The sequence below is a fragment of the Carex rostrata genome, chromosome 2 (genome assembly GCF_964058835.1).
Source record: "Carex rostrata chromosome 2, lpCarRost1.2, whole genome shotgun sequence".
In the NCBI taxonomy this organism is placed as follows: domain Eukaryota; kingdom Viridiplantae; phylum Streptophyta; class Magnoliopsida; order Poales; family Cyperaceae; genus Carex; species Carex rostrata.
Genome location: NC_135919.1, coordinates 8,560,428 through 8,618,072, shown reverse-complemented (window position 1 = coordinate 8,618,072; position 57,645 = coordinate 8,560,428). Strand labels below are relative to the sequence as shown.

The following is a 57,645-nucleotide window of genomic DNA, read 5'->3' as shown; positions in this document are numbered from 1 at the left end:
TTTCCGTTATCATTACGGGTACGGGTATGAAAATGCCTTCACCTAATCTGCACCGTACCTGTTGACACCCCTAGTAAAAAAAAATTAATCTTATTTTAACAAATACAGTGCTTTAAAAACTTTGTAAAAATGTTCTTGCGGAAAGTTGGAGATTAAGTGATTTAATTAGATTAATATTTACAAAAAGAACATTCTAATTGGATTTTAAACTTGTGAATTGTGACCTACTATATAGATCTAGAAGTCAATGTTTTTATCATTAGATCAATTATTGATTCTCAATTCGTACAAACTTAAATAATTCAGATCTAACCTGACAAGATTTGATACCTTACCATCTGAATTAATGAAACTCCACAACGAACAATGACAGAATTCATAGCACCTAAAGTTACTCAAATTTTGATTTTAGATGTGAATCGTCTGATATACTTTAGCACGAATATTAAAGAGGCACTGTCAGTTTCAGCAACGACGACTAGGGTCAAAGCAAAAGTAACAGATTCCGAGCAGCTCTCGCCAGATGCTTCTCTTCATCATCCATCCATCTTCATTCTTCAGTGGAAAAATTAATGAGGCGCTTTAAATATCAATGAAATCGTCAGCAATTTGGAATTGTCAAACAAATAGGCAAATATGGCAACTACCACCAGATTTGTTGACGAAAAATGTTTCTTCCTAGTCTTTCTTGATTTTTTTTTTTTTGAAATGTTTCATAGTTACAGCCACATAGATCTTTACAACTACTTTATTGAATTGAAACTAACCTATTCCTGTTCTGGTAACAGAACCTCTAGAAAATCTCAGCCATAGCTTGAACTAGCTTGAACTATGGCTGAGATTTTCTTTCTTGGTTTTTAGTTTGGTTTTTGTAGAAACAAGAGCTATGTTCTGTTACGAGGATATCGTTTATTCCTATTAATAGCAAGTCATAGGCGACTTCCGGGGCGGAGACAGATATTCAGTGAATTGGGGTCAAAATGTTAACTACGTACAAACAAACAAACAAACAAAAAAAAAAAAAAAATCAATGTCACATGTAAGTTGTCTTTGGTATTCTCAATTAATTTGGGAGAGAGACATAATATCACATGTGAGCAATTATTTTGATTAAAAAAGTTTTAAAATGTTAGAAGTTTCTAATTAATTGATTCAAAAATTATGGGGTCATTCATATAACATTTTCTTAAAAATACAGAGGTCAATTTTGGAATACCCGTATCATTTTATTATAAATTATATAACAAAATTGTGCTTTATAATCAATTTTTGAAAAAAAAAAATAGAGATCAATTGATCCCATTGTGTCCACATGCCTCCGCCTTTGGGTGGCTATGTAGCTAGAAATACTGGAAAAAATTTATAATCGGTGGCCCAAGAGCATGAATTAGAAGAAATATAACTCGTAAAACGATCACCTAACGATGACCCAACCTCTTGCACAACTATTAAGGGTATGTTTGGTTGGATTGAGAATAGAATATTATTCGGAACAAACTATTCAATGTTTGGTTGAGTTATAATAGCTAGAATAGGAAACCAAACTTGTTTGTCTTATTAAAACAATCTATCCTAATAAGACAAATGTCAATTTTACTATTCTAGCTATTATATAATTCATAATATTGCCTTAATGTGGGCATAGATTTCGATGTCGAAAAAGACGAATTACGTACGATTTTAAATTTGTATGTAATTTATTCTTTCTAAATATTAAAATTTTGTATATAATTCATATTTTTAATTAATGAATTTATAACCCCACCCAATATACAAATTCTAACATATTTTTAATTTATCTATCCAACATATTTTAAACCCTACTCAATACACAAATTCTAACATACATTTTTATGAACTAATTAATGATAATATATAAAACATGAGAATGTTATATTGGAGAAAGACTGACATAGTTTCCAAAAATTATTTATAAGTAACAATTTGATTTAAAACTTGATCAAAAGATCAACACATTATAATTTAAGTCAAGAGTTATAATTGTAATTTAATTCTTGTGTTGGATTATAATGTTACGATCAACAATATAACTTTGATTTAGAAAATTATTTTTGTTCATATTATAATAAATTGTTTAGGGAAAAAAATATAGGAATTTTGCAATTTTTAAGAAAAAAATATTCATAAATACTTCTGATCCAGACTCGTTTCGAACCCCATCGTTCACAAACAAACTATAAATATTTATATATTTGGACCTGAATTACTAAACCTGAAGGATCCACTATTAGACATAATTGTTGAAGCTAAAGCTGATCTTAATTATTCTGTGCATTTAGTTCAATCCCAATGCAGAAAATTTAGTTGTTAAAACAAACTCACGAAACATGCAGCTGCTCCATTTAGTTGTCAGATTAAGTTTTTTCCTATTCTAAAAACAAAATGTAATTGCACAACTGTTACATCGTAACAGGGTCGATTCATATTATTCTCAACTGAAACTAGCAATTCCTTACAGTGATATGACGTTTCAATCATACAATTGTACACAATATGAAAAAAAATTTATCAAGGAGACCCGTCAAAATCAACAAATTCTCCAGTCGCAAATATATTCCAGAAAAGTGCACTTAAAAAGTACAGAAAAGAGGTGAACATTAAAAATCCGCGAAAAGAACCCATTCGCTCAACAAAGAAACCAGCTCCAACGGTGCCTAATATGGCGGCCAATGTACCAGCAGTATTTGACATACCTGTAAAAAAAATCATCACAGCAACTATATAAGTATAACACAGATAATAGCTCCCCTGTTGAAATTGCAAATAGTTGTTCACGGTTAACAAATATTACCATGCAAGACGCCAGCGTACTGTGGGGCAATCTCCTGCAATAGTACAAGCTATTAGTGTCTAATTTGTAAAAACTAGGGTAAAGAGAGCTCAATAATCAATTATTTTTGGGGGAATTTCATGTATATCCTTCAAAAACTTTGAAGTTGGCATCGGTCCGGAGGGACAACGGACTGGTTTGGAGGTGGAATTCGTCGCACCAGTTCACGTGTGCATCGGCATATCACACCTTACACCAGAGGGGCATTCTCTCTTCGGATTACAAGATCCTTTGGAAGTTGAGAGCTCCAATGAAGGTACGCATTTTTGTATGGCTAATGAGAAGGAATAAAATCCTAACCCAGGAGATACTGCAGTTCCGAGGTTGCTTGGTAAAGCCAGCATGCCAGCTGTGCAGTTCGACAACCATCGAAACAACGACGTATATCATGTGGAGCTGTCCCTATGCGCGTAATTTTTCTTTTTTTTTTTTGGGGGGGGGGGGGTTCTTGGCGCATTTCAATATCAGGATCCAAGATAGAGGAGGGATCACAGAAACTTGGATCCTAAAGCAAAAGAATCAAACGAAAAGGATTCATATGTTGCACAACGTCGTGTGGGCGGCGGGAACTTGGGCTTTATGGAAGGAAAGGAACAGAAGGTTCTTCTCAAATAAGCAGAAGCCGGTGATCAGTTTAATAAATGATACAGCACTCGATGTTCCATTCTGGATTCAGAATATTTAAAAGGGGTGATAGGGGTAGTTTGGGACACGGAGGTGACTATTGTAACATGCTGGAGGCAATAGGAGCCAGTTAGTTGGGCTTTGCTTTTCTTTTTCTTTTTCTTTTTCTTTTTCTTTTTCTTTTTCTTTTTCATTTTCATTTTCTTTGGCAAAAAACCTTTGTAAATATCACTCTTTTTATTAATACCAATCAAGCTGTTGGCGGCACTTCGCCGCCAACCATCAAAAAAAAAAACTTTGAAGTTACACATTTCCCCTCTAAAATTCAAAAATATCATATTTACCCTTCTAAATTTCAAAAACTCACAAATTTACCCAAATTATTGACTTTTCTATTAAAAACTCATTTTAAGCTTATAAAGTACCCATTTTAACAAAGGGTAAAATGAGAAATTTATGAATTCAAAATGAGTTTTAATAGAAAAAAAGCAATAAATTAGGTAAATTTGTGAGTTCTTTAAATTTAGAAGGGTAAATATGCTATTACGAACTTTGGGGGCCGGGGGGGAGATACATAATTTCAATTTTTGAGGGATATGCATGAAAAATCCCCCATTAATTTAGAAGTCGATAGGATCAGGAAAGAGTGAGAGACCTGAAAATTCACAAGAAAACCTGAGTGGCCAAAGGATTTCAAGCTAACGGCAATGGTAAGCCAGGCTGAAGCAATGACTGGACTTTTAGCTGTGTTGAGGCCAATAAGTGCTACACCTGGACCCACAAACCCGATCGACTGCGACAGACAGAAGTTCAAACGGTTAAAAAATTACAATATGGAAGTCAAAAATACAAATTGTACAACCTTGATCTAGACTTAAGTCGTGAATTTTGAACTTATTTTTAGGAGTCTGTGTATATAAATAGCATAGGATTTTTTTTTTCTTTCTTTTTCTAATAAAGGGCCACATCTCCTTTTTTTCATAAACCCCAACATTATTTTTTGAAGGTTAGTGGGCGAAATGCCGACTAATAATTTATATTTAAGGAAAGAGCGTTGCTTAAATAATTGTGTTGGGCATGATCCTCAGCAAAGGGGTTTTTGAATTGATTAGTTAAGTTATATATTGTCCAATAACAATTTCACTGGTGAAGAAACCAAGTAAATGTATTTCTCACATTCAAATAATAATAAGCACTGTTTGCATCACTAATAATGTATGTCTAATATAATGTACCTATTAGCCAAATCAGTTTCACTCTAATAAGAATTTAACATCTCGAACTAGCACTACACAAATCTAATGTATTTAAGAACACATTAAGCAATTATGGTGATATGCTTTTTTGAACAGTCAAATATGTATAAAAGGGAAAAATTATGACCGATTCAACACTCAAATATAATGATCCCTAATTACCTGCATGATTTTTCGAGTAGAAGTGACACTGATTCCATTTTTTATCATCATATCTGACCAAGCACCCGCAACGTAACCCAGAACCGCCATCATGACCCAAGGAAGTGCACTAAACCATGCAGCTTCCCTGAGGTTTACCCCATATATCTACCACAAAAATAATAAATATTTTGTTAAAATAAAGAGGAAAAAAGTTGGAATTTTCAGTCAAGGGAAAACAACTGACAAGCTTGACTTACTGTATTAAAGTAAACCGGCATCCAAGAAAGAATAACAAAATAGCCCTGGAAATAAAATAAGTAATCAGAAATACTGTCTAAAATTGTGAATTGAAGAAGCAGAAAACAAAAAAAATATAAATCGAGGAATCAGGAGAACTTACCCAGCTGTGCATAGCATTAGCAGATATTAGAGCCCATGTGGGCCATTTAGAGAGTAGCTTATTAAATGGAGGGATAGCCTTTGATCTTTTCACGGGTCCATCTTGACTGGTCATTTTTTGACCCTTGGTGATGTACTCAAGCTCATATTGTGATATCTGAGTGTGTTTCTGAGGAGTGGTTGATGCAACTGAGATCCAAACCAAGACCCAAAGAAAACCAAATAGACCAAATATTACAAAAGGCCCATAGACACCAGCCCGCGACATGATTATAGGAGAAAGAAGGAGCCCGATTGCACTGCCGAGTTGAAAGCCGGCCATTGCCAAACCGACAGCTCCTGACCGCTCTGTTTGAGGAAACCATCTATAAGAAAATGTGCAGTTTTTTCTATCACAATATTGGAATGCACTAGATAGTTAATTAATAAAAGAATATAATGAAGAAAAGGGCACTTAGTTCTTCAGCAGCACCAACAAACTTGCACAAATAAGCCCCTTTATAAAAAAAAGTTTATGGGCACATCTACATATAGTCCAAGGGGTGCTAGCCACCCCCATGATTTCAAAATTTTAAATCATGTATATTGAAATTTAATTTATTTAATTTTTTTTTTTAAGTTTATATACAATTCAGCCCCCTCATGAAATGTTAAGAATTCCATTTAGTGGTTGGGGAGAACTGGGTTCAAATTTGAGTGACCACACATTATATATTTTTCACATATTATACATTTTATGTTTCAACCCCCCCACCCCCCCCACCCCACCCCAACCCAATCTAAATTTTCTAGTTCCGTCCATGCTTTTACTATTTCCTAGATAGCAAAAGAAAACTAAATAATAAATGAATGAATACACGTTTCAAATAAAGCAGGGAGCTAGGATTTTATATTAAGAAAATAATTGGGATGAAATATTTAAGTTGGTCATAAGACTCGGGAAAGTGGTTGACAAAACAAAATTGAAACCCTTAGGGGAAAGTAGACAAGGGGCATGCAGATAGACCTTAAAACCATGTTGTTCATGCTAGGCAAAGCAACACCTTCGGCTATACCCAAGAGCGCTCTCATGGCAAGTAACGCTGGTAGGGACGACTCAGCAGCCCAAGGTGTAAGAAAAGTGGCCAAGGACCATAAAGCAACCCCATATGCCATGACTCGCTTGCCGCCATAGTAATCCACTAGCGCTCCTCCTACAACAGGAGATACTAGATACCCCCAAAGAAATGACGACTGTTCTGTGTGCATCCATGATACATGAATAAGTCTCAGAAAAATAACAGTTGTTTATGCAAATATTTACCGGTGTTAGGCATGCATGCTTAGTTTCAAGTGATAAGTAAATCTAAAAGGATCAGGTCCCTTAGAATATATTAGACTACAAACTTCCGTTAAATTTGTCATTCAGCTCTGATTTGTATAACCACCATCTTAATACCATTCTCTCCGAGTTAGGCCACCATGTCAAAATAAATTAGTCTTTTGGAAATTTGTTAGAACAGGATAGTTAAATGGTTATGCTTTAGACTAAATGTTCCAAATGTTTCTTCTTTAATTCCTAGTAATTTTAAAGAGTTGGGATTAGACATTTCCCAAGGATGCAATTTTATTATGTGTTGAGCAACAGTTCAATAATTGAGACATGCAAGTATTTTGGAAATTAATTGAGCAACAGTTTCATAATTTTTTGGTTTTATTAGCAGCTGGTCTGTACCAGTGGCTGGAATGGGGGGTTGATTGACCCCCGTTTTTTTTTTTTTTTTTCAAAACTCTTGTACGTGTGCCTTATTTTATATATAGTTTAGAGTAAAATGCTATGGATAGTGTAAAATTGACCCCAATTAGCAGCAAGAAAATTTTATATGATTGACCCCCATTCACTTCTGACTACCATAACTTAAAAGTCTGGCTCCAGATGATGCATATTTTGTGCAGTACCAGTTAGCAGTAGTAGAGTGTGGATATTGATACCTTGGGTTACTTATATGCTCTCATGCTAACTAGTTGAAATGCTGTCCTCGATAATTGTATTTAATTGTTTCTAATGATTTAATTGGTGGGCAATAAAATGCATTTTTTTCCAAAAATAAAAGGACTAGTAATCGCCAAAATGACCTAATTATTGACAAGACTGAAATTGAGAGCTGTGCTCATACAAAATAAAGTGGAGTAATCCATTTGGAACCAGCAGCACAGGCCCCCAATAATTCTTATGCTCTTCTTTTATTTTCGTTTTCTGAAGTAGTGATATCTGAAGCAATTTCCATTACATCAGATTCTGTAAACTTTTACTGCATCATTAAAGGTGGAGATGAAATTACTAATCCTTAATCGCTTATAAGCTAATAATCACAACTGAGGATCAAAGGCACTTGCCTAATTTCATAACTAAAGTGATGATAAAGAAAAAATAAAGCACCTGAACAATTCCAGCGAACGACTGGCTCCATCCATGCGCCTTAGAAATAGGCACGATAGCTACTGACATAACGACTCGATCGGCATTACACAGAGCAAGTGCCAGGCCAAGCATGGCGACCACCTTTACCCTCTCTGAGGTAACGAATTCAAAGAAATTGGGGCTCTGTATCTCGCCTCCCGCGTCATCCGGCACTAACGAAGATGACACTGGCTTTGGATAAGACCTAATTGGTGAATGGAAACGGTCGTAACGGAGTCTACATGTTGGTTGCTTAGTCGGAGAGGTTTTGCGGATTTGGTAATGGAGTGGGAAAGAGGGGTTTCGGTTTAGAGAGGATCGGGGAGGAGGGAGGGGAGAAAAGGGGGAGAGGTGGAGAAGAGAAGCCATGCTTTACAGTCGGAGGAGCTCGACTCGCAACTCGCAAGTCACAAGCAGAGTACCGAGACTGAGCAACTGCGTGCGTATCCTCTGAGATATCTCATGTTTTGTGTGACCGACGTGTCCAGTGCCTATTCGGGGGTGACGTCGGGGGCCAGTATTATTTTAGCTTTGAGATTCGTGCAGAATGTAATGCAACAGTTGAGATTTTCCAAAAAGTCACGCAAAATATGTGATATCTCAGAGGATACGAATTCCTGAGGAACTCCTCTCCCGGCACGAATCTCAAACAAAAATTTCATCAAAGAATAAGCTAAGGGCTGTTCGTTTGTCACGGGATTACAAGGGATGGGATTTGATGGGGATGGGAATCCACTTTTAAAAAAGCGGGAACCCACAGATACGGATACAAACGGAATTAATTATAAGAATGTTGAAATGGGTGTTCGGTTGTACAGTGGAATTAGTTGTGAGAAATTCTATTTTTTATTTCTAAAATGCTTGATATCAATACACTTATTCTTATTAATAATTATTAGTGTAATTCATAACAAAACCTATTACTTTATAAGGTTGCTTCAACACATTTTTGAATTAAGCACTTTATTTTCAGTATTTTTTTTTTAAGTTTGGATCAAAGTTACTTTAGAAATTATTATTTTTTGTTCAATTCTTAGGTTATAATTAGATATTCAAAATTTGTTAGATGAAATCGTTATTGATTAATATGTTAGCTGGAATAGTTATTGTTTCAAAGATATATAATTAAACTGATAGTCATAACTTTTCATTTTTTTCCTGCAACTTCGTTATTGATTAATTTAAAAAAGATGGTACAATCCGGTCTTAATGCTTTTTTTCATTTAGTCCCACAAACAAGAATAAAATAGAAGCAGACAAGATATATATATCATGAATCTGCAATTTCAAGATCACATGTGAATTAGATGAAGAGGGGAGGGAGAGTACAAATATATAAATGAAGTCTGAGTTGATCTTTTTTTTACCAACCAATTGAACTGATATAGGAACCAAAATAGGAAATAAAATGGGAAGAAGGAGAAATAAATTGGTCATCCGAACGGACGTGGGGAATTTTATCGCAATGGATCAAAAATCTAACTAATTTCCATGATCCCAAGAGCAGCCGAACAGGCTCTAAATTTGCGACCTTTTAAAATGGGGGAATTTCAGGTATACCCCTCAAAATCTTCAAAATTACGTATTTCCTCCTCTAAATTTAAAATTAAATATTTTTTCCTCTAAACTTCCAAATCTCACATATTAACCCATTTTATTGTCTTTTATATTAAAACATATTCTAAATTTATAAAATACTATTTTATCCTTTTATTAAAAAATACAAAACGCTCATCTGACTCCAATTTGAATCTAAAGGTTCCTTTATTATCTGAATTGCTTTAAGATCTATGAGCCTTAGATCAACATGAATCTTGAAGCGATCACACAAATATTGAAGCAATGTGCACAGATCTTAATGTGATGCACGCTAATCAAAATTACTTTGAGATCCGTGCGAATTAGATTAGCACAAATCTTGAAGCAAACACACAATAATTTTATTGTGATGCTCACGAATCGGACGGTAGAGGAACCCTTTAGATTCAAATTTGAGTTCGATTGGGTGTTTAATAATTTTGGTGAGGGTTAAAATAGATATTTTATAAATTTAGAATGAGTTTTAATATAAAAGACAATAAAATGAGTAATTATGTCAGTTTTAAAAGTTTAGAGGGACAAATATGTAATTTTAAAATTTAGAGAGAGAAATGTATAATTTTGATGTTTTTGAGGGGTATACGTGAAATGAAATTCCTCTTAAAATTTACAAGGATTAATTGATATATGATGAATTTTAGAGGTAGAATACGTAATTTTGACATTTTTTAAGGGTGCGTAAAATTCTTCTCAAAGTTATTGGAGTATTTTGTTTTTCCTTCTTGCCTTGTATTTTTAAATAAATAACACAACTATCTGGCAAGATCATATCGGGGCTGTTCGGCAGGTAGGATTAAGGGACCGAGGATTAAGAGCTTAAGCTCTCTTAAGGAACATGTGTTCGGCAATTGAGAGATTAAGATTGAAGGAGGATTAAACTTTATTTTTAGTCAAAGACCAATATGCCTAGATTGTTATGAGGCATTAATTAATTCATTGTCTTTTCCACAACATATTTCAGTCACAAATTTAAATTAGACAAATTAATTAACCAAATTGAAATCTGGTGAAAAAAATAATATAATAGACACATTGTTTTCTTCCCAATTCATAAATCAATCAAAATAAGTAAAATTAAACAAAGCTCATCGTATACTCAAAAACTTTCTGTATCTGGTAAAATTTCAAGTTCATAAATATTGTAAAATCAACCAAAATTAACAATTAATCAATACTATAAAACTCCCGACCAGATTCGGCAATGAAATCAAACAAAATCAATATTGTAAAGTTACAAGTTCATATATATCATGTATGTAAAGCAAAGTCCAATTGGTATTTTTTGAGAAAGCACTAGTAAATCGTATCATAAAACAAATTACAAGAGAAAAAACAGAGGGGAGTTGGCGTCGTCTACCAGCACACACACGAGATGAAGTTTGCTCCTGTGCGGTCCATGGAAGTTGGTATTGTGTGGTTTCCATATGGTGATGTATGGAGTTGGTGCAGCCTGGAGGTTGGTCTTGTGCAATGGTTTCCAAGTGGGCGGCGGAGGGTTGAGGGGATGGTGCCATGAGCTGAGGGAAGCGGTGAGTCGAGAAAAGTGGAGAAAACAATGAGCAATCCGGATCTCTAATGACTCCTCGTGGTGGGGAGAGAACAACACTTTCGTCAGTTAACGTAAATTTCAATTCAATATTGCCTGAAGTGAGGAGAAATATTTTATTTTCGTGTCTAGGGTTCTGTGTCTCCATAAGTGGGAGAGGAAACAAGAAACAATAAAGAAAATAATTTCTCTTAAGGAGCGGTACGAATCAAGGGTAAAACTGTCTAAACAATATCTAAAAATGCCTCTAAGGAACCTCTAAGGAGACTGATTTCTTAAGGAAGAGGGAGGGAGGATTAAGAATCAAGGCTAAGGAGCGCATCTAAATCTCTGCTAAGGAAGGACTGTTCGGCAGGATTTATTCGGATTAAGGGCCTAAGGACCTTTGAGGAGTCTTAAGGAACCTCAGCCGAACAGCCCCATCTAGTGTTTAGCCGCATGTGTTAAAAAATAATTAAGTGTTCAATAACTGAAACAATTTATAAATACAGAATGAAGAAGCTGATTGAAGAACGCAACATCTGCATTAACTCAAATGAGCATTTTTTGAGTTAATACATATTGGTTATCTGTAAATAGAGTTTATTCGATCCTGACTTATAACACAGGGTTCTTTAATATTAGTGCGGATTATGACCTCAATGAAATCGGTGATATATACCACTATTTTTCAAAAAAAAAAAAATATTAGTGCGGATTTAATTTGCACGAATCTTAAAGCTTATTGGACGGTCTAGATGCATTAACTCAAAAGATTCTTTTTTGAGTTAATGTAGAGGATACGAATTCTATGTTGTATTATGAACACAATAATTGGTGTTAAGAATCAGTATTTGATCGAGAAAGGGGAGGTAGCACAATTGGCTAGGAAAATGTCTTAGAGTTGTTATACCCAAAGGTCGAGAGTTCGATTCCCCCTCACGAACCTTGGTAGCTACTACCAAGTTTTCAAAAAAAAAGAATCAGTATTTGATCTCTAGCAATAAAGGTAATGTTTTTCGTGTGAGAAATCTTTAGTAATAAAAGTAATATTTTGTGTGAAAGATCGCATGTTCAAAATTTAAATATAATAATTTTTTGTAAATATTAAATAGTTAGATAATTTTATCTTTAATTTTTACTGAAAAGAACAAAGGTTAGATGTATTCTATATCATCTCGATTGTATTTATATAAAAATTATAATATTTTATACTTGTTTAGAGCCGTTATGAGAGGGGACTATACATTGATCTGATCATATTGTCAGATTCCATAGATGTGGATCCTTGAACGAAAGGCTGCTACCTGAGTCTGTGTTTAGATCATGCTTTAGGCCCATTACTGTAATAGGCCTACAGAGTTACATTAAGCCCATTACTCAAATGGGCCGAGGCCTTCTCAGCTCAACAACTTTTGTTTAAACAAAACTGTTAGTGAATTTATCCACATTTGTAGATATTGATTTCTGGGAACATTCTTTAAAATAATTTTTATGAACACTATTTAAAAAAATGAATTAGGAACACTTTTATACTGGGTTAATTTGGGAAATTTACCTGAGATGAATTTATTCAATTAAAAAATATTGGATAGGAGCGATGGACTGGTCATAAATGAAGTTATCCAACTTGGGTCAATTGCAACTAGCATCTAGCAAACTTTTTTACTGATGATATTTAATTGTGAATTTATTTAGAATAAGGGTGGGGGAGAACAGCCAAGAAAAATTTACCGAAAGTTAAAAGGTTAAACCGTTAAAGGCTGAAAAGCATGGATGGTTAGAAAACATGAAATAAATTCGCATCAGCTGTAGATGGCAGGGTTGCCATGACTGTCTCTCACTGCAGTGCATGCAGATTCAAACAAAAAACTTGGTACCACTCAAAATTTGGTGATGCTAACCGAACCGTACCAGCCATTATTCTCTCTTAGGTTTCGCTTTCTTTCCTTTCATTTGTGACTATCAGAAAGAGACAGTTGGACAACAGAATAGCTCAGCTTTTGCTTATATCATCCTTCCAAATCCATAATATAATGAATATTTAGATACCACACACTACTCAATAAATTCTTAATAAGTTATAATAAAAACGAATCATATGTAATAATTCATAAATTGTATAAATTCTTAATTTTAATCAATATAAAGACAATTGGTATAATATTTTATGCACTCGCCTGTGGTGATGTTAATCATTCCTACGAGCCTAATTTTTTGATATTTTAGTTCAAGATATTCAGATATTATTTTGAAAAATAAAAGTATAGTGAATACATAAAAAAGAATAATATATGAACCCTCACACTTGGTAGCTGATCTAAATATATGATATGGGGTAAATAATTGAACTCTATTTTATTTCAAAATTGAATTTACTCACCACTACTCACAAAACACATTATTTTGTATCCAATAATATTTGAGCCTATCTATCATTTTCATTCTATGCAACCTACTAGATCCAAGTGCGTAATTACAAAACTTTAGTGGGGTCTTTTACATACTTGAGTTGAGGAATCAGGAGAGAGACAGAAATACAAACCCATCAAATTGTTGTTTGGTAGGGAACTTGATATGCCGATTTGATTTTTCTTTAAACTTAAATGGGACCAAATGCTGTCTGCTCTGTTTTGTTCCCCTAACTAATAAGTAATAACCCTTCTTGTGCTGAGACAACAAAACAACGCATTCAACAAACATGTCATGTTTCGTCTAAGGGCCCATGTTATATATACATACATACATACACACAAATCAGTTTCAAATAAAATGAGAAGAGAGTGCGGTTTCACTGCTCCTTTCTCAGTTGAGAAAGAGAGAAATGAGGGACCAAGAGAATATAAAGCCATTCTATAAAAAGGCTTTAACGGCTTACGAGGTGCAAAGTTTTGACATGACCACTCAAAGCTAGTAAAAAGAAAAAAAAGCTCATCTGTGTTAATTCTTCCTTTCCAGTCCCCGGACTTGATTTGGTATCTGCTACAGAAACTACAAGGATTTGTTTTGGTATTTGTAAACAATTATAAAATTAATTTGACTATCCAGTTAAAAATTTTGACCTTTTCATATATATTCGTTTGCTTTATAATTCAAATGCAAACAGTATCTTCCAATTGAGTAGAACTATGGTGTTCTTGAGTTCACTAAGATCTTGGTGAACTCAAATCTAAAATCCATCGAATTGATTTTAAATGACGAATCTAAACTGTTGAAACCCATTTACCTTACGAGTACTGTGTCTACATGTAAAATTTATTAACCTTCTAATTTTAACCGCTTAACTTTATACTAAATTAATTTGAATGTTTAAAATTTTCACATGTAGACGCATCACTCGTGTTTCAACGGTTCGGATTCATTATTTGAAGCCGATTCGATGGATTGTAGACTTGAATTCACCAAGGGGCTTGGTGAACCTAAGAAAACCCTAATTCTACTCTCCAATTGAGCACAGTAATTCAAACTAGAATACTACGAGATAAGTTTATTCACAATAATGGCTACTACGCTAATTCTAATAGCAGCACATATTTTAGAATTTAGTAAAGCAGTACTAAGACAATGGAAAGACATTCACCAAGTACTAAACCACCAAATTAATTTCTTATACTTGTTACCAAACCAATACCACCCCCAAACAAAATTAAAAAGAACAGCTAGAATGCATAGTATTGATAATATAATGAAAAGGAAGAAGAACATGAGTAACCTATTTCCCCACTTCCTGACCAATTCTATTGTGTACCTCAAGACAGGCCAATAATACTCCTAGTGAACAAATGAGAATTGACATGTCTACCCTTTCCTGCTATGCCGTTACGCCGGCTATTCCTCATAGGTGTCAGATAAAACCGCAGCATGCCGTTGTCAATCCGACCCGGTGAGTATCTCGCACTCCGGTTCCTCTCCAGTCCATTCCTCTCCATTCCATGCTTCCTCGAGCTACCAAAGCTACCATTACCGCTAAATGAGCTCCTGGAACTGATGCTACCCCTACTATTGCTTCTCATTATCCTAGCACCATTACACTCTGATAATGACCTGTCAGCTAAACCATTTCCTTCTCTATTGTTACCTCTTCGGTGAATAAATGCCAGTATACCCCATGCCTTGCCCCATCGCCTTGCTTTCTTTGCCGGGTTAGCTTTGCGGGGGTCCCGAAATGAAGATTCAAAGTTAAATGACATGTCATCCTTGAATGAATTAGTGCAAACAAAATCACGGTCTAGAAAATGGTAGAACTCAGACCCACCCGCAGGAGATGAAACCTTGGCATCAACTGCCATGGGCTTACTATCATTATTTTCAAGACCAAATGAGGGTCTTCGAACAGAACTGGACCTCTCGAAGCTTCTCCTTTGACGGTCAGATGAATTGACATAGTAATCGCGAGTTTGATTGAGTCCACCGGGTGCGGTACCACTGGCGCAATCCTCTTCAACAGGAATTAGACCATCTGATCGTGGTACAGGAGGGATTGGAGCATTTTCTAGAACAGAAAGCATGGGAAGGGGACGAGAAAGCACCGACCGACCGCCACCGATCAAGTACCCATCCCAAGAAGCACGCGGCTCATCCCATGAAAAGGTCGGGTCATCAACTGACATCCTACCCACATCAAGAGAGAATCTCGGGTCAGTGTCGCAAGACCTTCGACCCAGCATCTCACCTGAAATAAACTCTGATTCACGGGACCGTCTCCGCCGTAACCGCAAGAACGAGGGTTTTGTGAGGTTTTCTGGAGGCAGCGGCATGGCAGCTGCAGCCGCCTTGCTGCTACATTGCTTCTTGAGCTTCTGCTTGCGCCGCCACTTTTGCCATTTTTTGCTAAATACTGATGCGGCAAGCCAGAAGCTCCCTGCAATCTCCTTCAAGTCTTTGGCCGATGGTTTTTTCTGTTGTGATTCCTGGTCTATGTGATCTTTCATTGGCATTGCATTATCTAACCTCTCTTGTAAATCCTCTGGAACTGGTACATTTACTGAATCTTCGATTTCACCTGAGGTACCGTAAATTAGTACGGGCTCCACCACAGGCCTGATTTCGTCCCCGTCATCGGCATCACAATACTCTTCTTCCCCTATTTCTTCCCTCCCCTCTTCTTGTGTCTCAGTAAAACTCATGCGCGAGAAAACAAGGCTACCAGACTTCTCTGGTAATATCTCACCAGACAATGCCACCACAGCTGCCGATGAAGAAGCGGGGAATGCATCAATTCCCGTGCCATCGCGCACTCTTTCGCGATCGTCCTGGTGAAACAGGGACCACAGCGTATTCCTTCCCCTCACATCGCACGAGTGGCGTTGCGGCTCAAACGGGTCACCCTTGTCGCCGCCCCGACGGTACGAGAAGGATTTGCACCGGCGAAGGTCTGGACGGAGAAACGAGTTGGAAGAGGGTAGTTTAGGAAAGAGGGATTTCAGAGCGGAAGTGGACTTACGACCAGGAGCGCATGTGGAGTTACTTGATTCAAGACCCGAGAGTCGTTCCCGGAGGCAAGAGACACAGAAGCCGGTGACGGTTTCCTCCGGGTGGAGCTCACAGGTGGTGGCAAGGTGATGGTTTGGTCGGACAGGAGGGATTGGTGGCTGGATAGAGTCTATAGGGAGACTCATCGCAATGTGGGTTTGTTTGGTTTGGTCGAGTTGTTGCAACTGCAGTTACTGCAAGTACACTTGCAGTTGCAGCTCTTTACTCGTCGTCTTTGTAAAGGTAAGTAGTAATGCTGTGTATAGAGTTAATGGTAGTAAACGGTAATGATGAATGGGATTTCTTCTCTTCTCATCTGGGCATGTTGTTATGTTATTGTGTCTAGTGCTAAGTTATAGTTGGGATTGATGGGGTTTTTGGAAAAAGGGGAAGAGGGAAATATGAAAGGGTGGAGAGAGGAAGGAAGGGGGAAGAATTTTTTTTTGGTGAAAAGGAATAATATACGAAGAAAAGAAAAAGGGAGCGTCACGGGGTCACGGCCTCGGAGTTCCTTCCCGTCCGTAACTTTCTTTCTCGCTTTCTTTTCAGCGAGGCGTACAAAAGTACACTACACACCTGTGGGTGGGTATATGTCGCGTACACTGTACAGTAGAATATTATTATTAGTTTTTCTTTTCTTTCTCTACATACTGTTTAGATGGAGAGTAAGACTGTGAATCCCTTCATTAAAGAAAATAAATAGAAACGAAAGGAAGAGGAGAAGATAGCGGGTTGTCCACATTGCGATCTTGCTTCAGAGGAAGGTAATCAGAGAGGGAAGGAGAGGAACGCGCTACTGTGACGAGAGTAAATTGCTGTGCAAAGTTTCAAAATCCGTAACCCCCGATTTGAAGTGTAGAATCTATTGTAGCGAGAGGAATGACGTTGGAGCTCTTCCTTACCCTTCCTCTGAACTCAGCGTTTGTGGTGCACAACCTAAGGGAAAGAAGGGGGAACAATAGAAGAGAATGCAATAGAATAAAAATAAAGATTAACATATTTAATCTCTTTGTGTTTGGATGATTAATAAGAAAAAATAGATTTAATTTTTTTTCTGTCTTATTTCTTATTTGGTTGATTAATATTTAGAAGTTAATGAAAATTTTGGTGATTGTTGTAAGATTGCGACAAAAAATTTGTATGAGAATTATATACGTAAGATATAAACTTGGACATTTGTATTACTTCTTCTAAAAATATTTGCAACAAAAAAATTTCCATCTATTATATCCCAAATTGAAAAGAAAATCAATTCTAACGATTACAATGATATAAAATTAAACATTTCACCTCCTATACCCTTCACTTCTGATATAATTTTATCAACTAAACACGATTAAAATTTTCTTTTCTTTCCATTTCCTCCCTTCCTCTACTCTCCATCCAAGCAAGGTGCTAGTTGAGAGTTGATACGGCACACTTGGGAAGTGAGATGAAGTGGTGAACTGACAAAGAGTACCAATTTTCTTTTAAAATAGTCAAAATAGACGCATTAATTGACTTTTTTTGTTAGCTAACTAGGCAATCAGTATAACTAGGTAACGATAGGTTAAGGCAGTTTTTGTAATTACTTGGCGTGCCAGGAGAAAAACAGGTGTGGACGTGTGAAATGGGGAGATTTAAGGCCGTTAATGAGGAATTGTTTGCATTAAACAAATGAGAGCTTCAATCCGATATATATAAAAATAAATAAACATGTTTGTTGAGATTTTTTATGCTGGTAATTTTAAGAGTCAGTATGTAAATATAAATAATATATTTTTACAATTCTTGAGTTTATTTATTATAATTTGCACATATAATGATTTATTGTTATTCAATTAAAAAAATTATAATATTAATTGCTAGAAAAAGTAATGCAAAGATTGAAAAATTGAAAAATTGAAAACTGGAAAGACTGCTATATAGACGGTAAAGATTTTTTTTTTATGAGAAAAGTTTCTGAAATTTTTATAAATATCCAAATCAAATAACAAATTACGGAATCTATCATGTTTTGCAATGAAATTCGAAAAATACCCAATCCGGTTATCCAATAACCGGATTTGATACAAATGTCAGGTTACCCACTCCCTGGACTCAAAAAAAACAAATCCGGTTAATGGTTAACCGGATTTGTGCATTTTGCCTTTTTTTTTTTTTTTTTGAAAACAGAATTTTTTTTGTATTAAAATATTAGAAATGTTGAATATATTTCTTTGAAAATAGATGAAATACAATATAATTTGATTTATTAGAAAGACTGCAACAAATAACCCGGATCAATATTTTTCAGATCGGATTTTTCGCGGCTGTAAAAAAACTTAATATATTTATTTATGTGTTATTGGAAAAAAATAAAAATAATTAGATTCTGAATTATTGATCCCGGTTCAAAAGTCACTTCTAGGTAATCCATAAAATATTGTGACCTTTCTAGTACATTTAATTTATAAAAAGTTGTATCTATTATGAGAATTCTTTTTGAAAAACAATAATTAAATAAATTAAAATTTTTGATTTTTTTCAAAAATAGATACAACTTTTTATAAATTAAATGTACTAGAAGGATCACAATATTTTTTGGATTACCTAGAAGTGACTTTTGAATCGGGATCAATAACTCAGAATCTAATTATTTTTATTTTTTTCCAATAACACATAAGGAAATATATTAATTTTTCTTACAGCCGCGAAAAATCCGATCTGAAAAATATTGATCCGGGTTATTTGTTACAGTCTTTCTAATAAATCAAATTATATTGTATTCCATCTATTTTCAAATAAATATATTCAACATTTCTAATATTTTAATACAAAAAATAAAAATAAAAAAAATCTCAGTTTTGAAAAAAAAAAAAGGCAAAATGCACAAATCCGGTTAATGATTAACCGGATTTGTTTTTTTGAATCCGGGGAGTGGGTAACCGGACATTTATATGAAATCCGGTTATTGGATAACCGGATTGGGTATTTTTCGAATTTCATTGCAAAATAGGGTAGATTCCGTAATTTATTATTTGATTTGGATATTTATAAAAATTTCGGAAAAGTTTGTATGTCATTTTTTTTTTTCTGAAATACATGTATTGTATGTATGTCACCTCTCAAAAGTGCGCATATAATGTCTGTGTGAGCATAGTAATTTTTATTCAGAAAAATGAAATATTAGTACTTAATTTTTAGAATGTTGATTATTGTCAAATTAAATTTTTTCAAGTAGATCGTTTATGTTTGAAATAAAAGAAAAATGTATGGTTACCGAGGATTAGAAACTTCAATTAAAGTTTTGAGGCACTAAACGGTGTTTTTTTTTTTATTTATTTTGACCGTATGATTTTCGGTCTATGCTATGGACATCACGTTGCATATATCTTTACTAGCTTTTTGAATTTGGGGTCATGTGTTGAAATTGGAGTTTTTTTTTTATCAGAAGTTATAGTTGTTTAAAGTTTTAAAAACAGTGCATCAATATATTATTGCAAAAATATTGATAACGCACAGATGTTTTCATAGCATGATTAATTCTAACAGTGGTGCATTGATGTATCATTATTCAATGGCGGATCTAAGAAGATCCAATGGGATCAATTGACTGCCATTTAATTTTGAAATTTCTATATCTATATTTATTTTTTTATATAATTTATCGTGAAATGTCATGGTACGATAAAATTGACTGTTATTCTCCGCATAAATTTTTTCTTTAATTGACCTTCATAGTTCGAAAATTTGTATATAATTGATCTCATATGTGTTTAACTCTCATTATTCAAAAGTCTAGCTCCACTCCTAATTGTATTAATATATCATTGCATAAACATCAATAGCACGCCAATGTTTTTTACTCTGATTAATTATTTAAAAAAAAAAAAAAACATAAGCAGATGTTCTTCCTTTTAAACTTCGGAAAAACGAAAACAAAACGCAATGTGCGTTCTCTTTTGATTAATAAATAGATAATAAAAAGGCAGTTGTGAAAAAATAATTAATTGATAAAAGGAAGACCTTACACTTTAGGCCTTTATACAGCTAGAAAGTGTCCTTATGTCCTATCGTTCATAAATTCATCATCCCATGTCATGATGAATTTTTCTTAGCACCATTTTCTTCTCACATTTGCAGTTGCAGAGAACCAATTTTAGGAAAATAATTGCATAACATGAGCTCTGACCGTTGCAAACAGTTATTATAGATTCATTTTTTTGCTGGGTAATTTTATTTCTATCATTCAAATCTGGAGGCTATAATGCTTATAAAAAAAATGCACATTGATGAAATTATGAAAATGAAGCCGCACGCCCAATATTTGCATTTTGGGTCATGATTTGAATTTCAGACATGATAATTACTTGAACAAATTTGCTAGACAATTTTAGAAACTTTTTTATGTACATTGCAAACTACACTTGTCTATTATATCAATGCACATATATTTATTTTATATTTTTATATTGTTTAAATCATGAGTTGAAAATCAAATCACCTAATATACTTTCAAATTCCTTTCTATAGTAGATATAAAAGCAAATTGGTCTTTCTATTCTACGGTGGCTTACACACACACACACTTCTTTGATGTTTGAAATTGATTTAGTACCTCCGTTTTTAAAATTTAAGTTATCAAAACACAAGGAATGAATCTAAAATTACCAGCGCAAATGGTACATTTTCTTCAAATAACGCACATCAGCAAATTAAAAATCTCGACAGAGCTATTTTAGTTACAACGTACAAATAATAAAATCAAGATGACAAAGCATATGACCCATACGATATATGAATTCAAAACTACGTTGTTAATCAGGGCTGGTCCTCAAGATTTTGGGACCTGGAGTGGAAGAAAATTTTGGATCATTTATATATACAATTTTTTTATAAAACCGGCTAATACACTTCCACATGCCTATCAAGTCATTTTTGTATTTTCAAAGTCCAAACAGTCGATCCAAACATTCAATATGATATCCATATTAATACGTGCTTGGAGACCAAATTTTACATTTTTTTTAAACTTTTTTACTATTTTTTAAAATAGGTAGAAAATGATTTAGAAGATTCTGAGCCATAAAAAATAATGATTTTCTACCTACCTTAAAAATAGTAAAAAAAAATGTAAAATTTGATCTCCAAGCACGTTTTAATATAGATATCATGTTGAACGGTTTGGATCGACTATTTAGAGTTTTAAAACACAAAAACGACTTATAAGCATATGGTGTTGAAGTACTTATGGAAGCAATTAACCTGTCTGATTTTTTATTGATGTGTCAATAAATCATACATATTTATAGAAAAATTTGAACCCTTTATACATACAAAATTTGAGCCTTAATATTTTATTTATTTTTAATATATACAAATTAATTTTTGAGCCCTTTATAAATAGAAAAATTTGAGCCCTTTATACATACAAAAATTTGAGCCTTAATATTTTATTTATTTTTAATATGTACAAATTATTATTTTTTATATTTTTATATATATACAAACATTTTCTTTTTTGGGGCCCCTTGGATCTTGGGGCTCGGGGCGGTCGCCCTGGCTGTCCAACACCAGGGCCGGCCATGTTGTTAATATCTCTAAGCCTGCGCTCCACAACGGAGGGCGAAGCTCCTCATTAAAGGGAAGAAGAGGAGAGATCAGAGGGGAGACTCACCTCCGCATAGTTATTTTACACCCCGGTTTGAGGATGATGATTGTCGTCAAAATCAACACAATGCTGAGCTTTTTTTTTCCCTCCGGACAGTTCTCGTTCATCATCGTTCCCTCTCTGGTTCTTCTCTTATGGAGCAAGTAAAACCGTCGAGCAGGAACGGTCTGTGGTGAGACTCATCCCCGCACAGTGATTCTCCCTTTCCTTTCCTCCACGTCTCTCCGTCTGAAGCACAATCTAAAGCGACAAATTCAAACCACACTTCCCATCACATATTTTGTTTCACCAAAATCCAAGATAATAACATTTTTTTTTTTTTACATTAGCCCGTAGGCACACACACTCTCTAAATCCTGCTAACAAGGATGAAACCTAAGAACTCCCACATGGAGGCATATGCCTCAGCCACTGTGCTACACAGTGCTTGGCAAGAGAATAACATCTAACATAGCATGACGGAGGCAGAGGAAGGAATTCACATCCCCTCAGGTTACCTGACTGAGTACAATTGAATCGGACGGTTCAAAATTGTTCTTTTTAACTTGGCATGAATCTCAAAGCACGAATAATAATGCCCCCCGCGTCATCCCGAGCTTGCACCAGCTGAGAATAAATCTGGACCGTCCATTTCAATTGTGTTGACTGAGTCAGGTACCTGGGAGACAATTATTTCACATCCCCTCAGGAAGACAATTATTTCATAGGTAATCATGCAAGGAAAAAGTATCAACCAAATTTCCCATCTATCATGGTGCTTTATTATCTTTAATATGACTAATGATGCATTTTTTTTTTTTTATTTTAAGACAAGTTTGGAAAGGATAAAAAAGAAAATGACGTCATGCTCACTAATACAAAAAATTTAAGAGGAAAATGGAACTTGTTTTATATGCTAAAATTTATTCTTCAATTACTTAAGTTTACTGGTGATATTTTTTTTAAGTAGTAGAGATGATAAATCAAATCTAACATTTTAAATTGATAGAAATTTCAATTTAGGTTGGACATCCCTTTGGTCAGGATTAATTATTTTTCATTAAAAGAATAATATAAATTTTATGTTGGTATACTATTTTAAACTCTGTTTGTGAATAATTATAGCAAATTCCGGATTATCAGCGATCAAGATTGCTCATTTTTTAGATTTTCTCATTCCTGAAATTTTGTCAAAATAAATTACATCCTTTGCATATTATAGAATTAAGCTACGAATTAAACAATGTACCAGAGGATGTTGCCTTTGATTTAGTGACAAAGATAACATTTTTCGTGTAAAAATTAATTGTGAATATTAAATAGTTAGATAACTTGAATTTCAATATTTACTCAAAAAATTTATAAACATTGTGCTGTTTGCAGTTAAAGCTTATATACTAATACCATTCAATCTCCATCTCTTGTGGGATAAACTAGTCTCATCCGAACCGGACAACAATTTCTCTTTTATTTTATCACCCACGTGACATCCAAATATCCAATCACCCAAGTGGCATCTTATACTAATTTTCTATACAAGAGTTTAATGCTTATTGGATAGGCTTATTAATTTGCATTTTTAATGTAGCTCAGATTAAAGTAAATTTAAATTTGTTGTGCTTTTAGTAGTAGTTTATATCTAGACAGGTTATTAAAATTCCATTTGATAAGTTCCGGACAGGATATGCTTCCCTTTATTTTTTTTGTTTCTTTATCTTTTGTTCTCTTCTCTATTCCAAAGTTCATGACACTCAGATTTTTTTTCTTTAAGTTTTAATTAATATTTGTATCTTAAAGTTCGTGTAACTTAATTATCTTGACAATTATTCATTTTGCATCCGTATTCGAATATATATTGCGGATTATCTATTCTGTATCTGTATTTAGTTAAAGTGATTATATTTTGACATTTGTTTACTATTGATATTCGTATTCGTATCTACCCATTAAAATGTGAATGTGGATTTAGTGTTAACATTATCCGCTCCAAATTCACTCCGTTTACACCTCTATTTGTGCTTCTATCATATTTCAATTTTGATGACATAGTTGAAATACAATAACTTTTTTGTGCCACATAGAGCAAGTGATATATATACATATAGAGAGTGATTTGTATCCTTTCAGGCACTGTAGAGGATTATTCTTATTTTATGGTTTGAGATTAAATCTTATTTGGTTTGGGATTCGGTCTAGCGCAAGAGACAATATTATTGGACTTTGAGATTCATTCCAAGTTAAATAGAACGGTCCGAATCTACTAATTGTAAAAGATTCTCTTATGAAATAATAGAGAGGATGTGCATTCTATAGAAAGAGGAATCGGCTACTCTACTTATATAAACATGTGAGAACATATATTTATAAGTTATTTTTGTGTTTTAAAAGTTCAAATAGTCAATCTGAAGTGCTAAATATGTTCTCCATAATAAAATGTGCTTGGATACCAAATTTTACATTTTTTTGAAATTTTTTTACTATTCTTTTAGAATTTTTCAAAACAATGTTTCAACATGCTATTAAAATTATGAAAAATAATAGTTTTGAAAAATTCTAAAAAAATAGTGAAAAATCCAAAAAATGTAAAATTTGGTCTCCAAGCACATTTTAATATGGAGAACATATTAAGCACTTTAGATCGACTATTTGGACTTTGAAAATGCAAAAATGACTTATAAGCATATGCCCCCGTGTACTTATATATGTAGAGTAGCCCTCCTCATATATATATATATATATATATATATATATATATATATATCACGCTCAGCTATTATTATAATTATTATTAAACAAATTATCAAAAGTAAAATCAGAATTAAGACATAAAAAAATGCACTTTAATACATACCAAAATACTAGTATCTTTGTATACTACATAAATCAATATTTTATACATTCATATATATGTTTATAATACTATTATTTGTACAAAAATCCATGCTAGAACTAGAGGAGGTGAGATGATTTGCAAATGCAATGATGCATTTTGAAAAGCAGCCTTATAAGAAGGCACCTTTGTAATATGTTAATTTCTAATTGATGTGTATGAGATTAGATGGTCAAAGTATTAATTTCTCTTGGAAGCTTTATTGAGAAGAGAGAATGAACTTTCACTTTCTCCGGGCCTTCTTTTTTATCCTCTTTTCTTTGTTTCCATTGCTTTTTCTGGCATATTCAGATATTCTCCATATTCTCAATTTGTTTTTTAACACTAAAGTGCAACCAACCATGATTTTGATCTATCTGTAAATTTATATCCATCACGGAGAAGACAACAAAAGGGCATTTGATTCAGGTTTGTTTGTCTCCATTAGATCACATTTTTTATATAAATAATATTTAAAGTACTAACTAAAGATGGTCTGTCTACAAAACCTAGGAGATTTATTAGATGCTTAATTAATTAATAAACACTATATAGGCACTTCATTGTTGCCTCAATTTGTCCCTTCTTGAGCTTGCCAAATAATTTTTAATCATTTGTACTTTCTTCCTTTTGTTTATTCTCCTTTCATTAACACTTTGGATTTTTCTTTTTGGATTTTATTATTTTAGAAATTAAAAAATCAAATTTATTTTTGAAAAGAAATTGATTATTATTTTTCTTCAAAAAATAGATGGAACCTCACCAATAGTACAATTTCAGTGGTTTTCGAACAAATATGTAGTTAAAATGAGATTTAACGTCTGAAAAACACTGCTACATCTCGTGAAACCGTACCATTAGTACAATCCCGATTCTCCCTTTTGTTTATTCTCCTTTCATTAACACTTGGATCTTTCGTTTTGGATTTTTCATTTTTAGAAATTAAAAAACCAAATTTATTTTCGAAAAGAAATTGATTGTTTTTTTTTTCTTCATAAAATAGATGGAACCACACATCATTAGAACCTCACAGTACAGTTTCAACAATTTTCGAACAAATATGTAATTAATATGGGGTTAAAACACTGCTACATCTAGTGAAATTCCATCTAATTTAAAAAAAAAAATTCAAAAGCTTTCCAGACATTTGAATATTAAATTTCTAAACAAGAATAAAATAAGAAATGCACTTGGATCATTTATTAAGGAGTATGAAGAGATCACCAGATTCCCGTGACAATTGATAAAATTTGGTAATTCATGTTAAAAAAATATATATATATTCGAAAAGAAGAAAAAGGGTTGGAATAATTGAAATTTAATTATCTGAATGCAGATCTGAAGTGTACGACGGATCAATAGCTTTAGATCGGAATCGGATAGATCAAAGCGAAATCTGTTCTTGGTTAGATCAGAAATTAAAGTGTTTGATTTGGATCAAGGGATGATTATTACTCTGGTCTTAAAAGACACTCCCACAATTCCACAAACACATTTTTGTATTGATATTTGATAGGTTGCAAATCCCAATCCCATGCCATGTTTGGGGAATCCCGAGGAAAGTGATGCTGTTTTTGTTTTCTAATGGGTACAAAGCATGTAGCCCCTGCAGTAAAAGGAGCAACCTGCCTAGGCGCTTTACTAATAAATATTAACCGTCTGATTTAAACGGAGTTAATTCGGTCTCTGCTTATGATATGGGGACTCTTTAATATTAGTGTGGATCTAGTCTGTACGAATTTTAAAACAGATCGGATGATCATAAATTATTAACCGAAAAGATTCTCTTTTGAGTTAATGCAGAGCATACGAATTCTTACTAGTAAACCTTCTTCTAATTTCTTTCTTTCATTCAAACAATATATATTCCTCTATTCTATTTCTTCAAAATATAGTTTGGGTTATAGTTTTATTAGTTCGGTTCATTTTTTTTTTTTTTTGGCAAAAGTGGATTTCTACTTATTTCATTACGAAACAATGTAGTTCATACGAAATAGTGCACAGCACTGAATATTCAAGTATATAGAACCAGTGGAATATCAACCAATTAGTATCGATCATCTACAAAACATAGTAACATACCAGAAAAAAGAATTGAACTAATATCTCTAATAACGCTAAAATCAATTACTAATAGCAATCACATTAGTGGAAGATGAGCTAGAATCAAGTAAATACCAATCAGGAGACAATAATCCAACTGCCTCATTAATGGCATCATAGGTATCTCTGTCACCCGACTCTCCTAAACCAAGAGAAGGGTCCACGTTTGAATCCATAAGAGAGCTTGCTATGTCATGTGAATCTGTATCCGAGAGTACTATCAGAGTACCTATCTGAGTCAAATGAGAAACACCGAAATGCATAATCAATGATAATTTAAAATAAAAATTATCTAAACAGACCTTACACCAATAAAAAGTCAAAGTAATGAGAACCAGTCTTTGGTCTAATGACAAAGACAATGCTCTCCATATGACCGTATAAGAAGTTGCAGGTTTGAAACTCACAAAGAACAATCCTTAGTGGATATTAAATAGTTGGCTCGAATGACTTCCAATCTTTACTCAAAAAAAAAGAAGCCAAAACAATTACAGAAGATTCTACATAAATAATAGATGGTACTGGATTACTGCATGTTTGAACCAATTAATAGTTCTTGTCTGAACCAATCCAAATAAAATCTGATTGAACAGTTAAATTTGGAAGCTATTAATGCTGATGGATGGATGACATAAAATTGATTACTTGAGAGGTTAGAAGATGCTCATGGTCTTTTGAGAACTGGAGAGGATCTATCATGCTAAAAACAACAAATGAGAAAGAAATACTGCTGCATGCACGATTCAGAGCATGCCTCGGGAGTTCAAACCAAGAGGGCCCCAAATTTTGTATCAGCATTTTCTTTTTCTTTTTTTCTTTTCATTTTTGTATGAAAAAAGGAGGATTGGATTGCTTGGAAATCATTTCAAAGGTGTTCGATGTGGGAGAAAGCAAAGAGAGAGATGCCATGCCAGCTTTATTTTTTGCTTTTTCTCTCATGTGGTATTATTTTTTGTACGTGTGAATTTTCATGGCAAAGTTGAGAGGGAGGAAAAAAAAAAAAAAAACCTTTTTTCTTTGGAAATCGAAATTCTGTGATTTTCTTTGATACTATGCGTTGATGCTACCTTTTCAAATTATCAATACTTGGCATTGGCATTGCCAATTCGGTGCGTGTCAGAGCTTCTCTGACGATTTCCAACCAGTATTTTCACAACCAACTTTACTTTACGATCAAATCCATCTTATACCGAGCTTGACATTAATAAGGAAATTTCTGGTTTTTTTCTTATTATTTTTTACTGTTGCAATGATATCCTCGTCATCAAGGTATCATCATCTGTTATTGGTACAATGTGCAGTTAGGAGAGCTATTTTTTTATATTAAATGGGAGCGAAAATAATTTTTGGATTAAACTGTCTCAAATTTTAAAAAATTAGTAGCAAAATAACTCTTAAAACTCAAATTGGTAAAAAATAATAGTGTGAAAATTAAATGATTACAGCACTGTAATTTCAAACTTCCGTTTCTATTAAGAGGATTGTGAAATAAATCAAAGTGTATTATTTTTATGTTATTATATCATTTATATTTTTCTCCCTGTCATGATGGCCAAATTACAAGGGAGGGTGAGAAACAACAAATTCTATATAAAAATATTAAACTCCCAATTTTGATCGTTACCATTACTCAAATTACTCCACAACACAAATTTAGTAATATAAACACTGAGATTGCATTGCAGCTATCAGACTAAGATACTGGATCCACAGTGGATCCATCTTTTACTTTATAATATATTTTTTTTTATTGAAAACAGAATACAGAAACAGTTGAGTTCATCTCGTGTTTTAACTTTCACAAACCATCTCATGCTTCATACAAAGCTGGGCACAGTGATTTAATTAAACCACAATGTAAGCTGTCGTTGCTTTTTTCCAGAGCAGCCTCATTTAGTGCTTCGTGCTTCTGATTATATATTAAAAGCACAGGACGAGACACTGTAACAGTAACTACTGGGCTATGTGTGCATTATTGTACAGCACAGCCCAAAATAGCATTGCGCAGTCCTTGACAGTAGATTGACATGTGTATCAGCACTTGTCTAGTTATATACAAAGCTGGTACAAAATAAATGAAGAAGAGAATGAGAGAGAGATCCTCTTCATTCTAAGTATTAAACTCAATCATACAAAGGCCGGCCCAAGAACACAAACCCCTCGTGAAGAATTTAATGCAAAGATGAAAATATACAGACAATACATGCACTTGCACAGAACTTGAATAGATTGCATGAAGGTACAGAAAGTACTGTGATATTGCAACTGTAAAAAATAACAGCCCATTAAATTTGCAACACTTTAAACCCCAGCAAGGCGCTATGTTGTGCTAAATGTACACTATAACTGTTGTCTTGGGCCCACAATTTTGCTTGTGCAGACAAAAAAAAAAAATACTTCCACCAAATTTAGGCCTACAAGTGTACTTTCATATTGCAATTCATGACACATCACCAGCATTTGAAAACACAAAAGTTTGCTTCAACATTGCTCTGAAGCACAAAACTCTATTGATAGTTGATACTGTTTCATCTTTCTTCACAGAATGAATAAAAAGAAACCTATGATTTACCATAATCTTTCCTGTCAATCTGTCAACCAACCTCTGAAATCATCTCTAATAAAAAAAGCAGGAGAAGAGCAAGGAGCCATCCATTTTAGACTATACAAAAATGAGACTAGACACCAGCCTAACGGGTACTGTAAATCAAGGTAGAATAAGATGACATACGTGGGTTTTCTTTTATCAGCAAAAGCTCACAACCTCTCCTTTCTTGACTGCATCCTGAAACAATTTAAATTAAATAGTAAATAAATTTCAAGAAAAAAGTAACACCAAAAAAGGCTACATACAAGAACATATTAGCAGTTGGTAAGAATCCAGAATTCAGCAAACTATGCTGTAGGATTCAAGGTTCTATTTGTTATTTTGTTCCAATCAAGTCTGTCTGTTTCCCTTCCGCCCAACAAACAAATGGAATTAAAAATTCTTTCCATATCACTTCATTTCTCTTTCTTTTTTTCATTTATCCATTACCTCTCGCAGATTTCTCTTATTCTTCCAGCCACTCCATCACTCATATTGTCTGTTATGGTTTCCAGTCCTTTCACACTTCCACTGGTTGGCATAAAAGAGAAAGAGGTGTGTGTAGACACAGAAAGTTGACCCAACCCAGAAAACTCCCGAATCTGACCTGACCTGATACTTTTGCAAATGACCCAAAACTCAACTAAACCTAAACCCAAATTGATCTAGAGCTGAAACTCAAAACTGACCGGCTCAAGTTCAATGCAACATAAACCCCCAAAACACTCAAGCATTACTCCAGAATCAATGATATCAAGGCGATATACAAACAACCTAAGCCCTGAAACCACCCAACCCAAGCACAAATCAGTCTGGACCTGAAATGATCGTTACCAGAGACAACCCTATCTCAAACCCAACAAAACAGCACAATTACCATATCTAGGTGTTCGATAATGAAGAAGTGGATATAGAGATAAGTGTTCACCCAATTTCTTTGGGGAGTGAGGAGACACAAAAGGGACTGATTGGGATAGAAGAAAATTTTAGCGGCTTTCAAATGACAAATCAAAGTCAACTCTGACCAATTTGCCACAAGGGGATTTTGTCTAGTGATCTCAATGGTAATTTAGTATAGAAATATCATTCATCTTAGAATGTGAACTGAAAGAATAAAAAAGAGCAGCTAGAAGTGTGCTCATTAATAGACAGGAAATGCAGATGCAATGAAAAACAAATGAAGTACAAATCACTTGGATAATTTAAAAAGTAGGCTATCTAAACGACAAGATAAAATAAAGAAACCCATCCACATAACTTTGAATCTCCTGATGTAGTTGATAATTGCGTGTGTTTGTCAAGTTAACTATTACAACACAAATTTGATGCTAAGCACTGGCCTACTAAGCTCTCAAAAGAGGAAAAAAAAAGAGAGGAGACTATCAAGTATTCAAGTCAAGAGGTTGTTATGTCATCCCAACTCAAACTAACCAAAAGGAAATGTAATATAGATGAGAGAAGGCAATCCAATACTCTAAAAAGCTGCTTATAAGGATCAAACATAATCACAAAACAAAAATGAGGACCGATACATTTACCTATCAGATGAAACGTAACGTGAAGCCTGGACAATTACAGAACTACCCTTTTGTGAATCATAACAGACTTGTTCTACATCCTCATCATCATCCATGTCGTCTTCATCGCTGTCAATAGTGCTTGCAGGCCCCAGGCGACTCTGGTTCCCGACCCTTCTCAACAGATACACATTAAAGAAATAACGCACCAGATGCCTCCTCTCCTTTGTCCCTAAATGATTAGAGGCTGTGCTCCAGAAACCCTTAGGCCCTGACAAGGGAGTTATCCCTCTTTCCAGCGAATAAAACAGCATCTGTTGTTCACGTGTCAAAACCTTTTCAACGCCCTCCCCCATAAAGTCGAACCCTAGAGCCCGAAAAGTCTGACCCAACTCAGATTTGAGCTGGCTCCGTGCCACATTAACATGATACCTGACACATTCAACAGTTCCTCGGGCAATGCACCGACAGTAATTAGGCATCAGTTTATCGTTTACATGTCGGGACAAATTTTGAGGGGCCCTGGTTTGTGTGGTGACAGATTTCTGTGGCCACAAGTGGGTGCCCAACCACCTTGAAGTGTCAGAATCATTTCTATAGTTTGCCAGGTCCTCGTCAGAGGGTGGGCCCAGCCAGTCAGGAACATCGGCTTGAAATAGGTCACCGACCCCAATGCGCTTGCGTAGGATAGCAAGACGTGCTGCTGTGATGTTGAAGTTCCTCGCAATACGCTCTGACCTTCTTTTCCCCTTGTATTGCTCATCAGAGTAGTGCCAGGCCTTCTTCCTTTTCTTCTGAAAAAAAGGGAGAAATAATGTAATAAAACTTGCAAATTGAATGCTTTAAAAGAAGCGAACGAGCATGACAATATCCTAGCCTGACCCAACTCGGTAGCACCCCTGGGCATGAAACTAGGTAGATCCAACTAAACAAAAACCAAGTCCAACCCAAACAACAAATGGATAGTAAACAACTCCTGAGAATAAAACAAGAAGAGCTTAATATAGTGCCGATTATTTAGATTTGACTCGAACCAGTTTTCTGAAATTTGAATTAGACTATCATTGGATGTACTAAACATAGCCTCGCCGAATTATTTCCCATAAAAATTTAAGCAGAAATTATACTTGGCAAAAGATTAAAAATACAATCTGTTGCGTTACAAAATTTTGCTCACAACTGGCTCCAAAGTAACCTCAAACTATAATAAATTTGGAGATATGTAATAAAATGCACATGATATTGCAAATGAAGATCTAAAGTTGAAGTTTAAACCATTCCAGAGAGAGTTGTAATAAGTAACTGATATTGGGACCCACATATCTTTGTTTTGATGCTTCCTGTTTTATAATTCTGGTGGGGGTTTGAATTATAATGTGTTGCAATCTGAAGTGAAACTGTAAAAAAGCACTCCTGAATATTAAGCTCTGTACTTTCTAAAGTAAAAGTTAGGTCGTTGAAATTGAAGAAACAAGTGAATGGAAACCTTTTAAAAGCTAGTACGAGTTCAAGCTCAACAAGGATTTTGTGAGCCTAACTTTATAAATCACAAAATTGATTTCAAATGACGAACCATTAATCTTCATCTATTTGAGAAACCATTGCATTTACACTCCAAATTTTTTATTTCCTAGTTCATTTTGTAAAATATCAAGAGGTTTAAAAGGAATTTATTTTGGTGCTTTCATTTTTCAATAAATATCAACATCTTGATATTACACAAAAAAAATTAAAAAATGAAAGAAGTTGTAATGTAAAAGTTTGACACGCCAATCGAATGGTTTTAGAAGTTAATGCTGAGCTTTAAGCTCGAACTAGCTTCATTCAAAACTTTTATGATTGGAAACATAAAACATGATAACACAAATTAGAAAAATAAAAAACTTTTGAAACTCAAAACCACAAACCATTTTTTAAAAGTCCAGATTAAAAAAAAAATCAACAAGCCCCCCCCCCCCTCCCCCCGCCCCATTAGAGGAAGGTTGTCTTCGGGGGACTGGTGCACTATTTGGGATTTCCTAATTTTGAGTACTCGCACACACACACACACTCCCTTCCCACCCCAGTAATATTCGATCTCATTCCCCAGTAGGGGATATTTATGTCACGTCCAACTGAACTTTTGACTTTTTGCATGTAGCGCAAATGCGCAATGGTGAATTCTTCTTCAATTTAGCTTTGACTTTTTAAATTGGCCTTTTGAGTTTTCAAAAAATAACTTTTTTCCTCAAGTAAAAATTCAAAATTGTAAAACATAAAAATAGAGACAAGAATATATCTCCTGTTAACTGTATTTACTATTTAGCAAAATCCAGAACACTGAAATAGAGTAGCACACATCTTAACTAATCACATTCAGTTGCTCCAATGACCTAGAATTTAGGGAAAGCTCAACTAGTTTCACTTGAGAATTAGTAGTACTCGAACAGCTATAAAATGTGGGAAACCAAACAACAAAAGTTCTCATTAATAAAGTCTCTTATCTAATTTGGGGAACTAAAGCAACTAGTGTTTCTATTCAAGTACAAGACAGTTCTTACCAGAGGAGCAAAGCTCGGAAGGTCCTCGAGATTCGCAACATCCTCCATCTTGAGGTACATCTCTCGCCTCATCTTCAAGACCTCCTGTTCGCACTCGTGAATCACGTAGGTTGGGTCTACAGGGTTAAGCGCTGTGCCTCTGAGCCACTTCACTGTCTTCTCCAGTTTCCTCTTTCTCTTTTTCGCCTTCGTTAGAGAGGGGCCATCTTTGGGGGACTGATACACAATTTATTCAATTGAGGTCTTTCATTACTGAATGGTCTAAGTTTAGAAGTCCGGGCCATCTTAGAGTATTCAGGATTTCCTATATATATTTAGTTTTTTAATCCAAACCCATAGACATGCCCACTAACTCACAGGCGCACAACCTTACAACCTTCCCACCCCAGAGATATTCGATCGCTCATCGAAGGGGATCCCTGTGCCATGTCCAACTGAACCTTTTGACTTTTTTGCATGTAACACAATGGTAATTTTTTGTTCAATTTAGCTTTAACTTTTTTAATGGGCCTTTTGAGTTTTCAAATATAACTTTTTGTAAAGTAAAAATTGAAAATCATAAAGAATAAAAATAGAGAAGAATATATCTCCTGTTAACTGTATTTAGCTAAATTCAGAACACTGAAAAGGTATAGAGTAGGACACATCTTAACTAATAATCACATTCAGTTGCTCCAGTGTCTGCTTTAAGCTGTGGTACTCAAACAGTTAACCAAATGTGGGAAATCAAACAACAAAATTCTTATTAAAGTATTATCTAATTGGCCGATAGCAGCATAAATAAAAGAAACGAAATGGTTACTAGGAGAAAACCAACCAAAAGATGGTGAACCAAAGCAACTAGGGTTTCTATTGAAGTACACGACTGTGCTTACCAGAGAAGCAAAGTTGGGGAGGTCCTCGAGATTCGAGATACCATCCCACTTGAGGAACATCTCTCGCCTCATCTTCAAGACCTCCTGCTCGCGCTCGCGAATCACGTAGGTCGGGTCCACAGGGTTAACCGCTGCGCCTCTGAGCCACTTCACTGTCTCCTCCAGTTCCCTCTTTCTCTTTTTCGCTTCCAGTTGTGGCGAATCGGAGCCACCATTACCCATCTTCTCACTGAAGATCTCGTCGACCAGAGCTTCTAGAAGCTTCCTCTCGTAGTAACCTTCTCTTTCCCCTTCGTGATGGTGGCGATCGGGTGAGGAGATATCTTGTGATTGGTTGTTTTGCAAGATGGGGTCAAGTGCACCGGCCATGGAGAGGCCGATGCTCTGACCCGAACCAGGTCTCGTTGAGAGGCGGCAAACCGTATATGCTTTACGCGCCCTTTTTTTTGGAAGATTTTGGTAGCGATAGTAATGGCGCCTGTTGGGAGAATTATCGGTTTGTCATATAAATGCTGCAGTTGATTGGATTCTAAAAGGGGATTAAACTCTGATTAATACCTCAGCGTAATACAATACGATTCGGCCACCTGTATCGAAGGAGGAATTTTATATGAAATATTATCGTGTTGTACCCATGTAATGAGTCAACTCAATGTATATTCTCAACTGACCGCACCAGTTGTCATATACAGAGTAGCATAGAGAATTTTGAGGAGGCTCAAAAATTCACTTGAACCGTCTTTTATTATTTTTTGTAATAACTTAATAATCAGTGTCCACTGGCGATTAGAAAGAACAATGTGGTGTTTGGTTGTGGATTATAGTTACTTGTTTATTTCAATTTAGACTGATCTAAATTATTCATATTTTGTTGATGTCTTATTTTTTGTTTGATAATAATTTGGTGGCTTAAGGCATGATTTGATATTGTAAATTATTTTGTCTTACAAAATTTGTAATATTAATAATAAAGTTATTCTTCATTTTGATTGAAATAAATTGTACAAGAAAATGAATTATGTACAAATTAATTCTATATCTTAGAGATCCACATTGCATTTAGTGAATCTTGTTTAATTAAATTTATATGAATACTAATTTATTTATCAAAAATATGTTAGGTTGGTGAATAAAAAAACTATTTATTTGTAGTACAATTTCAAAAAGTATTTTATATAATTATTTTTTAGATTGCATATTTTGTTAATTTAAGAAGTTATGTTATTTAAAAAAATATTTATTCTATAATTAATAAAGTTTTATGTTCTTTTATGCTTAATTGAAATTAAAATTAGTGGCTTATTTTATATTCTTTGAAAAATGATTAAAAATAAAAATAATGAAAAGTTAGATTTTATATTCAAATAAAATTAAATCACCTGGAGAGATGGGTCAATTTAGGTCAATTTAGATTGGTCTAAAAATCGGCTTATTCTATCTTGGTTCAGTTCAATTAAATTATATTTGGTGAAATAAGTGAGATCTAAAATTCTCATTTCACTGTTTAGTTTGACGAAGTTCCAATACAAAATCTGATCCGCAACATAGTGCTATAAAATTGTGAAACATGCGTATTTAAATTAGGTAAACGATCATCTAAAAAATTCTCAAACGGACCTGCCTAAATTTTTTTGGGGTAATTTCACGTATACCCCTCAAAAACTTCAAAATCACGTATTTCCCCTCAAAACTTCCTAAAACTCACCAATTTACTCATTATGTTGTCTTTCATATTAAAACTCATTTTAAATTTATAAATATCCATTCCACCCTTTATTAAAAGCATACAAAATATTATAATCATATTAAAACTCATTTTAAATTTATAAATACCCTTTCCACCCTTTATTAAAAGCATACAAAATATTATAACTTGTTTAAGAAAAATGTCAGTCTTATATTTGATCGGTTTTCGAGGTCAAAATGGATATAATAGATAAAGGGTATAGTAGGTATCTTATAAGATCGACATTTTCTTTAAACAACCTACATTTCTTTATGTTTTTGAAAAGGATAAAAAGGGTATTTTATAAAAAAAAATTAATAGAAAAGACAATAAAATAGAAAATTTTGTGAGATTTGAAAGTTTAGAGGAAGAAATACGCAATTTTGAAGTTTTTGAGGGGTATACCGCATATGCTATAATCGTTTAAGTGAATATTTTATTGAAAAATGGATATAAGAATGATACGAGCTGTCCATGTATTTTCATGAAAAGATATAGAAATGATTTTGTTATAATTGCAGTTTATGTTAACGATCTAAGTATCATTGAAACTCCTGAAGAGCTTCCAAAAGAATAAATTATTTAAATGAAGAATTTGAGATGAAAGATCTTAGAAGAACAAAATTTTGCATTGGATTGCAAATCGAATATTTAAAAATGATATTTTTATGCATCAAGAAAATTAAATTGCAAGAGTGCTGAAATAATTTTATATGGATAAATAACATTCATTAAGCACTCCGATAGTTGTATGATCATTAGATGTGAATAAAGATCATTTAGACCTCGAGAAAATGATGAAAAATTATTTGGTCCTGAAGTACCATATCTTAGTGCAGTATGAGCACTTATTTTGATGGGCATACAATACATGATATATCATTTATAGTAAATTTATTAGCAAGATACAGTTCTTCTCCCACGCGAAGATATTGACATATAATTAAACATATATTTCGCTACTTATGAGAAAATTTAGCAATACACAAAAGCAAGTCAAGTATGTGTTTGGTTAAGATCTGTGATTCAACACATTCGTTAGACATGTAGATTGTCTTTTAGAGAAATGATCCCGAAGATCATATATGAATATAATATTGTATGTATTGCTCAATGAAATGAATGATACATTAAATGAGATAGAACAAAACATATTTCATCAAAATTCTTTTTCACACATGATCTCCAAAAGAATAATGTTATTAATATTCAGTAAATCCATTTAAGTGAAAAATTCAGCAGATTTATTCACTAGGCGCTCCTACTGCAATATTCGAAAAGCTAGTTCGTAATATTGGAGTTTGCTAACTTAAAGATCTTGATTGATGCTGTCATGAGGGGGAGTTAATATGCACTATATTTTCCTTAACCATGGTTTTTCCCATTGGATTTTTCTAGTAAGACTGTAGTTGCGTATTTAGAAGAATATTGTACTTTTTTTTCTTCACTAGGTTTTTATCCCATAGAGTTTTTCCTAGTTAGGTTTTAATGAGGCATATTCTTAGGTAATGGACATCCAAGGGAAAGTGTTATGAATAAATTATTAATGCGGATGTCCATAACTCCCAACATTAATTCTCCACTACCCTCACTACTATTGGAATTCATATCTCACTACTATTGGAATTCATTTTCTCATTTATTCACAATTTGTGACCTATAAATAAAGCCTTTGTAATATTGTATTGTACGCATATGAGAAATGTATTAATAAAGAGATTGTCATTTTTTTTCTCTCTATCTGTTTATTCTTCTTTATGCTTGTTCATCTTTATTTTATAACAGCTTTCTCATATATATATATTAAATACAAAGGTCGGGCAATATGCAAGAAACCTTAGGTCAATTAATTACTTGATTAATTACGTTTGATCCCCATTTCAGTTCCTAATATTTGGCACGATGTTTGATTTGATCAAGGGAAAAGCGAGCATGCGCAATTGACACATTAAATGGGTATGAGCTGACTAACGGGAAATAAAGTCCCAACGACAAATGCACTTACAGAAGAGTAACCGTTAATTAAATAACAAATATTATTTTGTCAGACTCAGTTGTACACTTAATTGTACTCCTCACAATTAAATGTAGCAAAATAAGGGCCGGGCCGGGCCGGATTTATAGTCTTACAAACGCAAAAAGGCGGCCTCATGTGATATGGGCCATACAGACATGTTTTGATCTGTCATTTATTGGCAAGAAGAATATTTCTATATTCAAAACAAATGGTACAAATAGAGTTATGATGTTCATAATTAGAAGAACATCCTGTCATTTTATCTATCTTTTTTTACACATGTGAGGGCCTTCCTTTCGAATCGGTATCCTCTCTGGTTTAGTCCAATGAGCTTCCAACTAAGCGATTGGAATTCGGAGCCTATGTAAATATAAGGAAGGGTCAGTTTTGAGATTCGTGTCTGGTTAAAACTGACGACTCAGATCTCAGTCAGGTATTGCATTGGATCTGAATTCCTTCCTTTCATGTGCTACCAAAAACTCGAATTTGCTGATCAAAAACCCAACTGTATCTGCCACCACAATATTCAGCTCGTGTATGTTTGCAGGAATATGTTTGGACTTGAAAAATAGGGGACTAAAGTTCATCATAATAAAAAGGTGCATTTGGATTGTCGGAGAATAAGTATAATGATTGTGTTACATGAGTTAGTGTGTGATAGTTAAGGGGGCAAACAGATCGGATATTATCCGTCTGTATCCGAAAATTAGATACAGGTATCCAACATCCGAATATTCATGCGGAAATTTTAGTTATCCGTATTCGAATAGTAGATATATATCATATAGGTTAATATATATTATGAAAAAAAATGTATATTTCTATGGATATCCTATGCGTATCCGTCTAATATCTGATTTGTACCCGAATCCCAAAAATAAATGCAGATACGGATATGATTTTTTACTATCCAATACGTTTGAACCCACCCCTAGTGATAGTGCAAGTGCTAATTTGAATATTGTGAGAAAATGTTAATCGTATGTTATTTGGAAAAGCGTAAATATTTATTTGTATTGTATAATATGTAATAGATCTAATCCAAAGTGTGTCAATTAACTATTCCTACAAAATGTTGATCAGTTAAAGCACTAAATGAACGCTAGCTATTCTGGATTGTAACCAAAATGAGAACAGCAGCACAAGTCCGAGATTAGTGATATTAATTCTCATGCATTTAGATGAAAAGCAAAGACTAATAAGTAATAACAGGTGGTATAAGAATATAGACGAAGAGCAGTGTACGTAGTTCACAGAAATGACACTGCATGTTAACGGTAGCAACAATGTTAAAGATTAATAACAAAATAGACATAATTGGATATTTGGATATGCAAGACTGAAGACACTTAACAAACCCAATGCAACTTTTACCAAATACACCCCACAAACTTGCTTCCCTATATTCCGATACTTGCCAAAAAAAAGAAAAAAAAATGGGAGAAGGCCTCAAAGCCTCGATCTTTGTAGTCTGTACCAACTCAGGAACTCAATGTAGTTCCAATGGCTCATTAGTAAAATAAATTTCTCTATAAGCATTATAAGAGCATGATCAATCAATCAATGAAATTATTTTTCTTTAAATTCGATCTCAATTTTTAACAAAGATCGTCTTCCTAAATTTAGCTACAGTAATTACACACATAAAACAAAGAAAGCTAGAATAATTACATGCTGCTCTGCCTGTTGTTGACACCCATATTCCCACAAGGGTTGTTAAAGGGGAATTTTACAAACTACCCCACTTCCGGAAATTTTCAAACAAAATATCCTCTCATTAAATTTCTTGACAAAATGCCCTTGTGGAGCCCATCGACATCTCATATTACTTCCATCCTTCCCTTATTTCCTTCCTGTCTCTTCGCCTCTCCCAAATATTTGTTTTGTTCGTTCTTCAAAACCTTCTCGCTTTTCCCCACAAATTTTTGTATATGAGTTTTTAACAGTAAAAAAATTGAATTACCTTCTTGGGAGAGGACGAATACTCTGGAAAATGCTTTTCAAACAGGAGCTTTCGGTAAAGGACCAAAAACTCAAGTACCAAAACTTTATTGACATGCTATAGATATATAACTTTGACATGTGTTTTTTGTTGAATAGGCCGAATTCATCATATGTTGAACTATTTTTCAGGGCTTGGGTCCCCTTTCGCCTTTTGCATTTGAATGAATATGACACCATTACATTCTGATTCGAGAGCTACAAATTTTCTCTGTTGTGTTTCAATTTGAACCATTAAGTACATATTTAAGCTAGACAGAAACAAGGGTTACCATAATTTCTGGTACTAAGACTCCAACATTATCAACACAAAAATCATGAAGCTTTGTGTATTGTGTCAGAAATTAATACTGCGACCCTAAATAGATAAAAAGAGAAATCTAGAATTGACAAATTCTTTCGAAGCACACTCGCCTTTTTTCGGTCTCACATTTCTCTAAGCTCCTCATTGATTAACTCGTCAATTAGTTTTTCATTTTCAACCCGTGCCTTCTTGGGTTATGTTGTTCTTCTAAATTTTATTAAGAGTGTGCAGTTTGAATAAGAAACTACAAAAGCTATCACGCCCCTGTTTGAAAAGCTTTCAACAAAGAATTCGTCCTCTCCCAAGAATGTAATTCAATTTTTAACGGTTAAAACTTGTATGCATAAATTTGTGTGCAAAAAAGAGAGACGGTTTTGAAGAGTAGACAGAGCAAAATTGAGAGAGGCGAAGAGACATGAAGGAAAGAAGGGAATGATGGAAGTAATATGAGAGGAGGGGAAATTTTGATGTTGATGGGTCCCACAGGGGCATTTTGTCAAGAAATTTAATGAGAGGGTATTTTGTTTGAACTTTTTCGGAAGTGGGGTAGTTTGTAAAATTCTCCGTTGTTAAAGCTCATGCCATGATGGCTTCGGTTCCTTTCTCGCCTATTCCTAGATATCGAGGGGCGGCTTTCCAGATTAACATTCACTTTTGGTGGTGAGCTGAAGCAAAATGATTTTGCAACTCCCTACCGGCACAACAATTAATTAAACATCTCATATACAAACAAATAATTCAAAAAAAAAAAAGAACTACTCATTATTTACTACATAAGCAAGTTTTTGAAGTTTCCACACAACAAACAAGTACACCACAAATTGTTCAAAAGCACAAAAAAAAAAAAAATTACCTTCAGATTTAGTGTGTGCACATTAAAGACTGACTTGATTTGTTGCGAGTTGTATGCTTCAATGCACGTTTTGTATGCATTCTTTGCAGATTGACACAGATAGTAGTTCTCGCCAACAATTTTCTCCTGAAAAGCAAGTATGAGAATAAAAGCACTTAAAAATTATTTCTTCTAACAAAATTCTAATGATAGGTGAAGCTATTATGGTCAGATTATAAGCATTACTACCAATGTAATAGTCTGTGCAAAACCGAACCATTTATTTTAATTAGTTGAAAAATCCAGAACTAAATTCTAAATTGATTTGTAAAGTAAAATTTGGGGGCTTCAACTAGCGAGATTGGCAAAAATAATCTTCCATAGAAGATCTTGAGCAATGCTTGCGTGTGCGAGTAAAGTACTGTGCTTTAGTATTTGTGCAAAGTATGTCAACATGAATATATTCATACCAAGAGAGCTTGCATTGCAGGGGTAATGTCTTTGTTCTATATGTCAATCTTCTGTGTGATGATTGAAACTTTGGCCTCCTGTAAATAAGCACACAGTTGAAAAACAAACTACTCTAGCCTAATATATTAGGTGTTGCGGTAAGAACAAATTAAGTAAATCTTAAAAATTTCAGTTGCAGAGTCAGTATCAACTTGAGATCTTTTCTAATGCGGATAATCAATACAAACTATACCATACATTTAAGTCGACTATATATATTGTTTATTGATTTTCTCTAATAGCTCACTAGAAATTAATTTAATAACATTTTCAACTGTACCATACATATTATATATGTTTAAATGTTATGGAAATAGTGTGATCTAATCAAGCCAGAGTTAATGATCTCATCTAAGCAGAATTAATTTTGAAATGCATTTAAAGGATGGATAAATTTAAAAAGGAATATAATCGATCCACATAATATATATTTTAATTCGACAATAATTTTAACAATTGTTATGAATTAATAAACTTAAAATAAGAGATCCAATTTTATAAATAAAAAACAGAGTTGAAGGGACTTAACTACAAAAAAGTTTATTTTCCCCTACATCCTGGAAGTACAAATTCTCCTATCCACCCAGACCCTCAATATATTCATGTTTTGTTCTGAACAAAGTTACCGCATCGTACGCATTGCTCCAAAACACCAGCGCCTTGCATGTATGTGATGTCACAAACTATATAATAAATTCTGGTCTTATTTCACCTATATAATTAATTCTGTTGTTAAAACATATTCTTGTTATAGCAAAAAAATTGCTTAAACAAATTTATAATTTGCAGCATTAATATATCGACAAGACAAAAAGAATGTAGATAAAAATAATTGTCAAGTTTCATTCTGTAATTTCAAAGCATCATTTGAAAAGCAGCCGCAGCTAAGCTTAAGGAGGGTGTTCGGCAACTTGGTTTGGCTTAAATTTTAAGCTCCACTAAGGAAGAGGTGTTTGGCAAAGATAAATTTAAGAAAGTGAGTCTTTAGCTTTCTTAAGGAGGCTTAATGCCTTAAGCCATGTAGAATGATGGCTTAAAAATTGGGACAAGCTTAAGAAAGTGGGCAAAAGGAGGCTTAAGAAATTGGTTTTAAGCTTTGCAAATGAGCAAGTATTTGACAAGCTTAAGACTTCTTAGAGCACTAAGGAGCTCTAAAGAAGCCTAAGCTACCCTTGCCGAACACTACCAAGGATATCTAATATGGGGAGTCAGAGAGTTATGTTGGTCAGGAATTGTTTCGTAACATTATAAAGTGATGATGCAATTCAACCAATCAAACGGAATAAAGATAAAAGCAAATTTTATCTTAATATCGACAAGACTATTTTTGTTCGGTTCATTATTAGATCGGGCTGGGCATGCAATTCAACCAACAAATTTAATTAAACCCGGCAGACCGTACTCCCTAGCCCGTACATTCTAAAGTGATGATGCAGTAAATTGCTTTAGCATACAATTACGCCCCATTATTTGTAAATTCAAGTTGAATTTAGTATTAAAATCAAAATAAATTTCTTAAATTATAATTAATAATATTAATTATAAGTTATAGCATCAGAAATTATATCCTAATTTGCCATGATGCAATCCGACCAATCAAAGTGATGATGCAATCTTGGCCTTGATTGGCCCGATCCTAATTTGCATCTTGGCCTTGATTGGTTTGATTGGTCGAATTGCATGCTCCTTTCCTCTTCATCTAATTAGCGCCATGCAATAAAGATAAAAGCTAATTTATGCGCAAAACCGAGGCAAATTAGGAATTACAAAAAGCAAGCATATGCATGCCATATGACGGACCCTGCAATCCGTAATAGTCAAATTTAACCTCGAGTAATATTTTGATAAGATAATAATTAATATATTACATTTTGTCACAAATTAATAATACAGAGAATACCAAACTCTTTGAATCTCCCTCCCTCCCATATTTTATTAATCAAGCTTAATATTACAGGCAAGGTTTTTCTATGTATCTTGATTATTACCAGAGACGCACCTCTGTTATTATATCTATGCTAAAAGAAAAACAGCAACAATCATTCAGATATAATAACTAAATATTGACCACCTATACATAGCTAAACATAATAAATATAAAAGATAGTGACAATCATTCAGATATAGTAACTAAATATTAACCACCTATACATAGCTAAACATAACAAATATAAAAGATAGTGATAGATGCCAATCTTCTGAAAATATCTCTCTGGATCTTTGCGTATCAGCTTGCCAAATCCAACACATTTTCACTTTGTAGGTTTGGGGGATTAGATGAAAGAAATCTTTATTTCTTTTTTAACTTGAGAAGTATATTGAAGGGTGGAGTAGCAGCGCTCTTTTTTTTTTTTTTTGATAAAAGTGGTTAATACCACCTGTTTCTTATAGAAACGGTAAACATTGTTCATACAAAATGTGTGGAGGACATACTCCAAAGTTCAGAAACAAAACACTACATATGATAGGTAATACTAACACATAAACTGATTCATCAGGAGACATATTACACACACAAAAGCTGATATTAAGAACGTAAAGCTTCTGATCTCTAAATGTCTAGAAGTGAATAGAGTCTGTTGAATTAGAACTGCAATCCATATAGGAATCATTAGAAGGTGTTGATGCAGACCCTGAATTAGACACCTCGGGATCCAGTCTGGCTACCAGATACTCCGAAAGATCCATTACCCCGTACCCAAGATCTGCGTCCCCTGTATCCCCTGAAAGGTGCTCTTCTTGGGTATCTGAAACCGACAGAATTGTCAGACTGCCTCCCTGATTCAAGTTAGAAACATCCATAGGCAGAATTAATGTTAATTTAAAGTAAGTATCATCATTTCGAGTTTTACACCAGTAGGAAGCTAAAGAGATAATATAAGAGCCTAAGCTAGTTAGATGAGGTATAGTTGCATTTTCAAAGCATACTTTATTTCTAGTTAACCAAATGGACCATAAAGTGGTTGCTCTAACCAATTCAACTAATAATTTATCCTTAAGGGGAATGCAACTGTCAATTAATCAAAGATCTTCTACTGTTTCGCAATTAAAAGTGAATCCATTGTGGTTTGCTATCCATAACCAAATGGATTTTGTATATGGGCAAGTGATGAATAAATGGTTAGAGGTTTCTACTGCTCCACAGAAAAGGCAAGTTGGATCTCCTTGCCATCCTCTATGAATTAAATTTGATTTTGTAAGTATCCTATCCTATTTTAGTAACCATAGAAAAACCTTAATTTTGAGTTGGATTTTTGCTTTCCAAATGGTATTGAAGTAAGAGTTTTTTATGCCTCCAAAATCTAACCATTTGTACAAGGAGTGTACAGTGAGAGCATCAAACCATACTATAATTGTAGGTGAAGCCTTTCCTATGGATATACATCTTCAAACCATTTGTACAAGGAGTGTACAAGGAGTGTAATAGTAGAGCTGTTCGACCAACCCTATGGATATACATCTGAGAGCACCAAATCAAGTCAAAATCATATTCACCCGACCAAACAAACAAAGTTTAATGATTCAAAAGAAAATTAAAAGAAAGTCAAACCTCAGGTTTTTAAGGAGCATCATATTGCACCACCCAGTCCTGAAAGGATATGTGAGCATTTATACAAGAATTAAAGCAGTGCAATTAAAAAGCAAGGATTCCCAAGAATAAATTGAAGGATAAAGAGAAATGAGGAATGGAACAAACCACAGAGGGGATATCAATTCCACGAGCGGCCACATCAGTGCACAGAAAAATACCGCTCTTGGCTTGAGTGAATCCACGCAAATTAGAATTCCGGGCACTCTGTTTTAGAGTGCCAACCATGTGAAAGCACTCCATGTTTATGTAACCAAGAAGTTCGGAATAAAATTTGACCGCCTCACGGGTTGAAAAGAATACCATTGTCTTTTTGGACCGTTGTTTCTTGAGAAAATTATAAAGCGACAGAAACTTCTCTTCACTCTCCACAATACAACAGTATTGTTTTAGCCCAGAAACAGTTGCCTACAAAATATTAAAAAAAATTGTCATATGGCATCTCCATCTCGGTCGGTGCGTCTCTAAAATGAATGGGTCATGAACCACAAGTTAATTCCTTACCTTGGGTTTTTTGTCATCGACTCCAATGTAAACAGGTTTTGGTTGAGCAGCCTCATGAATATTCTCTTCTGCCCTTTTCTTAAATGACAACTTTGCAAACTCAAAAACCTGAGAGATTTTGGTTAAATCAGAAGCCAACAATAGCAGCTAGGAAAGATAATAAACTGCAAGTACTCAACATTAAGTAGGCAAGGATAATGAACTAAAAAAGGCAAAAATAATATTAAGAAGAAAAAAAAAACAAGTACCTCCGTACTCTGTGTTGCACTAAATAATATAGTATGCCTCTTCTGCACATCAAGTGAAAATCAAGTATATTATCAGAGAAGTTTTCATCATTCCAATTTCCATGGAAAATAATCTTTTAGCATTTAAATTATTTGTGGCATATATAGTAGTTATTACAAGAAGGATATATTCCGATCCTATTAAGCATTCAACAACAGCTTCAAAAGGACTCTGTTAAATTGACAAGAGGATCTTTTCTCTTACTGTCTATGTCAGAAGTCGAGATTTGAGTGTATAAAAAAAATGTTTAGCCTAATTGGAGTAAATAATTAAGTGCTAACAATAATTAAGTCTACCATTGGAAGGCGCTTAAGTATCTCCCCCATTTCATCCTTAAAGTTTAGACCTAGCATCCGATCAGCTTCATCGATTATGAGGCACTACAACAAAATCAAAAGAAACATGCACTTTGTGAGCAACTTATTAATTTTAGTTAAAATTAAATTTTTTTCTTCGATACTAAAAAAGAAAAAAAGGGATATGAAGGCATCATGGTTTTTACCTCCAAATTTTTGTAGATGAAGTTGTTTGTTTTCTTTAGGTGGTCAAGGAGTCGACCGGGAGTCGCTACCAGCAAATTTACCCCCTTTACAAGTTGCTGAGCTTCTTTTCCTATTGGAACACCACCAACTACAAGTCCAAGTGTTTGTGTGTGGTGCTTCAAAAGACTCTTTGCAACAGCATGTGTCTACAAAAGAGAAGAGTTCATTATTTGCAACATGAAATCAGAATTTAAATTATGTCAAGCAATTTCGTCTCGCTAAAAATTAAAATCTTGCTAAAACCACTGTGCTTCACAGACAATTTCAATACCTGCATAGCAAGCTCCCGTGTGGGACTAATAACAATGATTTTCGTTCCGTTCCTGGGAAGGCACCGGGCAAAATGCATCATCTCTATTGCTGGGACCAAAAAAGCAAGAGTCTTGCCAGAACCGGTCTGTGCTGCACCAATTACATCTCTCCCCTCCAACATAAGGGGTATGGTCCTTGCTTGGATCTGAAAGAAACCCAATCAATTTAACCGAGGCTGAGGCTGAGACTCTAATTTCGGAAAATTTAATATTAACGAGGATGATAATGAACTAATTAATTAATGAGTATTTTATTAAGGTCCACTTGCAATGATCCACTTGCTATAGAATGTTCTATTCTCTGTGATTAAAATAATATTAAAATCCAGAAGGATGACAATTAAAAAATAATAACACTACTTTAGAGAGGCAATATAATATAAAATAAATAAAGGTAACCATGAAGGGAAGCTAGGAAGGGCTATAAATTATAAATTACGAATACCAAATTAAATATGAAAGAAGAGAGAGAAAGAGAGAGATTATTGATTATTCTCACCTCAGTCATGGTTTTGAAACCCATTTCATCAAGTGCCTTCAAAGTGGGCTGGGAAAGAGGAAGATCGGAGAAGGCACGATCTGTGAGGATACTACCTCCAAACTCGTCCCTCTTCGCTACCTTCACTTCTTGCGCTGCGACAAATTCGTCTGTCAATCTCTTGGCCTTCTTGTTCTGTCCTACTTCCTCCTCTCTTTCGAGGCATGGAACCGGCGCTCCTTTCCTCTTCATCTTCGTTTCGTTTGATTGGTCGGAGTCAGTGGCGAAGCTAGGAATTTTGTTAGGGGTAGGCAGAAATATATAATTGCCAAAAAAAAATTAATATAATATATAGACAAATATAGTTACAAAAATATATAGTTACCTTACTAATTGGTCCACATGAAAACAAGAAAATGAGCTTAGTCCTCATTTAAACAATTTAAGCTATTCAAGCAATTTAAACAATTCAAACAATTCAGAACCCTAACCATAATCAGTACCCATGAAAGCTCTCAAATAATTCAGAACCCTAACCACAATTCTCTCTCAAATAATTAATTCAATCTAGTTCATCTCTATACAGTGTAGAATATAGACTAATTCATCTCATGTTCAGAGAGTTATTTGCAATATAGACAGATACTGCCCCGAGAATGCATCTCAGGTTTTAAGTTACGGCCCTTTATTTTGGTTATTCTTGCAAATGTTTAAATTCATTGTTCAGTATTGGTCAAAATCCAAGCAATTAAAACACACGAATCATGTAAATCACGGTTTGCAAATCTAATTCGGTCAGGAAATACACTTCAAATCCAAGCAGGGTCAGGAAATTTACGAGAAATATACTTCAAATCAAATCAAAGTTCAGGTCAGGAAATTCAGTCAAAATTCAAGCAATTTTGCGAGAAATCGAGGAAATTCGGTTAGACCTAAACTCCCGTATTACAGAAGAAGGGGATTTACCGAACACTACAGCAGTAGAGGCGGGCTGGCACAGGCGGAGGTGGGAAGAGGCAGGCACAGGAGGCGAGGCGATCCTTCTTCCTCGCGCAGGAGCAGGCGCAGGCGGAGGCGACGGTCCTCCAATTTTTTTCCTTTATCGCGTTTTACCCTGGCTGCTCTACTACTATCTCTCTGCTAACGGAGGGTTACTTATATAGCATTTGGGGCAATTTCATGTACATCCCTCAAAAGTTTCAATATTACATATTTATCCCTCTAAAATCAATAATTACATATTTATCCTTAAAAATCATACAAACTCACATATTTGTCCAATCTAACTCTATAGCATATCAAATATCTCCAAAAATAATTAAATAATATTTTTTAAAACTTAGAAAAATTGTTTTACAGTATTAATTAATAATATGTTGACTATTATGCTCTTCATTTTTGTCTCTTTAGTCCGTCGAAGTTCTCTTCTCTGTAATGCACCAAATCTCCAGCCTCTCTCTCCATACGTAAATAGAAAATTAAAGCAGCAAGGGGCGGCATAAATCTACGAGAGGGGAGGCGACTAGAGAAGGTGGGGAGAAATTTGTGATTTGACGTGTTTGGAGAGAGGCGGGAAAGGTTTGATGCCTTACCGAGAAAAGAGCTCAGGCAGATTAAAGAGATCGAAGGGCATAATGGTCAACATATTGTTAATTAATATTGTAAAATAAATTTTAAAGTTTTAAAAAATATTATTTAATTATTTTTGGAGATATTTGATATGTTATAGAGTTAGATTGAGCAAATATGTGAGTTTGTCCAATTTTCAAAGATAAATATATAATTACTGATTTTGGAGGAATACATATATAATATTAAAACTTTGAGGAATATATATGAAATTTCCCCTTTTTTATTAATCTGGGCTCTGGGGTAGGCAAATTAAAAGTTCTGAGCTAGGCAAATCCAAAAAATAGCCCGGTCCAAAATTAAGTCCATATGAAGTAGGCATCCTGTGATACACTGCCTTCGCTCCTGATCGGAGTGAGAGAGACTCTTTTTGCGCTGAAAAATCAAGAAGAGAGAACAAAAAAAATCTATTAAAACAAATTTACCAAGTCAAAACTATTAAAACAATGACTTCTAATTAAAGAAACAAAGATTTTGTTGTTGGCATCAGAGGCGGAGTTAATTACACTATATGAATGGAGATCAACTGACTCTTATTTAATTTTAAAAATTATATACATATATACAATCTTTTTTATAGTTCAGAGTAAAATATTATGAATACTGTAAGATTGACCCTATATGATTGACATTCATTCACATTTGACTCCCATAGTTTGAAAGTATAGTTCCGTTCCTGGTTTGCATGCTACGTATGTCATTTTAAAGTTCAATTTTGAAATGAATAGAACATATATATGCTTAATTAAACACTGATTAATTTATGACAAAATAAAGCTAAAGATTGTGTATTTTTAAAATAATTCTAATAGATCGGAGTTTCCTCTGAAAGTAATATTGATAGGATCAAATTATGCCCGTTGTTCTTAAAACAGATTGTACCTGTGATTTATTATGGTTTTAAAAAAAAAGACAAAGATTACTATTATAGTTATTTCTCAAAATAAACTGTAGCTTTGAATGCAAGCTCACATTAGTTTGACATGCATAACAAATAAAATCTGATTTATTTATATAATGAATGCTTAATGTAGAAGAGAGTACGTGTTATTTGATATGCAAACATATTGATGAACATTTTAGCTTTTCTTTTCATTTTTAAATGTCATCATATATTATGTCTTCTTTTCTAATGGAGAAGCCTTTGTATCTGAACTTGTTACTGCAAGCAGGGATTCAAATTTATTTCTTTTTTTAGATGTTTATATAGATGAATCAGATGTTTATATAGATCAACTAAGTATTTATATAAAAGACTTAGGCTCTTTAATGACTTCAGTGGACTCCACTTTTTTAGCATAGCAGACCTCATTCACTGTTGCTTTTGAAGAGAAATACAGAGAGAAAAGGAGAAGTGGGTGGTCCTCTTATTCCCAAGAACAGGAACAGATTTGGATCACTGCAAGCAGTCTTCTACATATGCTGAACAATAGTCTCTTGCTTGTGTAAAGAGGAATAGAGGAAAAAAAGACCAAAATTTTCTTATGATGATTTCTTTTTTGTTATACAAGCGGGATTAATCCCACTGATTTTCATTGATATAACGAAAATCTTTTACATTGTTTCTAAGACCGGTACCACAATTATGGTACTAACTATAAAATTTTCTTATGATGATTAATACAAAAAATGCAGTTTATAGACTAGAAACACCTCATTGAGTGTAGTATGTTGATATAATCCAGAATTTGAAAAAAAAGATTAACTAATTAAGTACCGGTCCTTATCATTATTTCAGATATTTTGCTTAATTCTGAGAGGGAACACACTAAACGCAATGCATTCTTATAACTTTCTTGCTCATAGTTTCGAGCGTTAAATGCATCACCGCAATTTATTTATTTAAATCAAAGGTTTAAATAGCGTTTATTGTGTTATAGTGAAACGGTTAAAAAAATAGCGCTATGCATGTCCATTTAGTGCTACTATAGCGCGCTATAACGTGCTATAGCATCATAATTTTTATGATCCAAAAATGCTATAGCATTGCTATTTATAATCTTGATTTAAACTGAATGCGAAGTAGAACATTATTTATTAAAAAGTATGTATAGCCTACTAAAGTGGACACAAAATATAGAGATTTTCCAAAAATGAATTTTCAGATGCAAGTTAATAGTTTTAAACATAGTTCTTTTCACAAATTGATTTAACGAAATGAAATAACCTTGTTTAATATAAAGTATACCTCATGAGGTTGATTTTTAACCGACATAATAGATTGTCTTATTGCCTTTATCACAATTTAATTTCTCTAAGAATACCAGCAAGTTTTGTAAGAAGTCCAATTAGCAATAAGCTATTTACAAAAATAGAATTCAGTGAAAATATGTTGTATTAATTTTGATTCTTAAAAATAACTTATGGTTTAAAAATTCGATCAAAACGTTCGCTTCGTAAGAAATTGTTTGAGAGAGAAGGCTATGAATAGTGTTTTCCGCTCACCAGGTTAATTGTTTGGAAGCTGAAATTTGTATTTATACCATATGTAAAAAAAAAAAACCCTTAAATTATGGGAATTTCGAAAAATACCAGGGTCTCTAAGCCAATTTGTGACCCCATTCTTAGAGAGACGCAGATTAGTTTGAGGGCCTCTCAAAAATCTAAATATATTTAATATTACAGTGTAATTTTGGTTTTTTGAGAGGCTGCCAAGCCAATCTATGCCCCTCCAAGAATGAAGTTGAAAATTGGCTTAGAGGCCCTGATATTTTTTGAAATCTCTCCAAAACATGTTTTTTTTTTTTAATATGGTATAAATAAAAAAATTGGATTTGGAAGTGACAAGCGGAACTAGTTCAACAAATTTGTTCTAACATTACTTTTGTACTTGTCTTGTGAGATTCTTCAAATAACATGTTGAAACTAATAATTTTGTTGTACTGAAAATTTATTCAGGATGAAAAAATGATTTAAGAATTGTGAAAATTATTTTGATGTACAAAATTTGATTTACATGATGTGACAATCATTAGAACTCGTGAATTTGTGCCTAGAAAAAATTATTTGCAATGTTTCGTGATGAAATAATCCGACAACGATTGAAAATCAAAATTTTAGCTTGAAAACATTTCTTTTCAGTTAGAAACAAATCTTCTGGACCTTAAATAATTTTCTTTAGCTTAGAGCGACTCTTTTAATTTGAATAATACTTTAGATATTTTTTTTTCCAATTCAGAATAAATATTTTATAATTAATTGAATGATTTTCTTAACATAAGCACAACCTTTTATTATAACAATGTGATTTTAAAATTGAAGCCTATTTTAAATGCAATTTGTAACATAAAATGAATTCTTTTAAACTTAGCTAAATAATATTAGCAGAATTTTTTTCTTCTGTTTTTTCTATTCTTTTAACATTACATAAACAACATTCTTAAGACAGTAAGTGGTACATATTATTTTCTACTAGCTCTATAGCAGAATAACAGAACTGCTGTTGTAAATACCGTTTCCTAAATATGCTATATTGTTACTGCTTTCTGGCACTGGCGGACCCATGAAGAGTCGAGAGTAGGCAGTTGCCTACTCATTGATTCCAACTTTTTTTTAGATCTAGTAGTATATTATACTTGTATCTACTCTTGGATGGATATAATGTCTCTCCTTAAATTTAATTTACAGTCCAGTAGATGAAAATTGCATGGAAAAGTAAGTTACCCCATATTGATTTGCATAAAAGAAAAAAAAAAAAAAAAAAACACAATCCGATTAGCTATTCCACTTAGAAGAATCGTTGATTTGTTAGGAGAAAAAAGATGTCCACTACTAAGGATATAAATATGTACCGTGCCGTAACTAGTCAAGTCGTAATTTGGATCACGCGTCGTGATCAAATTTGGAAGGATGGTTATGGCACGTAAATGGTCACAACTAGAGTCCTAAATAGTGCGCTATAACGACGCTATAGTGCTGCTATAGCATTTTTGGACCATAAAAGTTATAGCGCCATTGATGCTATGCTATAGCGGCACTACATGGGCATAGCGTCATTTTTTTAGTTGTTTCATTGTGATGCGATAAACGCTATTCAAACCTTTGGTCACAACACATTAATCACGCCATAACCGGTCACGTTTGTCATGTTTAAAAATATTTTTTCAGAATTTAGATTAGTTTATTTAAGATTCACTATTCGATTAAGATCTAACGGTCCTTATTACACGTGACCATGTGTCATGCCGTGATGGGTTACGTGCCTTGCCGTGCCAAATTTTTCAAAGATGGTCACGTCACGTGGATGGTCACGGCACGTAACCGGCATACGTGCTGTGATGGAACCATGTCATGCTGTGACGTATCCGGTCGTGTCGTATCCCTATCAATTACTCCGCTCCAATTTGTCACGAGAAAAAACAATTATAATTTAATAAATATTTTGTGACTATCCGATCAAAATTCTGGATCCGCTAGTAAGTGGTACAGGTTTTGGCCAAAGTAGCTCACCGATACAGCAAACAACCGGAAAATCAGTGAAACCCATTGTTTTGGGTTGCTGGATCGCCTGTACAGCACTACAGCCGTCATTTACATTAATACCAGTGATGATATCGATGCCATCAACAACAGAGCATTATCCATTTCTGAATTATATAGACTGGACTGAAACTGAACTGTACATGTTATAATTATACACATTAAGAACTTTTAAATCTAATAACTGACTAAATTCTGTTAACATTAATTTGAAGAGAATTTCACTTGTCATTGTCTTGAGAATTTGAAGAGAAGTCTTGTTCATATATTATTTGTGCAACCAAACCAATGAGAATCAGCCCCAATGCTGCAACCTTCCGCCATTCGACTTCACCACCCGGCGCAGCAAATATACCATCACCAATTGCGATTGCCAATATTGCCATGAGTGCACGGTATATGTTTCTTCGGAATTTAGATCCAGCTTTCTCTTTACTAATTTCTTTAATCTTCTCAGCCTCCGCCTTCGCTGCCATTTTTGCCTCGGGTTCAATTTCAGATTTCTTGTCTTTTAAACTTTTGAAGAATAAACCTTCATTGCGACCTTTCTCAATTCCTTTCTCAAATTCCTTCAACATCATTTCATTTTCCTCGATCTCCTTCCATCTGATCTCTGCCGCCTCGTCAAATTCTTGCATTCGGCCATCTAGTCTCTCCATTATCTGCCATCACAAGCAAAACAAATTATTTTATAAGAATTTCAAAACAAATTATTATAATCAATTGTCGTTTATTTTGCACAGTCTGGGTCAATATATGCAAAATTCTAATTTTTATTTGAAACATCCTTTTTTTTATTCTCCTCAACAAATATACAAATGCACAAAAAAATCGTAGTTCGTGATTCGATTCAAGTTTGATTCAAAAAAGTTCGTAAAAAATTCGATTCGAAATAGTTCAAAATTAATTCAAATCAAATTCAAACTGGACCTGATTCGTTCGAAATAGGTTCACAAACTATTATAGTTCAAATCTCAAAGTAAAGTGATTTTCTGCTAATGACTTATATTCGTTGATGACTTAAAAGTTAAAATATAAGACTGTCCAGCCATAAGTCAGAACTCGTAAGCCGCAACCATCGCTCTCAGTTCTAAAACCCTAAATGACTTTTACCTCTCACTTTCGGCGACTACGATCACTATTTCTTATCGTAAAAAAGTTTGTAAAAGATTCGAAATTGAGTTCGTAAAAAATTCGATTCGAAATTAATTCAAACTAAACTTAGTTAATTCAAACCAAACTCAAACTAGAATAAATTCGATTCGGTTCGATTCGATTCGTTTGCAGCCCTAGCTTTGCGTATGGCTTTGGAGGCAACAACTAATTTGAAAAAACAAACAAATAGTGACTGAAAATGAAATAAAGGACATAATTGATTTTCTTCTCTCCGGACACCTATAATATAAGTTAAAATGGGATATTTATAAACATATAATGATGTAATTTAAGCTTAACGGTTTATATATTGTCCTTGATCAACGCCAATTTCAGCCTTTAAGTGGTCTAATTTTTTTAAAAATTATATTACATCACAGCTAGGGGTGTTCAAACGGTTCGGTTTGTTCGGTTTTCAACTGAACCGAAAAATTTCGGTTTAAATGGTTCAGTTTTTTGGTTTAAATGGATCGATTCAGTTGAATTTTTGAATTATTTCGGTTTAAATGGTTTGGTTTGGTTTAAATTTTTCAAAATTGACTAAACCGAACCGACCGAATTATATTGATTCAAGTATGGTTTATATTTTGTTTGGTTCAATAATTGCTTCATTTCTTTCATTTTAGTTTAAATATTTAAAAACATCTATATATTTTGTAGGGAATTGAACAACTTATATATGAACATGTTTAATTTTTATTAATAATGGCACCGATAGGTTTACTTCGATTTGAACCGAACAAATCAAAATTTACTTCGGTTTGTTTGGTTTGGTTCTTAATCGGTTTTGTTCGGTTCTATTTTTAAAAACCGAAAAAAAGTTTAATTTAGTTATTTTAGTTCGGTTTCAACTGAACCGACCGTTTGAACACCCCTAATCACAGCTATCCAAAACCCAAATGACACAGTTCCAACATGAAGTATGAAAAAGGTGTTGGTATTTGTTCACACTGAACCTCTAAACAAAAACCTATCTATCATGTCTAATGCAATATTATGGATTATCAGTTCTCAGTACCAACTATAATAAAAAGAACAAAGAACAGAGGAAATTTGGGGAATGAATTTAACAGAGTGGTTTTACTTCATGCAGCACACGTACTATAGAATCAAAACAACGTTGTATATGGTTCGTACACAGCATGAAGCCAAAACTCTTGCGTTAACATCTTTAACCGGAAATTGAGCAAAGGTACTGACTGACCTGGCCACTGGTTTCGTCGAGGTTGCTTAGCACATTCTTGCCAATCTCCTCAAGCTCTTCATTGTAATCCTCTCCAAATTTGGTGAGGTCCTTGGTTCGGTCATCTATGAAATCGACCACCCGGACCTTTTGCGCCTGAAGCATCGCGATTTGTGCTAGTATTTCTTGCTTTCTCCGATCCCCACCAACTGGTGAGGCGGAGTCTGTGCTCTCATCCCTTGAACTGCATGTACAAATAAGGCGTCTCTTCCCTTTGGAGAAACCAGTTTTTGCTCGGTGCGGAGGTGAGTGACAGCTCTGAATTGAATTGAGACTGATCATGTTTTTTTCTTATTTGCTTTTAATTTTGCTTCTATGCAGAGTAGAAATGGAGGATTTTGGTGCTTTTGTGTTCTATTTGAAGGAGGATATTTGTGGGGTGGTGATGTTTTTTTCCTACAAGCAACAATATCCATTTGTGTTTTATTTAACTTTAAATGACGCACTTATCCCTGAGTACCGTTAATGGGTATCTATCTATATATGGGCTTTCTATGCTTTATAAATGGGCCTTCTTGGGCTTTATATTTTTTAATTTTCATTTTTAAAGGCTAAACACTAAACAGTGAATCCAAACTAATTGATTTCTATATTAAAATGTGCATGGAGACTAAATTTTATATTTTTGAAAAAATTACTATTTTTTTAAGATAGGTAGAAAATCATTTTTTTTTCCAAAAGATTCTAGACCATTCAAAAATAATAATTTCTATCTATTGAAAAATATAGAAAAATAATAGTAAAAATAATATAAAAATATAAAAATTTGGTCACCAGACACATTTTTATACAGAGATTATGTTGAGATATTTGGATTGACTGTTTGGACTTTGAAAACGTCATCGCCCGTGACGCTTTCAGGGAAGGATGTGAAGCATAGAAAGGCTCATGCTTTATGAAGCTCCTTAGAGCTTAGCCCATCATCTCTTATTTCAAAGAATAGGAGACCCAGAAGTTTTCTAGAGAGAGAATAGGAGACCCAGAAGTCTATTATTGGGCTGCACATTTATGCTTTATTAATACATACTTCCTTTGTTCTCAATTAACTAGCAACACCTGAAATTCAGTTGCTGTTTACCAGCATTGAATTTTATGGATAGCCATCCCTGGTTATGTAACAAAGAATACCCTTTAATTATTTATTTGTTTGAAGCATACATAATTTAATGATCATAAAAGATATAATGACCTTAATTTGTGAATATTAAAGTTTAATATCCTGATTCATGGAGCCTATTTCTTTATAGTGCTCTTTAATTATTCTATCAATTTGGAATTTGGATTAATGATTTGTCAAGTACTTCATGAAAAAACAGATACTTTTATACTAAAAAAGAATATTCTATTAATTTTTCAATCACATAAGGTACAAATTATCATGAAATTAGATGCAAACCACTCTAGATGAGCCCACAACCTTCCCTGAAGAGAGAGAGAGAGACAGTGACTCTAGTTATAGTCTGGACCCCCCCCCCCCCCCCCCCCCCCTCCCACCCACCTCTCACCCCTCTGTGTGCAACACACAACCTCTTACAATGAGGGTTCTTTTGAATATACTAAATCTTAGTGGTGGTCCCATCTCTAATATAGTCTGGTTTCTCTCCTACAATTTTCTTGAACCAAAC

The 57,645-nt window shown here is 33.9% G+C and overlaps 5 protein-coding genes and 1 long non-coding RNA gene across 13 annotated transcripts; all 6 read right to left on the bottom strand.

Moving 5' to 3' along the window:
• Positions 1–2,409: 2,409 nt before the first annotated feature.
• LOC144572814 (putative anion transporter 3, chloroplastic) lies at positions 2,410–8,138 on the bottom strand. Of its 3 annotated transcripts, none has more exons than XM_078322491.1 (8): positions 7,694–8,138; positions 6,281–6,507; positions 5,276–5,639; positions 5,133–5,177; positions 4,894–5,040; positions 4,131–4,268; positions 2,813–2,846; positions 2,410–2,714 (listed from the first exon to the last, which is right to left on the bottom strand). In XM_078322491.1, the coding sequence occupies exons 1-8, from the start codon at positions 8,081–8,083 to the stop codon at positions 2,530–2,532; spliced, it is 1,530 nt and encodes a 509-aa protein (XP_078178617.1). In that variant the 5' UTR covers positions 8,084–8,138; the 3' UTR covers positions 2,410–2,529. The 3 variants fall into 3 exon arrangements, with proteins under 3 accessions (XP_078178617.1, XP_078178630.1, XP_078178623.1); XM_078322504.1 differs by having other exon boundaries at positions 5,276–5,622; positions 7,694–8,084; XM_078322497.1 differs by having other exon boundaries at positions 6,281–6,512; positions 7,694–7,858.
• Positions 8,139–14,425: 6,287 nt separating this feature from the next.
• On the bottom strand, positions 14,426–16,822 carry LOC144572806 (protein OCTOPUS-like). The gene has a single exon (XM_078322483.1). It carries the CDS (start codon positions 16,454–16,456, stop codon positions 14,588–14,590), a length of 1,869 nt encoding a protein of 622 aa, XP_078178609.1. The 5' UTR covers positions 16,457–16,822; the 3' UTR covers positions 14,426–14,587.
• A 12,437-nt stretch (positions 16,823–29,259) lies between these two features.
• LOC144572785 (AT-rich interactive domain-containing protein 1-like) lies at positions 29,260–34,935 on the bottom strand. 6 transcript variants are annotated; one of them, XR_013517808.1, is made up of 4 exons: positions 34,413–34,935; positions 33,538–33,753; positions 29,931–31,791; positions 29,260–29,678 (listed from the first exon to the last, which is right to left on the bottom strand). XR_013517808.1 is itself a non-coding variant. In XM_078322458.1 (4 exons), exons 1-4 carry the CDS (start codon positions 34,779–34,781, stop codon positions 29,584–29,586), a joined length of 1,446 nt encoding a protein of 481 aa, XP_078178584.1. In that variant the 5' UTR covers positions 34,782–34,935; the 3' UTR covers positions 29,260–29,583. The 6 variants fall into 6 exon arrangements, 4 of the variants coding, with proteins under 4 accessions (XP_078178584.1, XP_078178588.1, XP_078178593.1 ...); XM_078322458.1 differs by having other exon boundaries at positions 29,260–29,671; positions 31,019–31,791; XM_078322462.1 differs by having other exon boundaries at positions 31,019–31,791; positions 34,413–34,934.
• Positions 34,936–41,024: 6,089 nt separating this feature from the next.
• LOC144572900 (uncharacterized) lies at positions 41,025–41,776 on the bottom strand. Its single transcript, XR_013517832.1, has 3 exons — positions 41,763–41,776; positions 41,314–41,439; positions 41,025–41,151 (listed from the first exon to the last, which is right to left on the bottom strand). It is a non-coding gene; the product is annotated as an uncharacterized LOC144572900 (long non-coding RNA).
• A 3,455-nt stretch (positions 41,777–45,231) lies between these two features.
• On the bottom strand, positions 45,232–48,657 carry LOC144572889 (DEAD-box ATP-dependent RNA helicase 27-like). The gene is made up of 10 exons (XM_078322577.1): positions 48,481–48,657; positions 47,536–47,803; positions 46,997–47,182; positions 46,686–46,871; positions 46,480–46,563; positions 46,144–46,185; positions 45,896–46,003; positions 45,500–45,799; positions 45,353–45,391; positions 45,232–45,262 (listed from the first exon to the last, which is right to left on the bottom strand). Exons 2-9 carry the CDS (start codon positions 47,764–47,766, stop codon positions 45,362–45,364), a joined length of 1,167 nt encoding a protein of 388 aa, XP_078178703.1. The 5' UTR covers positions 47,767–47,803; positions 48,481–48,657; the 3' UTR covers positions 45,232–45,262; positions 45,353–45,361.
• A 5,054-nt stretch (positions 48,658–53,711) lies between these two features.
• On the bottom strand, positions 53,712–56,428 carry LOC144572880 (8-amino-7-oxononanoate synthase). Its single transcript, XM_078322566.1, has 2 exons — positions 55,982–56,428; positions 53,712–54,284 (listed from the first exon to the last, which is right to left on the bottom strand). Exons 1-2 carry the CDS (start codon positions 56,300–56,302, stop codon positions 53,844–53,846), a joined length of 762 nt encoding a protein of 253 aa, XP_078178692.1. The 5' UTR covers positions 56,303–56,428; the 3' UTR covers positions 53,712–53,843.
• Between the last annotated feature and the right edge of the window lie 1,217 nt (positions 56,429–57,645).

Coding starts and splice junctions, on each gene's coding strand:
- LOC144572814 (XM_078322491.1), bottom strand. CDS start 8,083: ATGGCTTCTCTTCTCCACCTCTCCCCCTTTTCTCCCCTCCCTCCTCCC. Junction 5,178..5,275: donor CTAATGCTATGCACAGCTGG/GTAAGTTCTCCT, acceptor TTTTATTTCCAG/GGCTATTTTGTTATTCTTTC. Junction 5,041..5,132: donor TGCCGGTTTACTTTAATACA/GTAAGTCAAGCT, acceptor TTTTTGTGGTAG/ATATATGGGGTAAACCTCAG.
- LOC144572889 (XM_078322577.1), bottom strand. CDS start 47,766: ATGAAGAGGAAAGGAGCGCCGGTTCCATGCCTCGAAAGAGAGGAGGAA. Junction 46,186..46,479: donor TACTTAAGCGCCTTCCAATG/GTAGACTTAATT, acceptor CTTGATGTGCAG/AAGAGGCATACTATATTATT. Junction 46,004..46,143: donor GTGCAACACAGAGTACGGAG/GTACTTGTTTTT, acceptor AAAATCTCTCAG/GTTTTTGAGTTTGCAAAGTT.
- LOC144572785 (XM_078322458.1), bottom strand. CDS start 34,781: ATGGCCGGTGCACTTGACCCCATCTTGCAAAACAACCAATCACAAGAT. Junction 31,792..33,537: donor TTCCGAGCTTTGCTCCTCTG/GTAAGAACTGTC, acceptor CCTTTTTTTCAG/AAGAAAAGGAAGAAGGCCTG. Junction 29,672..31,018: donor CGTTACGTTTCATCTGATAG/GTAAATGTATCG, acceptor TTCAGGATGCAG/TCAAGAAAGGAGAGGTTGTG.
- LOC144572806 (XM_078322483.1), bottom strand. CDS start 16,456: ATGAGTCTCCCTATAGACTCTATCCAGCCACCAATCCCTCCTGTCCGA.
- LOC144572880 (XM_078322566.1), bottom strand. CDS start 56,302: ATGATCAGTCTCAATTCAATTCAGAGCTGTCACTCACCTCCGCACCGA. Junction 54,285..55,981: donor TCGACGAAACCAGTGGCCAG/GTCAGTCAGTAC, acceptor TTGTGATGGCAG/ATAATGGAGAGACTAGATGG.